Source organism: Salvelinus alpinus, chromosome 29, assembly GCF_045679555.1.
Source record: "Salvelinus alpinus chromosome 29, SLU_Salpinus.1, whole genome shotgun sequence".
Lineage (NCBI taxonomy): Eukaryota > Metazoa > Chordata > Actinopteri > Salmoniformes > Salmonidae > Salvelinus > Salvelinus alpinus.
Window position 1 is genome coordinate 26,524,479 of NC_092114.1, and position 72,089 is coordinate 26,596,567.

Consider the following 72,089-nt stretch of genomic DNA (forward strand, 5'->3'; position numbering starts at 1 on the left):
CACAGGCCCACCTCTCCACAGGGAGAAACTACAGTATATATACAGTGTATTTCAGTCAGGCTGTAATGAAAAGGAGGGTCAGTAGGGGTAGAGGGAAAATAAACAATGAATGTTTTTTAGCTGTATTTTAAGGCTCTGTGTGCATATCCAAACCACAATGCCTTTCATTAGATGCTGTTGCACTATACAGTATGCCGTGCCATAATAGATGGTTCATCTGTGTACTGTGCATCAAGAACTATGTTATGACCCTTAACCACTGTGTTATGACACTTTCTAGATGAAAAGAGATAATGCTAAAGATAGTTTCCAGATCAAGACCAGTAGGACGTGATGTTCTGTCCCCTTCTCCCACCTTCCTAACTATGCCCTAAAGGATGTTCCACAGGCTAACTAAGACTGATCATTTGGCATGGATGGACTCCTTTGCGCTGGCCCTGCCCCGCTTACCGTAAAATCCTTTTAGCCCCGTCTTTCATCGTCCCATCTGAGGCTTAGATGGTATTAAAAAATCTTCATTGAATATGACATGGAAAATAACATGAGGATCCAGGAGAATAAGAGCGAAGGTGATGGTACTTATCTTGATGTTAACATGATTGACTGCATCTACTAATAAGTATTCTAAAAATTCCAAGTCTACTTCTTCAACATACCGTACATTTCTGTTGTTACGTTCTCATTTATATTCAAACATGACTAGTATCTTCGTCCGTATGTGAAAACGTGAGCGGTTTACCATCCGGTCGTTATCATATCCATTTTATTTATTTCCACCACACCCAGCACTGGGTGAATGTAAGAGATGAATACCAGACTTTAGCTGTGAGTTTCACTGTTGGTGCCAATATTGTGTACCAGTCCAGCCATTTTGGTCTCTAGTTACTGCTGTACAGTATCCAGTTAATAATGTCTCTGATGTGTGTGTGTGTGTGTGTGTGTGTGTGTGTGTGTGTGTGTGTGTGTGTGTGTGTGTGTGTGTGTGTGTGTGTGTGTGTGTGTGTGTGTGTGTGTGTGTGTGTGTGTGTGTGTGTGTGTGTGTGTGTGTGTGTGTGTGTGTGATAACATAAGATAGGTTGGTGAGCTTTAACAACGCATGGTTATGTCATGTTATGTGCACTGTCTGCAAACAAAGTGGAGCCAGCTAGTCTTCCAGCAGTTCTTTTTTTTATATATAAAAAGACAGTCATATGGGTAAGAACAGTCCTTTACTTTGTCCGTTGAGAACCCTACCGCTTTCAATAAAAGAAGTACGACATCAAACGATTTACACAAAGTACTACTGTCATTTCCAGCGGTACGGTGCTTCAACAATCTACAGGTGAAAATGAAAAAAAAACGGACATATCATCATCATAAGTTGCTTTATAATATATGAAATTGGAATGTTAAGAAAACATGTCCAAGTAACCCTAAAAAGCCACAGATATCACATCTATATATTCATATCATAATTAATTATATAAAACAATCTACACAAAAATAGAGCCTAATATTTACAGAACAGATAAAACAATACTATTTACAACAGCCCAAAAATGTACTTTTAAGCAATATATATATATATAGAGAGAGAGAGATACTGTATATATATATATATATATATATATAGATACTGTATATACGGTATATAAACAGGTTGCTGTGGTGAAATAGACCAGGAAGTGACAAATGACAACGCAAACTATCACAAAGCAGCCATCTGCAGCAGCTGTTCTTTGAACTGTTGAGCGTGGTGTGAGAGATCTGTGACTCTGTCCACCATGTCCTGCACGTAGGCTGTGTTGGGGTAGTGCAGCGCGGCCGTCTTGGTAGCTCCCACCACTGTCTTCAACAGGTCACATAGCACGTTGCTGGAGTTCATCACCCGGTTGGCCACTTCGGGCGTGGCTGCCTGCCTGGACAGGGTGTCACCGATGAACACCAGTTTGTGGGCGCTGAGGATGACGAACTTGCTGTGCGCCACGAAGATGCGCGGCGGCTGGCCGGCGCCCACGCAGCCGAAGAAAGCGTCCACTGCGTTGAGCAACGTGACAAAGTGCTGCTGGCACTGCTCCGCATAGAAGCCCAGCAGCTGACGGTCCCGCCCACACAGCTGGGCCCCGCCTCCAGCCAGGGAAGTGGAGGGAGAGGAGGAAGAGTCTGAAGGGGAGGAGGAGGGGCCTGTCGGGTGCTGCTGGGAGATCCACTGCGTGATGTCATTCTCCACTGGTTTGATCACCTCTTGCTCCAACTGTTTGAACTGGTTCATCTGTGACATGAAAGAGTCTGATCAATATTTTTGTTTCCATTTCGACAATTGTCTTAAAATGTACACATCTAGATAAACTGTGTGGTATTTTGGAGACGGATATCTCTAATGTACACAATAAACATGATGAAAATACATCCCTACATATCATTTTCATCATGTTAGTACAAGCCATATGGAATTCTCATTCTTCTTCCATAGACAGCATAACATAATTGCTGCATGATTACAGGAATGAAAAGGTCCATCTCCTGTTCTATGGCAGTCTGTTTGACTGCTCTGTCAGAGTGGGCCAGATGTGTCCTCCTGGCTCTGCTCTACTCTAGGAGGTAGGCACGGTCTCTGGACCCATGAAGGAAAGGTCTGTGAGCGTTTGAATAATGTTGTATGTTCGATAAATTATGTGAACAGTATGAAAAGTCTGTTTGAGAGTGGATACATTTCTCTGCCCACATCTATCAGCCTTATAGAAAACCAATGTGGGCGGAGCAACCATTTTGTTGTTTTTCAAATTGAGGAGTGGGCCTTTAATACTGTAAATCTAGTGCATAGAAACAATACTAATATATGAATATGCATGACTAAGTATGGTGGCCCAGACTGGCCAAAAGAGGAAAGAAGCCTTTACCTGTTCCTGTCCCAGCTGTACCTTGCTCTGCTTAATGATGTTCTCTTTCTCCAGGAGCTCCTTCTGCTGCCGCTCAAAGTCCTCTTTGCCCTGAGGAGAAACAAAAGTGTGACTGAGGAGAAGACCAACCAAAGCAGCAGATTCAAACAGCAGAGGTTAGGTACACGTGTAATTCCCAATGCATAACCTGCGATACTATTCCTGCTACTCAGATTAGGATTGAAAACATAGTCCCTCTCATACAGTCCTACATGTTGATGCTCAGTAAAACATGTGTATGTTAGTTATTCCTTTCTAATCTATCTGTTGTCTTCCTGGATGAACAGATGGGACTACCCAACAGGCAGATACAGCCTGGCTTTACCCACTCTTAGAAAAAAGGGTTCCAAAAGGGTTCTTTGGCTGTCCACAAAGGAGAAGCCTTTTTGGTTCCAGGTAGAACCATTTTTGGTTCCAGGTATAACTCTTTTGGGTTCCATGTAGAACCCTCTGTGGAAAGATGTGAATCATTCTGCAGGAAGGGTCCTACATGGAACCCAAAGGGGTTCTACCTGGAACCAAAAAGGGTTCTTTAAAGGGTTCTCTTATGGGGGACAGCTGAAGAACCCTTTTAGATTGTAGATAGCACCTTTTTTTCTAAGAATGTACTGATAATGCAGCTAGCATGCTCAACACCACCTGATCAGCGTTTCCCTCAAAGGTTAAATATTGTGTCAACACACCTAAGACACTGTATAGGAATCTAGTGATTCACATCTAAACTCTCACGCATAGATCAGGGATTATATGGTGATGTGAGGGGCTAACATTTGACCTAGCTACCATTTGTCTTACCATCTAAATTGAATGCTCGACTGTAAGTCGCTCTGGATAAGTGTCTGCTTAATGACCAACGTTTTATGTACAGTAAATGTAACATCTGTGTGGTAGGTCAGGCTAGAGTCAGAGTCAAACATACCTGCAGATGGACGTAGTCATAGTCCTCCATCCAGCTCTTCACACATTTCTCACTATTGTTCATGTTGCCTTTGTCTTGGTTGGAGGGCACAGGAAAGGGCTTGGTCTGGCCTACGTAGTTGTCGCTGTCCGAGGACGGGGAGGTGAGAGGATGGATAACGGCTTCCTCTGGCGTGCCCCCCCTGGGGTAGGAGGACCCATCCATGGTTGGCGCCCGCCTGAAGAGCAGCTCGGCGTTACCCCCCACGGAGGAGGCCAGCTGTTTGGCATCGTCGGGCACCGTCCTGGACACCATAAAGAAGCGGTCCAGGTTGTCACTCTTGATCTGGTGCTTGGTGCTGCTGGAGGTGGCCAGGGCGTTGAGGGCCCAGCCGCAGTTCTCCAAGCTCTGGTAGGTCTGCAGGATGATCTGCTGGGAGTCCTCCAGCCTTCCCAGCTGCCTCCTCAGCTTACTGTGCAGGCTGGGGTCTGACAGGGCTGTGGCGTTGGCCACAGCACCCCTGCCAAATACCACAAAGTCCGCCAGGGCCGCCCGCACCCTGTCCAGCACGGTGCGCACCTCGTTGGTGTGGCGCTCCATGAAGGGGTAAGTCCTCCAGTGGGAGGAGGAGGCCAGGGTCTGCAGGGCCCCCACAGAGGCCTCCACGGCCTGCTGCAGGCGGTACAGCCTCTGGACTGCCTGGTCCACATCTAGGGCCAGCCGGCCCTCAGCGCTGGAGACCGTGGAGGTGGAGGAGGTGGACATGGAGCTGCGTGTGGAGCCGGTGCTGGAGAAGGACAGGCGGTTCACCCCGTCTGTCATGTCCCCCAGAGCAGGTGGGATGTCATATACGCCCTGGCCCTTCCCTCTGTCCCTGTCCCTCTCCTGGGGGGTGGAGCGGTGCTGGGAGGGGGGCTGCTGCATCCCCCTGGGGATATCATACAGATCGCCACGAGGCCCCGCCCCTGAGAGCTGGTGGGCGGGGGGCGGAACATCGTAGATGCCTTCGTTGTCGCTGGCGACAGGGCGTTGGAGGTGGTGGGGTCCAATTGGCTCGGAGCTGGGGGGAAAGTCATAATTGGACTGGGGGGACAGGGAGGGTTTGGTGAGGGTGGGTGGGGGTACGTCGTAGATGCCCTCCTGTTGTTTGTGTTGTTTGAGAGGCTGGGGGAAATCGTAGTTCCCCTCCTGGAGGGCTGGGGTGTTCCGGCAGGGAGGCACAGAGTACACCTGTACGGAAAAGACAAGCGTTTGGTTGAGTGCCTCATAGACTACAGTATTTAAAAAAAAAAATGTTTTTAACCTTTATTTAACTAGGCAAGCCAGTTAAGAACAAATTCTTATTTACAATGACAGCCTACAGTAAGGAGGGGAGTAGACAGCGCATCAACCAGCATGCAACAATGAGTCATAGCTACAGAAATACAGCTTACCATATCAATAACAAACAAGCTTTGCACCACATTATTTCAATTAGATATTGAGGATCTGACAGAACTGACTGTTTCAGTTGATACTATATTTGCAAACCTCAATGCTCAGCCTCCTATTCCTTCCCCATAACTCAGTATCAGCCTGAATATGGCAAAACGCACAAGCAATAAACATCTAGCATTGTCCTGACAGTGTGGAATATGGATTGTGACGTAAATGGCACGTAGCGTGAAAGCGGAGCTGGATAAATAAAAAAGAGTGGGCTGTAAGTGATTTCAGTCAGCCTTGAAATCTGCTCCTCACTGCGAGACAGCCCGAACCCAACCGTAATTAGGAGCGACGCAAATAACGGGTTCCCACATATTTCACGTTATTACAAACAAACTGATGGCCCTAAGCCTTGGCTGGGCCTAGAACACTGTATCCAGGGTGTAATGTAAAATGGCCCAGTCTACATCCCAAATGGCACCCTATTCCCTACAAAGTGCACTACTTTTGACCAGAGCCCTATGGGGCCTGCATAAAAGTAGTGCACTATATAGGGAATAGGGTGCCATTTGGGATATATCCCCAGAGACGTAATAATTTAGTCCTTGACTTCCATGCTGGAGTGTTAACAGACAGAGAGAACGCTACTCAGCGAGTTTTGCTCGAACACTATTGGCAGGCAACGCTTTCATTTAGGGAACCACGAAAATGTCATAAATATGATAATTTGACATATTATTCATTTATTACCAGGCAATTAAGAGGGATACTAGGGCATGTATCAATAAATAAACAGTAACATTTTCCGGACCTAAATGGCTACTGCTTCCTTTTGACTTTATTACAATGTAGAATGACCAGGTTATAAACCTTCTATATGTGGTCTCAGCGTGGGTAGTGTTTCTCTGTGTAGTTTGAGTGGTCTCAGACATACCCTTTGCGTAGAGGGAGGGATATCGTAAACCCCTTGTGTGCGGGGGTCCATCTGAGTGGATTGGGGAACATCATAGACTCCTCCTTGGGACGGAGAATTGCAATGTTGTCCAGGATAAGGCGATCCCATAATTTTTCCAGGAGGAATGTCATACACCTGGAAAACAGAGTGACATTCCCAAATCAGCATACCATAGATTACATTGAATGGCAGAAATAGCAAAGTAAAACACTGAGGCTGTGTCTCAAATGGCTCCCTGTTCCTTATATAGTGCACTATTTCTGGCCAGGGCCCTGGGGTGCCATGTCAGACAAAGCCTCAGTGTTTCATACAAAGTAGCTAACTGCATAGAGAATAGGGTGCCATTTTAGATTTTCCCTGATGGATTGACATAAGAATTTCTATGTTATGTGTAGAGGTAGAGACACTTACCCCCTGTGGTCTCATGGGAGGAACGTCATAGAGGTCCTGTTGGGTGTGCTGACCAGGGCTGTAGGCGTATGACTGTCCCACTTGTGTTGGGGTCACCACCTGTCCACACCAGGACACACACAAGAAACAACACTAAGGACCTCTGTGTTGACAACTGGTTCATGACAGTTCCACAACAGTGATAGTCTTACAAATTACACATAGTACACACAATTCCCCTCATACGTCCTATGACTTGTTACTGCAGGCCCTGAGTCATTCTGACTAATAGTTGGCTCCCATAATTGGTTTGTATTCATTAGTGCACAATGGAATGGCAAGCGAAAACCAGCGTTTCTTATTGGAAATGTTCAGGTAGTCCCTCCCTGGACTCCCTTTAAGTATTCTTCTGTTTGGTGCCGAGTGAATATGACCCTGTTCTCTCTGGGTACATCCCAAATGGAAACCTATTCCCAATAGGTTGCTATTTGGGATGCAGCCACGGAACCGTGAAGTAGGGGACTGAGCTGTCATGAGGTGTGGTGTTGCGAGAGAACAGACGTCCCAGAAACATGGGTGTCACGTTGGCTCCTCAGGAGAAGGGAGGCGAGAAAGAAAGGAACAGACCGCTTTTTCCTCCCTTTCCATCACTTTTTCACTCGTGTCACATTCCTCCACCTCTCTCTTTCCCGTAAGTGTTAATCACCCTCCCAATCTCTCTTTCTCCCTCCCATACCTCTGTCAATTCTCTACTCTTACCCTGTATATCCCAGCCTTCCGAGCTCCAGACTTCCTCGCTGCGTCAGACAGACAAAAGAATGTACGGAATGCTCTTCCCCCTTCCCTGTATCCCGCTACCCCCTCCTCTCTCTCCCTGTCCCTTCCCCCCCCTCCATAGACACACCACCATCACCACACTGGAACATGCAGGGTTCACTGACAGGGCTGGAAAATGGGAACCATACGTATGGCTTCCTGCTGTAAAGACAGAAAGACTCCAGGGAGGTAGCGAGAGGCTGCTTCCCAAATAGAACCCTATTTCATAGGGCTCTGGTCAAAAGTAGTGCACTATATATTGGGAAAAGGGTGCCATTTGGAATGCACAGAGGCTACACTGAGATCTCTATGGTCTCTTCTTTAGTCCCTGTGTAGCCTTCCTAATACCTCCTCTTTTTGAGAAGTTATGAGCTGAATGATGGCATCCATAACCCCAGCATTAGACCCCATCCATCCACCAGACTAAGATGAATGTCTCTGTGGAGAGAGAGAGAAAGAAAGAGAGAGAGACTGAGAGAGAAAGAGAGAGAGATACAGAGAATGAAAGAAAGAGAGAGGTATAGATAGATACAGAGAGAGATATATCTCATCCTCGAATATACAAGGTTTGAGGTTATCTGCCATTGGCCTAAAGAGCAGGTACCCAGACTTCATCAAAGAAACATGGTTATAAAGGAGACAGATCCAATGGTTGCCCTCTAGGTTACAAAGATATGGTAGTCCCATCCACAAAACGACATGGTATGAAACAGAGAAGAGACTCTGAGGTATGCTAATTTGGTATAAAGCAGACTTAACCCACTCTATTAAATTAGTCAAAACAGGAACATTTTACATCTGGCTAGAAATTAATAAGGAAATGATCTCAACAGAGAAACATTTCCTCATGTGTGCTACCTATATCACCCCAATAGAATCCCCATACTTTAACGATGACAGCTTCTCCATCCTAGAGGGGGAGATCAACAATTTCCAGGCCCATGGACATGTGCTAGTCTGTGGCAACCTAAATGCCAGAACTGGACAAGAACCTGACACCCTCAGCACACAGGGGGACAAACACCTACCTGGAGGTGACAGCCTTCCCTCCCCATATGCACCCTTAGACACAACTACGACTACATAACCAACAAAAACGGGTCACAACTCCTGCAGCTCTGTCGGATGCTGGGTACGTACATAATCAATGGTAGGCTTCGAGGGGACTCCTACGGTAGGTATACCTATAGCTCATATCTTGGCAATAGTACTGTAGACTAATTTATTGCTGACCTCAACCCAGAGTCTCTTAGAGCATTCACAGTCAGTCCATTGACACTCCTATCAGATCACAGCAAAATCACACTCTACTTGAACAGAGCTATGCTTAATCATGAGGCATCAAAGCCAAAGGAAATGAATAATATTAAGAAATGCTATAAATGGAAGGAAAGTAGTGTGGAAATCTACCAAAACAACAATTAGGCAACAGCAAATTCAATCCCTTCTAGACAATTTCCTGGACAAAATGTTTCACTGTAAAACTTGGCAGTAGAAAACCTGAACAGTATATTTGACATCTCAGCTTCCCTATCAAATCAAAACATTTCAAGCAGACAACCTAAGAAAATTAACAACAATGACAAGTGGTTTGATGAAGAATGAAAAAACTTAAGAAAGAAATTGATAAACCGATCCAACCAAAAACATAGAGACCCAGAAAACCTGAGCCTACACCTTCACAGCACGTCAGAAATCAGCTCAATGTAATTGAAGAATCCATAGAATGTAACCCCTTCTGGGAAAATTGGAAAACTCTAAACAAACCACAACACGAAGAGTTATCTATCCAAAATGGAGATGTATGGATAAACCACTTCTCCAATATTTTGGGCTCTATAAACAAAGAACAAACAGCAAAAACATTTACATGATCAAATCTTACAATCAACTATTAAAGACTACCAGAACCCACTGGATTCTCCAATTACATTGAATGGACTACAGGACAAAATACAAACCCTCCAACCCAAAAAGCCTTGTGGGGTTGATGGTATCCTCAATTAAATGATAAAATATACAGACCACAAATTCCAATTGGCTATACTTAAACTCTTTAACATCATCCTCAGCTCTGGCGTATTTCCCAATATTTGGAACCAAGGACTGATCACCCCAATCCACAAACGTGGAGACAAAATTGACCCCAATAAGTACTGTGGGATATGGGTCAACAGCAACCTCGATAAAAACCCCTGCATTATCATTAACAGCAGACTCGTACATTTCCTCAGCGAAAACAATGTACTGAGCAAATGTGAAATTGGATTTTTACCAAATTACCGTATAACAGACCACGTATTCACCATGCACACCCTAATTGACAAACAAACAAAAACAAAGGCAAAGCCTTCTCATGCTTTGTTGATTTCAAAAAAGCTATAGAATCAATTTGGCATGAGGGCCTGCTAAACAAATTGATGAAAGTGGTTTTGGGGGAAAAACATACAACATTATAAAATCCATGTACACAAACAACAAGTGTGTGGTTAAAATTGGCATGAAACACACACATTTCTTTTCACAGGGCCGGGGGGTGAGACAGGGATAAGCAGCTTGAGCCCCATCCTCTTCAACATATATATCAACGAATTGGCAAGAGCACTAGAACAGTCTGCAGCACCCGGTCTCACCCTACTAGAATCTGACGTGAAATGTCTACTGTTTGCTGATGATCTGGTGCTTCTGTCCCCAACCAAGGAGGGCCTACAGCAGCACCTAGATCTTCTGCACAGATTCTGTCAGACCCGGGCCCTGACAGTAAATCTCAGTAAGACAAAAACAATGGTGTTCCAAAAAAGATCCAGTTGCCAGGACCACGAATACAAATTCCATCTCGACACCGTTGGCCTAGAGCACACAAAAAAGCGATACATACCTCGGCCTAAATATCTGTGCCACGGATAACTTCCACAAAGCTTTGAACGATCTGAGGGACAAGGCAAGAAGGGCCTTCTATACCATCAAAAGGAACATAAAATTCAACATACCAATTAGGATCTGGTTAAAAATACTTGAATCAGTTATAGAACCCATTGCCCTTTATGGTTGTGAGGTCTGGGGTCCGCTCACCAGCCAAGAATTCACAAAATGGGACAAACACCAAATTGAGACTCTGCATGCAGAATTCTGCAAAAATATCCTCCGTTTACAACGTAAAACACCAAATAATGCATGCAGAGCAGAATTAGGCCGATACCCGCTAATGATCAAAATCCAGAAAAGAGCCATTAAATTCTACAACCACCTAAAAGGAAGTGATTCCCAAACATTCCATAACAAAGCCATTACCTACAGAGAAATTAACCTGGAGAAGAGCCCCCTAAGCAAGCTGGTCCTGGGGCTCTGTTCACAAACACAAACAGACCCCACAGAGCTCCAGGATAGCAACACAATTAGACCCAACCAAATCATGAGAAAACAAAAAGATAATTACTTGACACATTGGAAAGAATTGACAAAAAAACAGAGCAAACTAGAATGCTATTTGGCCCTAAACAGAGAGTACACAGTGGCAGAATACCTGACCACTGTGACTGACCCCAAATTAAGGAAATATTGACTATGTTCCGACAGTGAGCATAGCCTTGCTATTGAGAAAGGCCGCACTGGCAGAACTAGCAGTCAAGGGAAGACAGGCTATGTGCACACTGCCCACAAAATGAGGTGGAAACTGAGCTGCACTTCCTAACATCCTGCCAAATGTATGACCATATCAGATTACACAGACCCACAAAGAATTTGAAAACAAATCAGTTTTTTATAAACTCCCATATGTATTGGTTGAAATACCACAGTGTGCAATCACAGCAACAAGATGTGTGACCTGTTGCCACAAGAAAAGGGCAACCAGTGAAGAACAAACACAATTGTAAATGCAACCCATATTTATGTTTATTTATTTTTGTTACATCTGCCCCTGCCACACCCTCTACTTCTCATCCTGTGTCTCCCTATCCTGCTGCCATTCCCCCAGTGTTATCTCCCTCTTTCTCTATGTGTGGGTGCATGTGATTGTGTGAGGGGAGACAGGTGTGCTGGAGGCAGAGCCGATCCCCACCAGCTGCAACCTGTTTCATAATCAAGACCTCTACAAATACTCAACCCTGCCACTTCCACGTTGCCAGATTGTAATCTCTGATCATTCCGTCCGCTCTGCCTCTGGTCCCTATCCCTCGTCTCGTCAGTCCTGCTTCCCTGCCCTGGACCCCCGCTCTACGGCTTCCTTGGATTCCGCTCTGGACCTGCTTACCCTGCCCTCGCTCCCCTTGCCCCAGCCTCAGTCCTTGTTTCCCTGCTACCTGCCCGAGGCTCCTCTGGCCACCCCATCTCCCCCCCGCTGTTCAATAAATACCTTAGTTACCTTATCCCTGTCTCCTCATCTGAGTCTGCACTTGGGTTCACTTGCTCCGCCCCGCTTATCAATCTTTCCTTTTGTACTTTAACTATTTGCACATCGTTTCAACATTGTATATAGACATAATATGACATTTGAAATGTCTCTATTCTTTTGGAACTTGTGAGTGTAATATTTACTGTTTTTTACTTTTTATTATTTATTTCACTTTTGTTTATCCATTTCACTTGCATTGGCAATGTAAACATATGTTTCCCATAGAGGAAGGGAGGGAGAGAGTCAGGGAGGGAGAGATCTGTAAATACCCTCCCAGTGTGATTTAAGGTGCTCATTGTTGGCATTCCTATCCATACATACAGTTGAAGTCGGAAGTTTACATACACCTTAGCCAAATACATTTAAACTCAGTTTTTCACAATTCTTGACATTTAATCCTGGTAAAAATTCCCTGTCTTAGGTCAGTTAGGATCACCACTTTATTTTAAGAATGTGAAATGTCAGAATAATAGTAGAGAGAATGATTTATTTCAGTTTTTATTTCTTTCATCACAATCCCAGTGGGTCAGAAGTTTACATACACTCAATTAGTATTTGGTAGCATTGCCTTTAAATTGTTTAACTTGGGTCAAACGTTTCAGGTAGCCTTCCACAAGCTTCCCACAATAAGTTGGGTGAATTTTGGCCCATTCCTCCTGACAGAGCTGGTGTAACTGAGTCAGGTTTGTAGGCCTCCTTGCTCGCACGCACTTTTTCAGTTCTGCCCACAACATTTTCTATAGGATTGAGGTCAGGGCTTTGTGATGGCCACACCAATACCTTGACTTTGTTGTCCTTAAGTCATTTTGCCACAACTTTGGAAGTATGCTTGGGGTCAATGTCCATTTGGATGACCCATTTGCGACCAAGCTTTAACTTTCTGACTGATGACTTGAGATGTTGCTTCAATATATCCACATAATTTTCCTTTCTCATGACGCCATCTATTTTGTGAAGTGCACCAGTCCCTCCTGCAGTAAAACACCCCCGCAACATGATGCTGCCACGGATGGGATGGTGTTCTTCGGCTTGCAAGCGTCCCCCTTTTTGCTCCAAACAGAACGATGGTCATTATGGCCAAACAGTTCTATTTTTGTTCCACCAGACCAGAGGACATTTCTCCAAAAAGTACAATCTTTGTCCCCATGTGCAGTTGCAAACCGTAGTCTGGCCTTTTAATGGCGGTTTTGGAGCAGTGGTTTCTTCCTTGCTGAGCAGCCTTTCAGGTCATGTCGATAAAGGACTCGTTTTACTGTGGATATAGATACTTTTGTACCTGTTTCCTCCAGCATCTTCACAAGGTCCTTTGCTGTTGTTCTGGGATTGATTTGCAGGAGGTCTACAATGTTTTTTCTGAGGTCTTGGCTGATTTCTTTTGATTTTCTCATGATGTCAAGCAAAGAGGCACTGAGTTTGAAGGTAGGCCTTGAAATACATCCACAGGTACACCTCCAATTGACTCAAATTACGTCAATTAGCCTATCAGAAGCTTCTAAAGCCATGACATCATTATCTGGAATGTTCCAAGCTGTTTAAAGGCACAGTCAACTTAGTGTATGTAATCTTGTGACCCACTGGAATTGTGATACAGTGAATTATAAGTGAAATAATCTGTCTGTAAACAATTGTTGGAAAAATTACTTGGGTCATGCACAAAGTAGATGTCCTAACCGAAATGCAAAAACTATAGTTTGTTGACAAGAAATTTGTGGAGTGGTTGAAAAACGAGTTTTAATGACTCCAACCTAAGTGCATGTAAACTTCCGACTTCAACTGTACATCACCCTGTAGGACCTACAGACTAAACTTTTACTCACTACAGGTTAGTCAACCAAGCTATGACAGACTGAAAAAAGCCATGATCCTATTACTAAGTCTAGGCATGGGAACCAATAGCCATGCTACATTCTATTCTTCTCACACACACACGTGTATCTTTGATTGGGTACAAGCTCCCAGGGCATGTGTAACCAGACACACCAGCATAGCTTCCCTTCACACAACAACAAAGGAAAGTCCTGGACTAAAAGGTCCTTGTTGCTTTCTCTGTAGTTCCTATACTCCCTGTGGCGTGGCTTTGTGTGGGAAAGTTGCAGTGAATGTGCATTGCACAAAAGGAGATCTCTGTTTTTGAGTTACCCTCTCTCACACACAGTCCAGAGATGGCTAACATGGTACCTATGAAAGCCAGAAAACCACAGTGACCAATCTGGCTACTCAACAGGTACATGTCAGGTTATGTCCCGAATGGCACCCTATCCATTTTGTAGTGCACTACTTTTGACCAGAGCCTTTTGGGCCCTGGTCAAAACAAGTAGTGCACTATAAAGGGAATAGGTTGCCATTCCTTGACGCAGACAGCCACTCTCTACTCCACTCTTCCCATAACGGGGTCTTGTCATTCACTGCCAGACAAACACTGCTCATTTATTTCCCATCTTCACCCACTGTTTACCCAGCAGGCTTTGCCGCTGCGGCGGGCTCTGCCGGGGTACTTGGCGCTCCTAATGGTGGTTGGGTAAATATTGACCTGACTGGTTCCTTTACGGGGATGGGCAGGCGGACGGCGGAATCAGAAAATAGAGTCTTGTTGGGTGAGTGCTGATGACATCATATATGCCAGGGGACTGGGTAAATACTTGTTCCCACTCAGGTGATGAGATCTGTCCCAAATGGCACCCTATTCCCTATATACAATAGTACACTACTTTTGACCAGAGCCCATAGGGAATTGGGTTCCGTTTGGGATGCAGACAGGCTCTTTAGGTGGATTCTATCATGGATTAGTCACACAGGACTGTGGGTGACTACAGAAGGATCAGGTTCAAAAATGTGTCCCCAAGGTGCTGCATGCATTGTTGAGATAGAACAACCCAGTACTGAGTGACTCATTATTCTTTCAGCCCACACCACATTTACTTTAATGTGCTGACAGATTCTAGTTGGGACAGGTTGGTTTTTTCCCCGCATATGATTTCAGTGGTAGTCATCGTGTCATGTTGCCAACAATGACTTCATGGGTTTGATAAATACATACATAGCCTAGTATTTTAAGTAGATTTAAAATGTAATTGTCAACTGTTCACTACGACTTTGACCTTTATAAGTAAACCCTGCATTGTGATGACAGTGCTGCTTCAGCTCTGAAAGAAAGCTAGTTTGAGTGTGAATGTTTGTGTAGGTTTGTGTGTGTGAACACTGGAAGGTGTGAGCATAGGTGCAGAAAGGCGCACTAGGTTGTCATTTCACACCGTTTCATTGCTCATTCACATGCTGATGACTTGATGACACATGTCAACGGTGGCCAGATCACCCTAATGGTGACAATCATATTGCCAGGCAGCCATTGACCCCTGTTAGAACTGGATGGGGTGATTCCATCCATCCATTCCCCCCTATATCGCCATCCTTGTCCTGACATCACCACTGTGCCCTTACCCACTCCTCAGTGTGTGTGTGTATGTGTGTGTGGCTGCTGCTGACACAGTAAAGCCACCATTCTCTCATATAACTTCCCCGCCCCCACCCCTCCTTCATCCCCCTTCAACCATCCCTTCACCCCCCATCTTCTCATTAGCAATTGTCAACACAATGGTGTTGTTTCAGCTTTCAGTCACTGAGGGTGGGCAGAAGCCACACAGGGAGCCATGTCAGTACCAGGGAAATTCAATCCGTTGCCACCCAATACACATTATTAATGATATGACTAATAGCGTGTAAGAGAGTGGCATTAGTGATGTTATTCTTCGTAAGTGTCACTCAAAAAGGAAGGGGTGTGGCAGAGTTCCTATAAAGCCTTTCAAGAGGGCACCTTGGTTTACAGAGGGCACCTGCCGTGCTGAATCATGGGCTACGTCCCAAATGACACCCTATTCCCTACATAGTGCCCTGGTCAAAAGTAGTGCACTACATAGGGAATAGGGTACCATTTGGGATGCTACCCTTGTCCTCTTGGTTTCAAGGGGATTTCAAGGGGGCACCTGCGGTTGCTGACTCACAGTCGTATAGCTTTACAGTGTTATTATAGGTTATTTCTCATCAACGTTCACTTCAGATGAACACTAATGTTCCCTTCCACAGCTCAGAGCGACGGTGGCCTATATAACATGGCAAACTAATTAATGCAGGTAATTAAGTGGCCAATCCCACGAGGCCTCGATCAGCCATCTCCATGATGACGATGTGACCATGTGGTCAAAGCCAAGTAAAGATTGGGCATTACCAGGGGCGTTAAAAGAGCCCTCACACACACACTTATGCACACACGCTCACTGATTCCATCGCTAATAAGGATAATCTTTTATTCCCTCTGATCAAAGACTTTGTTAATCTCAAAATGGGCAGAAATTATACTAATAGGGGTCGTTTTAATGATGGAACGGCCATTTTCTGTTTACTTTCCAGGAATTTATTCATTATTAAGATGTCCTTTTTGATTTGTGAGAAAGTGAAAAAGCGGGGAGAAGGGAGACGTAGAATGTGACCTACTAGCTGTCCCTGTCAGCATAGATTTTAAACCGGGAAAATGGAAGTTACCTTTCAGACAAGCATTTCCTGTCCTCCCTTTCTCCCTCCACACTTTCTCTCCACTTTCTTACTCCTTGGCACTGCAGAAAGAGCTTTTTTTCTTCTATCTTTACTTTTCTGGAAGGATCTCTCTCTCTCTCTCTCTATCTCTGTTGGTGTGCGGATGATGGACACCAACACCAACATGGACACCAATTCCCTTTGATACAATGGGATTTATGACCTTGCCCTGGGTCAAATTACACAGGCCAGTGATTTGTCACCGCGGCGACAATAGAGAGCAGACACATGTCTAAAGGAGGGAGCGCCACAGGAAGGAATAATTCATTTCCCACACATGATTAGAGAGAGAAAATACTTCTGCGTCCCAAATGGCACCCTATTCCATACTAGAGTGCACTACTTTTGATCAGGGCCAATAGGGCTCTGGTCAAAAGTAGTCAAGCAATGTCTTGCAAACCTCACAAACAAGCCATTTATTGGAGCTTGACCTGGTTACCTCCACTCTAACGGCCAACTCAGTTACCCAAGCAGTTCACTTCCTCAATCCTCTGTGACTTGTGGAAGTTTATTAACTCAGTCGCACTGTGTGTCACGATCGTCGTAAGAAGCGGACCAAAGCGCAGCGTGGTTTGAATACATTCTTCTATATTTAATGAAGAACACTTAAACAAAAAACAACAAAACGAATAAGACGAACGTGACCGCTAATATAAACACTGTGCTAACATGCAACATAACATAGACAATAACCCACAACCCACAATACAAAACAGGCTACCTAAATATGGTTCCCAATCAGAGACAACGCAAAACACCTGTCTCTGATTGAGAACCATATCAGGCCAAACACATAGAAATAGACAACATAGAAATACAAACATAGACTGCCCACCCCAACTCACGCCCTGACCATACAAAACAAAAGACAAAACAAAGGAACTAAGGTCAGAACGTGACACTGTGTTTTTTACTGTTGATCACAGTCCACATCAGCGAATGATAGGATCTCTACGTGGGTATAAGACAGAGACAGGAAGTGGCCATAGAAGGAGCGAGCCTTGTCTTGCTGAGGCAGGATGTGAGGAAGAGGACTGGTAGGAGTAGATAAGAGGCTCGGCGGGGCCTTGAACAGAGAGAGAAACAGACGCACCTTTGAGAATCAGAAGAACCAGGGCCAGTGACTGATGATAAAACTGCCATCTAACACCAGTGTGACAAAGGGTGGTGCAAGGCAACTCCTGGCCTCTGTGAGGGGCTCTTTGTGTGGCAGAGAGCCCCATGGATGGCTCCCAGCTTCGGGCCAGCTCTGGGCCAACACTGGGGCCTTGAATGGGGCAGCTGTGGTTGGGGCGCTTTAGCTCACCCTCTCTGAAGGGTTACACAAGGACAGGCAGCCAGGGCCGCAGCATCAAACTGAGTAGCCAGAGAGAGCTAGCTAGAGCCAGTGCCAAACCTCAGTGTGCATTTATATACCAAAGCCCTACGTCACATGAATATAAAATAACCAGTCGCCAATCTGAAATTTCACAGCGGGGTTGGCATGCTAGACACACACATACACACATACACACACACACAAACAATTAGTTGCGTTTATCCGGATCCCTATGAGCTTCTGCACATGCAGCAGCTACTCTTCCTGGGGTCCACATAAAATGTACAAATGCATGTCAGAACAGTACAGAACAGTTATAGACAAGAAAAACAGATATTACATTTAATTCAAAATAATAAAAAAAGTTAGATATAGGAATGACACCAAGAGACAACAAAAATACTATTTACACACTATTTATATATACATATTCATATTCTTAAATACAGTACAGTTAAATAGATCTTTAGAGAGAGGAGAGGCGCGGTGGTACAACATGTTTATTATCTGTTTTTTAAAGCTAAACTTGCATTTTGTCTGAGTAACAAAGCTGTGTCCTTTCACAGCTGTGACATGTCGACACATGGTGGCTTTGGTGGGATATGAGAGGGGATTCTCAGTATAGGAGGCTGTCTGCCTCAATGCCCATAATCATTTGACTCCTTGGAAGGAGGAAGTGTGTGTGTGTGTGTGTGTGTGTGTGTGTGTGTGTGTGTGTGTGTGTGTGTGTGTGTGTGTGTGTGTGTGTGTGTGTGTGTGTGTGTGTGTGTGTGTGTGTGTGTGTGTGTGTGTTTGTGTGTGCGTGTGTGCTTGGCAACCAGGAAATCCCCCTAACCTCCCTTTTAACCAGCTTAATTAACCAGAACACCACACCTGAACAGCCAGTAATGCAGTAACCACTCAGCCAGTCAACAACAGAGCTGGCCTGCCTCTTTCTTCATCAACCTAGACCAGGGCGATGTCCCAAATGGCACCCTATTCCCTATGGGCTAGTCAAAAGTAGTGCACTATATAGGGGATAGGGTGACATTTGGGCCCAGCACAGCTCTGTGTTGGCAAATCAGTGAGTCACTCAGAACTCAGCAGAAAACAACACAGCCCTGTCTGTCTGGACTCCACAGAGCACACAGAGGCATCCATTGCGGCTTTCTTTTAATGGCCAGTGTTCAGGAACACAGCTGAAATCTGCAGTGGCCCCACTTTGCTAAACACAGATTGAACTTTTCGACGTTGACACAGTCTCAATTTAATCTCAAACAAGTTGATTATACATTGTAGCGTGTAGACACGAGGCACATTCATATAGACTTATTTAATTGACCTTTTCACCAAAGCCTTAATTCCGTTCCTTTAGTAAACTCTTTATCAGTGAGAGGGGAGTGATAGTGATTATTGATTATTGGTGTGCCTCAAATGGCACCCTACTATACCCTACATAGTGCACTACTTTTGACCAGAGCTCTATGGGCCCTGGTCAAAAGTAGTGCACTATATATTGAATAGGGTGCCCTTTCAGACAGAGACTGCATGTTTGCACAGTACAGGTGGGATTGATTGACAGGCCTTTCTGTTCTGAGCTAGTGTCTCTGTTCTCTGAACTCTTGCTCAGCACCCTGGTGCCTCCTGATTGGTTGACTGGCTTATCGCAGCTCCATTCCTGGCTCAGAATGTGTATCCCAAACGGCACCCTATTCCCTCCATAGTGCACTACTTTTGACCATGGGCCCTGGTCAAAAGTAGTGCACTATAAATGGAATAGGGTGCCATTTGGGACGCATAGCTAAGCTCCAGGCGCCTGCTCCCTATTTACCCCACAAACACACACCGTAGTTTGGGAACGTCTCTGTTAACTCATGCCTTCCTGTTGAAAATACCCCCGGATAGAAGAAATACCACCAGGTTATAATTAATTTCTCCCTCCCCAAATTTGATGGAATAGAGTGTCTTATCCAGTTTTTGATGATTTTGAATAAACAAGAAAATATATATATATTTGACATAACTTCCAGTGATGTACCTCCGCCACTCCCTTTCCATTGGCTTCCATATGTTGTAATTATTTTTTTAATGTTTTAAACGCGATGTGAAAATGCTTGGAAACTACCTCAGAGAAACAGCCAGATACAGTGCATTCGGAAAGTATTCAGACCCCTTAACTTTTTCCACATTTTGTTACGTTACAGCCTTCTGACCGTAAAGCGCTACAGAGGGTAGTGCGAACGGCCCAGTACATCACTGGGAGGCGGTGTCAAAGGAAAGCCCATAAAATTGTCAGAGACTTCCGTCACAAGTTATAGACTGTTTTCTCTGCTACCGCACGGTAAGCGGTACCAGAGCGCCAAATCTAGGACCTACTCAACAGCTTCTACCCCCAAGCCATAAGACTGCTGAACATTTCATAAAATCGCCACTGGACAATTTACATTGAACCCCCCCCATGTTTGTACACTGCTGCTACTCGCTGTTTATTAACTATGCATAGTCACTTCACCTCCACCTACATGTACAGATTACCTCAACTAACCTGTACCCCTGCACACTGACTCGGTATGGTACCCCCTGTATATAGCCTCGTTATTCTTATTGTGTTACTTTTTATTTTTACTTTTTATTTTAATCTACTTGGTATATATTTCCTTAACTCGTAAGCATTTCACAGTAAAGTCTACACTTGTTGTATTCGGCGCATGTGACAAATAAAGTTTGCTTTGATTTGATTTATTCTTTATTCTTATTTTAAATCCTCATCAATATACCCCATAATGACAAAGCAAAAAACTTTCTTTTTTTTTACCTTCGAGAAGGACAACCATCTCTGCAGCACTCTACCAAGCAGGCCTTTATGGTAGAGTGGCCAGATGGAAGCCACACCTCAGTAAAAGGCACATGACAGCCTGTTTGGAGTTTGCCAAAAGGCCCCTAAAGACTCTCAGACCATGAGAAACAAGATTATCTGGTCTGATGAAACCAAGATTGAACTCTTTGGCCTGAATGCCAAGCGTCACGTCTGGAGGAAACCTGGCACCATCCCTACGGTGAAGCATGGTGGTGGCAGCATGATGCTGTGGGGATGTTTTTCAGCGGCAGGGACTGTGACACTAGTCAGGATCGAGGGAAAGATGAACGGAGCAAAGTACAGAGAGATCCTTGATGAAAATCTGCTCCAGAACGCTCAGGACCTCAGACTGTGTCGAAGGTCCACCTTCCAACAAGACAATGACACTAAGCACACAGCCAAGACAACGCAGGAGAGGCTTCTGGACAAGTCTCTAAATGTCCTTGAGTGGCCCAGCCAGAGCCCGGACTTGAACCTGATCAAAAATCTCTGGAGAGACCTGAAAATAGCTGTGCAGCGACGCTCCCAATCCAACCTGACAGAGCTTGAGAGGATCTGCAGAGAAGAATAGGAAAAACTCCCAAATACAGGTGTACCCAAGAAGACTCGAGGCTGTAATCGCTGCCAAAGGTGCTTCAACAAAGTACTGAGTAAAGGGTCTGAATACTACTATAATATTTTTTAAATGTATTTATTTATTTATATTTATTTATTTACACATTTTTTCTAAAATGACTAAAAACCTGTTTTTGCTTTGTCGTTATGGGGTATTGTGTGTAGATTGATGATATTTGTATTTTTTTTAACATTTTTTAAAATCAATTTTAGAATAGGGCTGTTACGTAACAAAATGTGGAAAAAGTCAGGGAGTCTGAATACTTTTCCGAATGCACTGTATGTATTTATGTGCTTTTATTGATATACTGTAGCGTATAGGTTATTACACTACAGAAATACACAGCTATACTGTACCGCATGGAACATAAATAGACATATGGACGACTGGTGAATCCATTTGCACTGGGCTTGGTTGTTGTCTGTGAACTGAGTATTGTATTTGAGTGCAGAGACCTAAGTACAGGCATCTGGTGCTGCACTGTTTGTTTTTCCATGAGTTGTGCCCCGTTCAGTGCCCTTCTGTGGCTTCCCTGGCCCTACCCTGGCCCTAGCTCGCCAACACATAAATAAGCCAAATGGGAGTCTTGCTCTCTCAATGCATAAAAACACTGACCTGTTCTGTGGTGAACTAACATCAGGGCACACCCTGTCCACATTTCATTTACATTTGCAGCCCTGCAATCCCTCTGGCCTGTGACTATGTCTGTGTAATGACTCTCATAAGACAGGTCTGAGGCCAGTGAGGTGCAGGAGAACAGAACAGCCCATGGTTTAAACTGTAAAGCTCCAAGCCCTGTAGTATTTAATGTCTCCTGTGTCTGCTGGTGTTTATGGGGTTTCCAATCCCCTTTGATAATCCCAGAACCCTGAGGTCAGGGGACCAGCTTTAGCTTCTCTCTCTCTCTCTCTCTCAATCTCTCTTTCTTTCTCTCTCTCTCTCCCCCTCTCTCTCTCTCACTCTCTCTCTCTCTCTCTCTCTCTCTCTCTCTCTCTCTCTCTCTCTCTCTCTCTCTCTCTCTCTCTCTCTCTCTCTCTCTCTCTCTCTCTCTCTCTCTCCCCCCCCAACCCTCTGTCTCTCCAGGTCTCTTACCTTGCTGGGGGTGTTGTCTGCAGCCAGGGCGCTCCTCTGTGGAGGGACCTGGTAGACATCCTGCCCTGGAGGCACCTGGTAGATGCCCTGCTGACCCGGGCTCTGGGAGGGCGGCACCTGGTACAGCCCCTGGGACGACGACACGCCCACCTTCTGCTGGTAGGCTGAGCCCGTAGGTGACGATTGGGCGGCCGGGGACTGGGTGTCGAACATGGGACCAATCAGCAGCTTGAGGCGGTTGCCGGGGGCGATACCCTGGCGCCCATGCAGCGAGCAGAGCCACCAGCCCTCAAGGCCGCCCGTGTTCTGCTCAATGATCGTTAGGATGTCTCCCTTCCGGAAGGCCAACTCCTCCGGGGACTCCGGGACGTTGTCGTACAACGCCTTGGCCATCAGGTTCTACAGAGAGAAGAGAGGAAGTCAGTCTACATTTAGCAACATACAGTTTATAGTCTTTTAGCCTGTCACTGCTTAAAGAAAAAGACTGTAGGTTGGACTTGGGGAACATCCCACACCCCCCCTGCACACACACATCTATTATTACATTTTTTATTCAACCAGGCAAGTCAGTTAAGAACAAATTCTTATTTACAATGACTGCCTACTCCAGCCAAATCCAGATGACGCTGGGCCAATTGTGCGCCGCCCTATGGGACTCCCAATCACGGTCAGATGTGATACAGCCTGGATTCGAACCACGTACTATAATGACACATCTTGCACTGAGATGCAGTGCCTTAGACCGCTGCGCCACTCGGGAGCTCATATTTCTATAGGCACAAGCACTGTTCATAACACAAACTGTTCATACTCCTCTTGTTAGTAGAGAGAATTTTGCAGGTTTAAAGCTTATTTCCTGCAATTGTACACATTTTGTCATTGGGTGCAAAGTAAATGTTGCAGTTTTAACGCACATTTCCTTACAATTCTATACATTTTGCCATGTCTAATGTATATTCATGTGATATTTGAGTGACTAATTACAACAATATCTATGGGCTAAAAAACCTAAATAAAAAAACATTAGCTGGCATGGGCTAGTTGATCTGGACATTTATGTCAAGTTATAAATACAGTAGCTCTCCAAGGTATACAATGACTAACACGACAAGGGGAACTGATGATGCACTATCCAATTTCGACATTGCACCTCTACTATTACAACTTTCAAAAGTACGTTTTTATGGGGGGGGGGGGCCCGCCAACCCCTCGCGCCGCCCTGAGGGAGCGCTCCCCACAGTTTGGGACCACTGTTCTAGTCCATGGGGTTGTTATGTACAGTAAGTCTTACGGTGAACTGTCACAACTGTTCAATGTGCAACTTGCAATTACCATGCAAAATTCTATTAGGTCCCATGCCAGATGTTTTCTTGACTGATTTGAACTTGATAGGATTTTCTCATTCCTTGCTGTGTGTGCTCCAGGGCACGGTTACCCAACTGGTTGATTGGTGTGCAGTGGTTAAGGGTAATGGTTCCCAACCATAGCACTTGAGATACGAAACCCCCACTATTGTGTCTATAGGGGACAAGCACTTAGCCCAAATTGCCTTGGTAAACACATCCATCTGAGCAAACGGACATACAGTATAGAGCAAAAATAAATACATCATATAGATATCCTCTGTGCTAGTAAAGCCACTGCAGTGGTATTACTATCTCAACACACAACCACAAAAATGATTCTCATCATCACATCCCAACCAGAGATAAACTGCCACAGAGGGACTGTTGGGATTGAGGTCACCGTGTAACACAAGTCCACCAGACTTACTGTTCATTTTAGATGTGCTTTTCTTAATTCAGTCAGTCTGCTTTACACACTGTGCTTCTGCTTTTCACTCGCAATGACACCAGAGAAGACTTAGCTGGGTTGGGCTGGGCATAAAATCTGACACCAAATCTGATACAGTACAAGACCATTCATTGCAGTAACAAACAGCTCATTCTACAGAGCAATGAATAGAATACAAAAACATATAGGCAGTTTTTAGGGAACACTTGTATGCTGTTCCTGCATATTACCTCTCATTTAAGAATTCAGGCTGTCCCCTCTCTCACACACACTCTTTCTTTCTCTCGCCCTCTCAAGCACACGTTATCGGACCATTTGCTCTGTCACTCAGGAAGCCTTCCTCTCAGCCTGACCGTTCCCTGAATGTTCCCCGACCGTTCCATGGCCTTTTCCTTTTTCCCACCCACTCTGATTCACAGTGTTCCCATGTGAACCTTTACTAGACCGGTGGAATCTTTATCTCTCACTGGGCATCTGGCTTCACTAACCGTGGTGTCAGTGCTCTGTCAGAGCCACCAACACTCACTGCACAATTACAGGCACAATTACCCCCCGCCACCCGGCTGCTTGCCTGCACAAGCTCCGCTTCTACTTGACACCTTAATGTCACGGCATGCTGCTGGCCAATGGGAGAGGATCTGTTCTTGTTCATTGGTAATCTGATGATGAACGTATTACTGTTTTATAAGAAGGAGGAAGATACATGCTGATTATTTTGAGTATGAACTGCCTTGTTAACCCCTAATACGAATCTACATAAATCCAATTTCATCTATGGATGAAGGTTTGGTCCATTGCTGAGACAACAGTTCTATAAGTAAACTCTTGGCTACAGTGGTGTTCACGGTGCATTTTAATATTTACTGGGTGAGGAGAACTGGAGAGGTATCATTTGTTTGAGGTCACTGCCATAACAGACATGATAACAACATCATACTTTGCAGACTGTTGATCTTCCACTAATTACACAGATTAATGCAATCATCTGCCAACACAAATGACCAGACAGTTCATTTTAGCACAAACACAAACATTTACACACACAGTGAGAGAGCTTTGCTCAGCTAAGCTCTGAGAGTGTGAAGATAAGAGCCGTGAGACGCCGATGAAAAACGCTCCACTAATCACAACACTTCCAAACCACCCAGTCTGCTAGTGTTCATCTCTGACTGCCAGCATTCAGTTTCCTCTACTGTATGGGTGTCAAACTTATGGCCCGTGAGGGGATCAAATCCGGCCTGCGTGTCACGCCCTGACCATAGTTTGCTTTGTATGTTTTATGTTTTGTTTGGTCAGTGTGTGATCTGAGTGGGCATTCTATGTTGTATGTCTGGTTTGTCTATGTCTATGTGTAGTGTTTGTGTCAGCACTATTTGTTTATAGCGTCACGTTCGTTCGTTTGTTGTTTGTATAGTTTGTATAGTGTTCTTCGTTTCGCTTAATTAAAAGAAGAATGTATTGTTATCACGCTGCGCCTTGGTCCTCCTCTCTTCCACCATATAACGATCGTGACACTGCGGGTGGTTTGAATAAATAATAAAAAATAAAAATATCTACTAATGAATAGAAAATTACTAAAATCAAATCCAACCTGTGTAGAATGATAATGGACCTACATTCATACAGTTTCTTGACTGTTTCCAGCTCGCTAATAATCACCCAAATGAAAGCTAGACAGTCAGGGAGCATCGGAAATTCCAAAAATGATGGATAGAGGACTTTTTGATTGTGTTTTTGATGGTGAGGAAATACAACACATTTTCAGTGCAGCCCTTCGGTGCATAGTGTGACACCACTGCCCAAGTGTCAACAGCACAGCCTCACACACATTGCAAACACAATCACACTTTAGTTTTTTTGCAGGTCTGAAGCACCACAGGGTACATTAATAGAGTAGCACAAATCCAACATATACAGTCTGTCATCAGCAGTCATCACTGCTTACTGACAGTGAATAAACTCAAAGGTCAGACTTCTTAGGAGGTCTGACAACTGGGTGAGTGAGCGTGTGGAGAAATGCCGTGACAAACACTAGGTCTAACTAACACACATCACCTGGAACACAGAGAACAGGGTGAAACATACACCCACTCACACAAATTCACACTACTACTACTGATCTGTAATTGGAGCAGGTGTGACCGACCAATCAGCGCATGTGTACATATATCCCCGGCATAAACATTGGTTAGTCATAACGAGGTGACTCAGCTGGCTGCTTATCCTCCAGTAAACACGTGTTTGCCATTTATCAGAGGGCTGGGAGGCCCCGGCTCCTAGGCTGCAACGTAGCCTTACTCTACATGATGAGAACCAACAGGATTACTGGAACTTGGTAGTTATCTTTAAACTAGCTGTTAAGTAGCTTGGTGAGAGAGGCATTACACCGCCTCTCATGACACCAACTATGACCAGCGGCTTTCTGGTCCTTCCCTTACCTAACGTCCCTAATGGCATGGTAACACAGGGTGACCAAGGTTTACTAGAGTTGGAGAGAGATAATGAATCACCTAGGTTTCCCACCAGGTATCTACAACAAACATTCTTCAGTGTGTTGACTGTGTCCGTCCCTTGGCAGGTGGCTTCATCACAAACTGATAATGAGTTACTATCCAGCACCAGTACTTAAGATACGACTTTTAAGATAAGAAGTAAACACACACAGAAACAGTTTGTGTGTCTAGAGACACGTACGCTAATGACTGAAGTGAAAGAACCCTGACATGACCTAGTTGGAGATGTGCCTCACGTTTCTCTGTCCTTGGCTAGCTACATCTGGCTAGTGATATATAGCCTTGGCCTCATGCTGTTGTCAATAGAAAGTGCGGAATAGTGCTACGTTGAGCTATCCAGACGGTTGGAACACACACACACACACACACACACACACACACACACACACACACACACACACACACACACACACACACACACACACACACACACACACACACACACACACACACACACACACACACACACACACACACACACACACACGTCTAGCCCCTTTCATTCCCCTTAACTTAGACCTAACACTTTTCCATTCATTCTGGAGTGTTCTATGACTCACACACTTCTATATCAACAGGGGTATTTTTCAGTGGTGTGTCTCGCCGAAGCACAAATAACAGTTCTCTCATTTGAGTGTGGGAACACGTATACTGAGTTGCTGACCAACCGAAAATAAAAAGCCCTTACGTAACGTTACCACTGAACGGGGCCCCAGCTTTCCTCCCAGTCAATAAGTGTTCAGGAAGGGCTCACTGGGTGGTTCTGGCTCAGCCTACAGAGTACACATCAACCTAATGAAGGTGGCTTTGGGTATATGAGCTCACAAATACGACAGTCCAAATTCCCCCTCTGCCGCAGCCAACTTCACCACCACGACCACACCGCAGCACAGATCTGTGTCCCAAGGCAATGGGAAGGAGGGAGCAGCAGCCCTATGCTGCGTTCATAACCAAGTGGGATGGTGGAAATGACCCGTTGTGAAGTTGTAAATACCAGTTGGAGGCATTTACGTGCTTTTGAACTCGTTGAGAAACGCCGGAATGGCTAATGGCCAACATGCTGTGTCAACCATAAACTAAAAGTGCAGCTATCATACTTGTTAACAAATAATAGTGTTCAAAAAACATGTTAATAGATAGCTTTATATAAATAATGTTTTGTTGTTGCGTTTAATTGCCAAAAAATTATCTAATCAAGGTAATTTCCTTAGTAGGTGATGTCAGAGGTCAGCATGTGGGAGAAGTCGGAGCTCAGGGATGATAGACGTTTCCCAATAGTAATTACCATTTGGAGGGGCATTCAAGGGGCTTTTTCCCAATCATATGTGGTATATACCACCTTCCAACTTAGTTATGAACGCAGGGTTAGCTACATTTAAAGAGACAACGATCTCCCAAGTTCCAACAACAAGTGCCCCCCCCCCCCCCCCCCCAACTGTGAGAACTGTGAGAACATCACGATGTTCCCATGAAGTTCAGATGTGATACCCCAACCCCAGTGTGAAAATTAGGGCCAGCCCACTGTAACACGTGCGCCCGGGGGTGATGGTGGCACATACTGCATAAGAACGGGTGAACCAGCACATCTCATTTGGCCTCATTACCATAGGTAAATATAGAAAATAATTATAGTAATGACGGTAATGAGGACCTGATGACTATGAACGGCCTGTTCCTCTGAGTGTACCCTGCTGCTGAGGCTGAGGGTGAGAGCCAGTTCAAGGCTGTGTCCCAAATGGCACCATATTCCCTATATAGTGCACTACTTTTGACCAGGGCACATAGGGTTCTGGTCAAAAGTAGTGCACTATACAGGGAACATGGTGCCATTTGGGATGCAATGCGAATAAATGGGCCTTGTGAAGGGTTCTAGATAAAACAGACTAGTGGGACTGGAAGGAAGTTCAGAGATCATGGTAATTTCTTCATTTGGACCGATCCTAGAGCACACTGCTGACCCTCTGATTACTAAGGCTGTTTAAACGCGAGCCAATGTGCTTGTAATAACATAATTACACAGGGAGACTGGGTAAAACCTCACGTCCTGAGATTATCAGATTCTCTTAATGCCAGTAAGGGCTATACCACCTCACAATTTAGACTTTAACATTTCTAATGTAGCCTACAAACCTACCAGTCTGTATGTAGGCATTACCAACCATCTATCATGGCATGCCACGTTTCCTTTCCCCTTGCATTAGTGTATGATGCCACGTGTATACAGACAGTACAGTAGAGAATCAATACTACAGTCCAGTTACAAACTACAGTAGTGATTCAATACTACAGTCCAGTTACAGACTACAGTAGTGAATCAATACTACAGTCCAGTTACAGACTACAGTAGTGAATCAATACTACAGTCCAGTTACAGACTACAGTAGTGAATCAATACAACTGTCCAGTTACAGACTACAGTAGTGAATCAATACAACTGTCCAGTTACAGACTACAGTAGTGAATCAATACTACAGTCCAGTTACAGACTACAGTAGTGAATCAAAACTACAGTCCAGTTACAGACTACAGTAGTGAATCAAAACTACAGTCCAGTTACGGACTAGAGTAGTGAATCAATACTACAGTCCAGTTACAGACTACAGTAGTGAATCAATACAACTGTCCAGTTACAGACTACAGTAGTGAATCAATACAACTGTCCAGTTACAGACTACAGTAGTGAATCAATACTACAGTCCAGTTACAGACTACAGTAGTGAATCAAAACTACAGTCCAGTTACAGACTACAGTAGTGAATCAATACTACAGTCCAGTTACAGACTACAGTAGTGAATCAAAACTACAGTCCAGTTACAGACTACAGTAGTGAATCAATACTACAGTCCAGTTACAGACTACAGTAGTGAATCAAAACTACAGTCCAGTTACAGACTACAGTAGTGAATCAATACAACTGTCCAGTTACAGACTACAGTAGTGAATCAATACAACTGTCCAGTTACAGACTACAGTAGTGAATCAATACTACAGTCCAGTTACAGACTACAGTAGTGAATCAATACTACAGTCCAGTTACAGACTACAGTAGTGAATCAATACAACTGTCCAGTTACAGACTACAGTAGTGAATCAATACAACTGTCCAGTTACAGACTACAGTAGTGAATCAATACTACAGTCCAGTTACAGACTACAGTAGTGAATCAAAACTACAGTCCAGTTACAGACTACAGTAGTGAATCAATACTACAGTCCAGTTACAGACTACAGTAGTGAATCAATACTACAGTCCAGGTACAGACTACAGTAGTGAATCAATACAACTGTCCAGTTACAGACTACAGTAGTGAATCAATACAACTGTCCAGTTACAGACTACAGTAGTGAATCAATACTACAGTCCAGTTACAGACTACAGTAGTGAATCAATACTACAGTCCAGTTACAGACTACAGTAGTGAATCAAAACTACAGTCCAGTTACAGACTAGAGTAGTGAATCAATACTACAGGCCAGTTACAGACTACAGTAGTGAATCAATACAACTGTCCAGTTACAGACTACAGTAGTGAATCAATTCAACTGTCCAGTTACAGACTACAGTAGTGAATCAATACTACAGTCCAGTTACAGATTACAGTAGTGAATCAATACAACTGTCCAGTTACAGACTACAGTAGTGAATCAATACAACTGTCCAGTTACAGACTACAGTAGTGAATCAATACAACTGTCCAGTTACAGACTACAGTAGTGAATGAATACAACTGTCCAGTTACAGACTATAGTAGTGAATCAATACAACTGTCCAGTTACAGACTACAGTAGTGAATCAATACAACTGTCCAGTTACAGACTACAGTAGTGAATCAATACTACAGTCCAGTTACAGACTACAGTAGTGAATCAATACAACTGTCCAGTTACAGACTACAGTAGTGAATCAATACAACTGTCCAGTTACAGACTACAGTAGTGAATCAATACTACAGTCCAGTTACAGACTACAGTACAGATGCCCTTCCTCTATCTGACCTAAATAACTTGTATGTATATGTCAACTGATATATATGTATGTATGCATGAAATTGGTAGATGTGACTGTAGGCCTATGGTATAGGTATCTCTGTCTTCTCAGTGTCTTGTCAGTACAGAACCTTTTGTATTTATATATACATTTTAAATGTATGTAGCTCTGTCCTTGAGCTGTTATTGTCTGTTATTGTTCTGTATTATGTCATGTTTCATGTTTTGTGTGGACCCCAGGAAGAGTAGCTGCTGCTTTCACAACAGCTAATGGGGGTGCTAATAAAAATACAATAACAAAATAACGCACAGTTCAGACGTCGAATTTATGGGAGTCGAACTAAATAGAAATTAAGAGCGGGAATGCACAGTTAAAAACTTTGCTTGGCGTACTGATTGGTTCATACGGTTAAGAACTTTGCTTGGCGTACTGATTGGTTCATACAGTTAAGAACTTTGCTTGGCGTACTGATTGGTTCATACAGTTAAGAACTTTGCTTGGCGTACTGATTGGTTCATACGGTTAAGAACTTTGCTTGGCACATTGATTGGTTCATACTGTTAAGAATGTTGTTTGGCGTACTGATTGGTTTCGTACAACCGCTCTCAACACTGCAGCAGACTTCCTCATTGTTTTTGGGTCGATTTCAGGCATAACAGTCCTTCACCTATGAATCGAAGTCCATGATTGTGCTTCCGTTTTGAGAGTGGTAGAAAAGCAACCTTTATTTGCATGCAACTAACATATATTAATATGCATTGCCATTTCTCCCAACAGTGGAAGAACTGCTCTGGCGCGCTCCATGAAAAGGCGTGCATTACCCGCAACGCACCGAAAGAGCGGCAGAGGCTGCCGAATTATCGTCAAAAGTCCAACGAGGCATACTTAATGGTTTCAGATGGTACTTTATCCCCAAATACATAATGTATTCTGTATAGTCAAGATATGAGGGACTCCAGCCCGAGTATACTGTAGATGTCACCCACCAACTTCCTCCTCTCATCTGTGATTCACACTATTCCCCCACACAAAGGGTCATGACACCTAGCGATACTATCACTGAAATCCCCACCCCACCATCCCCACACATAACAGCATGGCAACTGTACCTTAAACAGGATATGATATTCCATGTTGTGTCTAACTGCAATGCATGCTGGGACTAACCACATGCCATACATTTCACCTTGATATTTTGGAAAGATGTCTTCTAGCACCAAACTGAAGTCTCAGTTAATACAGCCTGTGGGTCAAGTTTCAGAAGAAATGTCACATGCTCCGAATACACCTTACAGTGAAATGCTTACTTACAAGCCCTTAACAACTTCTTATTGCTCGACAACATTCCGCTGAAAAGGCAGAGCGCGAAATTCAAAAATATTTACAAGCCCTTAACCAACAATGCTTTAAGAAGTTAAGAAAAAAATAAAAATAAGTGTTAAGTAAAATTTTTAAATAAAAGTAAGAAATAATTAAACAGCCCTTCCTCTGACACCGCCTGATATAGAGGTCCTGGATGGCAGGAAGCTTGGACCCGGTAATGTACTGGGCCGTACGCACTACCCTCTGTAATGCCTTGCGGTCGGAGGCCGAACAGTTGCCATACCAGGCTGTGATGCAACCAGTCAGGATGATCTTGATGGTGCAGCCATGCCAAATCTTTTCAGTCTCCGGAGGGGGAATAGGCTTTGTTGTGCCCTCCTCGTGACTGTCTTAGTGTGTTTGGACCATGACAGTTTTTTGGTGATGTGGACACCAAGGAACTTGAAGCTCTCAACCTGTTCCACTACAGCCCTGTCGATGAGAATGGGAGCGTGCTCCTTTTCCTGTAGTCCACAATGATCTCCTTTGTCTTGATCACGTTGAGGGAGAGGTTGTTGTCCTGGAACCACACAGCCAGGTCTCTGACCTCCTCCCTATAGGCTGTCTTGTCGGTGATCAGCCAACTTGATGATGGTGTTGGAGTCGTGCCTGTCCATGCATTCATGAGTGAACAGGGAGTGCAGGAGGGGACTGAGCACACACCCCTGAGGGCCCCCGTGTTGAGAATCAGCGTGGCGGATGTGTTGTTCTCTACCCTTACCACCTGGGGGCGGCCCATCAGGAAGTCCAGGATCCAGTTGCAGAGGGAGGTGTTTAGTCCCAGGGTCCTTAGCTTAGTGATGAGCGTTGAGGGCACTATGGTGTTGAACGCTGAACTGTAGTCAATGAATAACATTATCACATAGGTGTTCCTTTTGTCCAGGTGGGAGAGGGCAGTGTGGAGTGCAATAGAGATTGCATCATCTGTGGACCTGTTGGGGAGGTATGCAAATTGAAGTGGGTCTAGGGTTTCTGGGATAATGGTGTTGATATGAGCCATGACCAGCCTTTCAAAGCACTTCATGGCTACAGACGTGAGTGCCACGGGTCGGTAGTCATTTAGGCTGGTTATCTTAGTGTTCTTGGTCACAGGGACTATGGTGGTCTGCTTGAAACATGTTGGTATTACAGACTCAGTCAGGGACAGGTTGAACATGTCAGTGAAGACACTTGCCAGTTGGTCAGCACATGCTCGCAGTACACGTCCTGGTAATCTGTCTGGCCCTGTGTTCTTGTGAATATTGACCTGTTTAAAGGTCTTACTCACATCGGCTACGGAGAGCTTGATCACACAGTCGTCCGGAACAGCTAGTGCTCTCCTGCATGTTTCAGTGTTACTTGCCTCAAAGCGAGCATAGATGTAATTTAGCTTGTCTGGTAGATTCGTGTCATTGGGCAGCTCGTGGCTGTGCTTCCCTTTGTATTCTGTAATAGTTTGCAAGCCCTGCCACATCCGACGAGCGTCGGAGTCGGTGTAGTACGATTCAATCTTAGTTTGTTTGATGGTTCGTCGGAGGGCATAGCGGGATTTCTTATAAGCTTCCGAGTTAGAGTCCCGCTCCTTGAAAGCGGCAACTTTACCCTTTAGCTCAGTGCGGATGTTGCCTGTAATCCGTGGCTTCTGGTTGGGTTATATACGTACGATCACTGTGGGGATAACATCATCAATGCACTTATTGATGAAGCCAATGACTGATGTGGTGTACTCCTCAATGACATTGGAAGAATCCCGGAACATATTCCAGTCTGTGCTAGCAAAACAGTCCTGTAGCTTAGCATCTGCTTCATCTGACCACTTTCTTATTGACTGAGTCACTGGTTCTTCCTGCTTTCATTTTTGCATGTAAGCAGGAATCAGGAGGATAGAACGATGGTCAGATTTGCCAAATGGAGGGTGAGGGAGAGCTTTGTACATGTCTCTGTGTGTGGAGTAAAGGTGGTCTAGAGTTTTTTCCCTCTGGTTGCACATTTAACATGCTGATAAAAATTAGGTAAAACTGATTTGAGTTTCCCTGCATTAAAGCCCCTGCCACTAGGAGCGCCACCTCTGGATGAGCGTTTTCCTGTTTGCTTATGGCCGTATACAGCTCATTGAGTGTGGTCTTAGCGCCAGCATCGGTCTGCGGTGGTTTATAAACAGCTATAAAAAAATATATAGATGTAAACTCTATTGGTAAATAGTGTGGTCTACAGCTTACCATTAGTTACTCTACCTCAGGTGAGCAAAACCTTGAGACTTCCTTAGATTTCGTGCACCAGCTGTTGTTTACAAATATACATAGACCGCCACCCCTTGTCTTACCAGAGGCCGTTGTTCTATCCTGCCGAAAAAGCTTAAAACCCGTCAGCTGTATGTTAATAACATTGTCCTTCAGCCACGACTCGGTGAAACATAAGGTATTACAGTTTTTAATGTCCCGTTGGTAGGATATACGTGCTCATAGTTCGTCTATTTTATTATCGATTGATTGTATGTTGGCTAATAGGACCGATGGTAAAGGTAGATTACCCTCTCGGCGACGGATCCTTACAAGGCACTTGGACCGTCGTCCACGATATCTCCATCTTTTCCTCCTGCGAATGATGGGGATGAGAGCCTTGTCGGGTGTCTGGAGTAAATCATTCCCGTCCCGACTCGTTGAAGAAGAAGAATTCCCCCAGTACAGGGTGAGTAATCACTGCCCTGATATCAAGAAGCTCTTTTCGGTCATAAGACACGGTGGCAGAAACATTATGTCCAAAATAAGTTACAAATAACGCAAAAAAGCACAATTGGTTACTGGATCATAAAACGGTGGCCATCTCCTTCGGCACCTTTATGACTACCATGAGATCTTTTCACATATCAAAGGTCAAATCTTCTATGGTTGATAGAACCCTTCCAATTTGATGTATCAGGTATTTCACAACTTTCACCAAACCAACGTTTAACCAAGACAGCAGTAAAAGTCCAGATGAAAGCTGTATGTTGTGGGCAGGGCCAGAATGACAAGTAAAACAACATCTAAATAGCTCCACTGACCCAAATCACAGAGTTGAGTCAGACAGCCTATTACGTAAAACAAACGTCTTCCAGACCCTTAGGCCAGCCCTCAGTTCATTAGTGTTGGGTTTTATTGTCATATTGAGGTAACTCGATGTCCACCGCTCTCCTCTCCGTTTACTCCCCACTCCTTCTTTAACCTGCAGCAGTACTGAGGGATCTACTGCAGTCAGACCAGGACCCACCTTGCCTAGTCATCTCATGACAACACCAGCTGCCTTGCTCTCTTTCTGTCTGGACACGTAGTCAAAAGACACCCTCTACTACAGAAAACAAGATAAGAAAGTTACACTGGAGTATATTCTTTCAAATGTGTATTGAATGGCCTTCTCCGGAAGGGCTTAGCCTAGTAGTATATTGTGTAATGCAGTCCTTGACATAATTGCAAGTCATGCCAGAGCTATTTCTACTCTCAACTAATGTTACGGTATTCATGTGTTCAAAGATAGGTCTCAGCTCTGGAGCGGGAGGGGGTACTATTGAGAGGAAAGGGGGGTGTAGTAGATGCCAAGGGGGATGGAGGCGATGTGAGTGTATCCCTGTTACCCTTGGAGACATAATCCTTCAAAGCTATTGGCTAAGACGTACGATAAGTTTATGGTATCTCTATAGGACCACAATTCATGGCTTTACATAGAAACAGAAAACGAGCTCTAGATTCACTTCACACTGTCCGATCAATTTCACACTCCTCAGAGGTCACAAAAATATAAAACATCCTCCTCCGCCATAAACGGACCAGAGCATTTACTCTGTGAAAAAACAAGATATTTGCTTGTTTGCCAAGTTAAACGAGTAGAAATTATGCAAACAACTAATTTGATAGAACCCAAAATCTATCTGCAATATTAAAACTGTATACAAGGCATTGTGCTGTGAAAGCTGAGATTGAAGAATGCCAGCAGGGTGGACCCCCATGGCTGGACCCCCGTGTTCGCAGCTGACATGGTCCTTGTAGTTTGACATCAAGACAGAGTCACAAATGGCTCCCTATTCTCTATATAGTGCACTACTTTTGACCAGGGCCCATATTCACAAAGCGTCTCAGAGTAGGAGTACTGATCTAGGATCAGTTTTGCCTTGTAGTTCAGTTTGCCTAAGTAATAAGAGCGGGGACCTAATTCTAGATCAGCACTCCTACATGACGGCGCTTTGTGAATATGGCATCTGGGCCTATAGTCCACTGGTCAAAAGTAGTGCACTATACAGGGAACAGGGAGCCATTTGGGAAACACCCTAATGGCTGTCCAATCTCCACAGGGATGAACTAAGCTGACAGGGGCCTTGCTAGCTAGACTACCTCTGAAAGGATCACCCTGTGAAATGCTTGGCATTCTTAAGTGAGAAGAGCTCTTTCTGCACAATGCCACACACACACACACCACACACACTGAAAAGACTGTGAACTCTTGGTATGCCCCCTGGCAGGGGACAACCCGTGTAGCCAATGAGAGGAGGCACCTTGAAACAATCAAGTGCATCTTTTAACTAACCTTTCCTCCATGCACAATTGCACATTCCTTCAGAATGTTTTTTCTCATAGGAAGCTCCTTGACCCCACCCCCCACCCCACCCCCATCCCTCTATACACCCAACTCTATTTACACTCCCTCCGCCTACCCACTTCCTATTTCTTTCATTTTCTTTCAATATTAGAAACCCCCCTCCTCCCTCCTCAATCACTCTCTCGCTGAACAATGTTTTTTCTCTGCTCTTCTCCGCCCCACTCTCTTTGGACCACTGCCTGGAACCTGAGACCGTAAAAAAGAGAGAGACAGAAAAAAAACACAGCCCAGAAGAACTTTGGTTCACCTAATCACTCTTCACTGGTTTTGGAGCTATTTCTGCCACGGTTATGTAAGTCTCAAAAGAACCAGTGAAAAGGGGGTGGATGGTGTAAGACTATGGGATGGGTGTGTACTGTGTATATGTCAGTGTGTTTTGGATAAGGTGGGAAAGGGTCTCCTTTCCTCTCGTCCCAGAAAAGAAAATCTGTGTCGTAACACCCTTAAATGCCAAGGGCCACATCATTTAAACTCTCTCGCGCTCTCGCAATTAAATTAAAAAGTTAAATAAATAATCAGAAATTAACAGTAAACATTACATTCTCTCTCGCTCTCTCGCTCTCTCACTCTCTCTGTCATACAAACCCCCCCCTATCTCTCTCTCTGTCCTCCCCCCCTGTTTCCGTGTTATGAATCCCTTAACCCTACTCACTTAGTCAGTGAGGCAGCCAGAAGTCTCTGTCTGTACAGACTCGTCCTGGGGGGATTACGTGCATTAGAGGACCTATGGAAACCAAGCCCTTCCCCTCACACCTGCCCACCTGTTGGAAAACATCTCTGATGTCACAGACAAAGGCTACTGCCGGATACACCGACCAGTAGCGGTGTGTAGGTAAAATCAACGGGGAAGCTAAATCAGGAAAAAAAGCCATATTACAACCTGTGGTGTGATAATTGCGTTGTTGGCTCTATAACCTCTTAGTTCATATGCCTTGTCACCGTCATATATAGGCCCAAGGTTGAGACAATAAGAAGACACAGTGAGTGGCTGAATAAATTCAACCACACCTTCGTTTCATCACAAAACCGGAGAGCAACATCTGTCCGGTGGAGTCCACAAAGCATATTGCATGTAACAAACAGTGTCAAGCAAGTTAATGTTTACACAACTTTTGATTTAAAACACTAGAGTTACTGCAAGTCGCAAAGAAAACAGGAGCTGCCTCCACTATTCCAGCACCATTTCAACTTCAACATCATCAAATCACCTCTGCTTAGTCTAATACAGTGACAACTAAAAGATTCCGAATAAGATTTAGTCCAATCAACATAAGCTAAATAGCATATGTGTGTGTGTAAACACAGCTGTGTGTGTGTGCGTAAGTAGAAAAAACAACGCCAATGCCATCCTCCTCTCTTTCATGTTGCCGAAACGGTCTATGACATACAATACACGCTTTTAGTTTTTGTTGTCCTAGGCTACCTGGCTAAAATGCTTGCTCGCTAGCCTAACTTCCTTTCATGGGCAACGATTAGCTAGTTAACATTAGTATAATACATATAGCTACATGTTGAACTTCCATCCGCTCATGCCAGAGGCACAATGTATGAATTTATGGTTGAATCAGAATCGCCATTGTAATCATTGGCCAGTACAGAGAATTAAGTAAAACCACAAGTCCAAATCCTTATCTCTATCCATGGCTAATTTAGGAAAGGGACCATTTTAGCTAGCTAGCCCACGGAAGACAACAACACAACAAGAGTTTTGTTCTGTCAATGACGTTTGGCTTTTGTAACCTTTATTTAACTAGGCAAGTCAGTTAAGAACAAATTCTTATTTACAATGACGGCCTACCCCGGCCAAAACCGGACGACGCTGTGCCAATTGTGCGCCGTCCTATAGGACTCCCAATCACGGCCAGATGTGATACAGCCTGGATTGATGTGATCTGATTGATGTGATCTGATTGGATTCCATTTATACTTTTTTGTTTGTGCCAGGACCATTCACATTTGAGCTCACTCAGTTTAGCTCAACGCTGATTGGCTATACTTGTATATTTTTTTAATCAAGGGATGCCAAATGCTCACTGGCTTCCCTTGCATTCAGTGATACGGTGCACTAAAAAAATTAACACTATTTGACGTGTAAAATAACACAACATCTGTTTCAGTAGCTAACTATATAGCTAGGTGTCATTATCTAAAATAACCCTAATTTATAAAGACAGTTCTTATTTGATTAATGGTGGTCGGACCCATCTATGTGAAGCTAGCCACAATAAGGATAAGCCACAATAGTGGACTTTGCGGTTAGCCTTCAAAATACAAGTATGGCATAATTCTACTATTTGTATTAATTTGCATTACTGTCAATGACATACTTTTATTTTGAAGGCAAACCGCAAATTCCACTATTGTGCCTAATCCTTATTGTGGCTAGCTTCACAACACATACCCCGGTGCGGTCGAGCCTCACTAGCCAGATGAAGCTAGCTGGCTGGTTATAACGTTAGCTTTGGGCAACAGGGTTAAGTTGCTGACTAGCTATTTATTTTCATGAACTGAAGTTCCATTTCAATAGGCGAACAACAAGTGGCAACCTTGCTAATACTTACCCACAAGGATTCCTAAATCATTGCTAAGAATAATGAAAATGACTGCAGGTTCTACTGGTCATTGTTTTCAGGCTGGTTGTATTGGTGCTAGCTAGGTACCAAGCTAAAGCTAGCTACCCCAGAAGTTGCATTCGAACAAATTATGTTTTATTACCAACGCGGTATTGTGAACACATCGTTCGTGGCTGGTGTTTGCTTGTTTGCAGACTTTTTTGTACAGCTTTGACAGTGCTACTGTGTCTTTTTTGACACGCAAAGACCCAAACGGCGTTCCATAGTATGTATATTGTGAAGCTAATAGCAGTGACGCCATTACTGTGTAACTCCGGTAGGGCAACATCTGAAAAATAGCGCACTTGGCAGTGTGTCGCGGTGCTCGACCAGTCGGCGAAAGCCAACATCACCCACGACAGAGAACGGTTGATTGTCAAGGGCAATTAATTCCATTATCTTGGCTTTAATGGATTTCGCCTTTGAGTTGTCTCGCTGAAATTTTGTTACTCTTTCAAATGACTGCTGGATCCACACAGCAGACATTGTGGGTTAGTTTAGGGATGCTGTGTTGCACGTATAGCACAACATTTTACGTGGCGTCATTACATCATGTACGTACATTATATAGGTATGCACGTCAGCTTTGACATCGGTTTTGCACATCGGGGCGTTAAACTAGACATCGGCCGATACCGATGTTGCCATTTTTAGCTAATACCGGCCGATTCCAATATGTTCACCGATTTATCGTGCATCCCTACTATATAGTGTGCTACTTTTGACCAGGGGCCAGTCACAAGTAGTGGACTGCATCGAGAGTTTGGGACTATAAGGTTCTATCTGCAAAAAGATGATTCTGAGATAATTTACTTCAAAGTTCCGAACCCTCGTTGGTTTGATTTGTGTCAGCAATTTTAATCTGTATTCTTTTGAACTCAATAACATTAATTTAGGTTTTTAGAGTACTATATAGGTAGAGAACATTGAACAGAAAAAGGCTACATCTTGACAAACTACATTTTGACAAAAATGCAGCTAGAACCTTATAGTCCCAAACTCTCGATAAAGATACATCAAATAGTGCATCTTTTTTGACACGCAAAGACCCAAACGGCGTTCCATATAAATCCTGGTTGAGAATGAAACGACTGAACAAATGAACAACAAAACAGCACAGCAAGTAAGTGAAAGAAATAGGTTTTGATTATGTTTTACTGGTAATGGGGACATAAGTCAATGCCAACAAAATAACTTTTTGGTCAGTGTGGTGTGTGTGTGTGTGTGTAACCTTTATTTAACTAGGCAAGTCAGTTAAGAACAAATTCTTATTTACATTGACGGCCCGGTCGACGCTGGGCCAATTGTGCGCTGCACTATGGGACTCCCAATCACGGCCGGATGTGATACAGCCTGGATTCGAACCAGGGACTGTAGTGACGCCTCTTGCACTGAGATGCAGTGCCTTAGACCGCTGCGTCCATGTGTGTGTTAACTATTTAACTGTACTAGAATGCTTAAAAGGCCGCTAAAATTGTAAATATCGGTTATCGGTATCTGGGTTTTTGGCAAGGAAAATATCGGATATCGGCCAAAAATGTCATATCGGTGCATCACTACTATATAGGGAATAGGGTACCATTTGGGACACATCCAGGATTAATTTAATACTTAATACTTAACTTCAGCGCTATGAATAATTCACCCTCAGTAAGAGCGTATAGGGACATCTGATAGAGAGGACATAAAACTTCCTGTAAATATTTAACTGAAATAAAGTGTGCTACATCACAAGACGCAGGCTATAAACTGTAAACCTAAGTGGCTGACTCAGGAGCAGAGAGCAAATACATTATGGCTACGTCCCAAATGTGCACCCTATTCACTATGTGGTGCATTTCAAAGGGAATAGGGTGCCATTTAGGACACAACCTGGGAAGGGATAGGTCAGTCCGCGACTGACCTATCCCAGCCTGGTGTGCATCCGCCCTTTCCCTGCACTGTTGCGTAATACAGCGAGGTTATCGCAGAATGGTGTTGGTTGTGGCAGGCTGACTGTGTTATTGCTAAGCTCTTTCATACAGAAGTGGGAGAGTGGGGAGAGGACAGGTCTGCTGCATCAGAGGGTATGGCTGGCAGCATACCGATCCAAGCCCAACAGGGCCTGATAACAAACCCTGTATCCCTGACCTACACAGCCCCATATTACTCTAGATAGCTTGTGGATAGCTGGAATGCGGTTTTAACCAATCAGCATTCAGGATTAGACCCACCCATTGTATAAAACCCTATATTACTCTAGGAATGAGGAAACCAGGTTAGAAGAACAGACCAATAATGCAACATACTGTACATAGGCATGCCGCAAACACACATAGCACACATGACGACGCAATCACTAGGCCCTTGGGGAAAGCCTGCATGTGCCATGCGCTCAGAAGTGTGAAGTGGAATTCAGCCAATTCAGCCAAGTGAGTGATCATCTACTACTAATCTAGATTTGGGGGCTTTTCACCGTGATTAAGGCCAAACCAAGCCTCTACAGCATTGTGTTAACTTTACACTGAAGTCATTGGCTCTTGATACTACTGAATCACCAGGGAACTACTACACAGCTTTGCGAGAGAGAGAGCTGTGAGTTCTGGCTTTTCTAATATGGTATTATGACAAACTTCAGACCCAAGCACATGTCTCCAATAGAGAAGAAAAGAGGATGGAGTGAAATAACACTTAGCTGGGAAAGCACATGGGTGGTTATTTCAGTAAGTACAGTACCATAGAGGAATCCAAACAGCACGGCCAGTGTAATAACGGTTTGCCAGCTCTCTTGCCAAGTGCCCTACATTCCCCAGATAGTGTGAAGTAGACAAAAGCATTCCATTCAAGAAGATCTGTGAACCTCATACCATAGTAGGAAGTGGATCTTCCCATACGCTCCAGACAGTGCCAGTGTTAATGGTGAATGAACGGAATAGAACTATACAGAGAACAGGTTTCCTTGGCTTGAGATTTGAGAGACAGACAGCCCCATGCCTTCAAGGCAGGGTTTTATGTTGATGCTGACACTGGCCCTGATTGCCAGCACAATCTCAGTTACTCCTTACTTTACAGAGCTCATGGACAGTGCAGTCTATTGATTTATACAATCTAAGCAGCTTTAAAAAAAAAATCGTGAATAGGCTAAGTTCTAGAAACATTTATGAATTATGACTGAGTTGCATGTTACAACAGGCTGAGGCCAATCCAGCATACAAGGCAGAATTGAACACATATGATGTCAGTGCTTGGACTCACAGGTCACACCCTCAAAGTAGAAAGGTTAAATCCACTTCACTGAATGTCTCGTTTGTTCGTCAGTCCTTGAGTGTAAACAAAATGTATTTCCCAAACAATGCTACAGGCAAGGTCGAATGGGCAGCAGGGAGAGAACGCAGCGAGAGAATGAATGCGCCAAACTATCCTTTAAGTGCTACTAAGTAACCTGAGTCGATGCAATTATTTATTACCCGTGATGAAGGTACAATGGCGTTCACTGTCAACGCATGGTCATTTGATTGCCCCATAATAAATCATTACCCACCCTTCAGAATAAGCATAGGAGAGAATTCTTAGATAGGCAGCTGCTATTCATTTCCCGCGATCCAAACGTCACTGCGTTAGTTATATAGTGTGGCTTTAAATCCCACATAGCCTACGCACAGAGACAGTAACGGGACCTATATGTATGCCAATTTAGTTCACAATATGACTTGTATGACTTGTGGAGACCAAAGACCGAACCAAGAGTAGACCACAGAATATCATCTCTGCGTTGACAGCCCAAGTCTGCGGTGGGCTGAATGCAATCTACTTATGTAACTTTGTTACAACAAAATCTTGACACAACGGTGTAACATTGTTACAACTATGTTGTTACAACAATGTAATGTTACAGAATCCATTGACATAACCAGTCCATCATTTCAACGCTCTGTTTATCTTCAAAGAAACGTTAACTTGATGATTGCTATTGTATTCACTCTATGGAACATTGCTTTGTGGTTAAAAACTGTTATGACTTTTTCCAATAAAGTTTATTCTAGAAGAGCCAAAATATTGTTGTTACGCTAGGTTATGGTGACAAACCCAATACATTCATTACACTCTCATCACAGAGAATTTCTGGAGAAGTAATTTCATTGCATTGCATTGAGGCGAGTCACTTACTTTGTACTTCATTTTGAACGCCTACAACGCGTCTTCTCTCAGACTCCGGGAAAGTGTAAAATATCCGCTTTCGCGTCAAAGAGAACACATCTGAATGTTGCAACGAAACGTTTTCTTTGCGATCAAAAAGCCATGAAGAGTTGGTAAATGGTAAAGACAATAAAAAGCGAACGTTTCCTTCAATGATTTTCAATCCAGTTGCCCGTATCACTGTGGTTCTGCAATATACTTCTGCTTGCCCGCTGTAGGAGAATGCGTTTACTAACTACATGATTCCCTCTTAGCTCATTTACATAATGCGGATCTCATTGGTCAAATCCGTACTGGTACCCCCCCTCTTGCGGAGGACACCGAACGTCATAAAATGAATGGTCTGCTAAAATTATAATTTCCATGTCTATTGACTAGAAGCAAGGACCAAAATGTATTGTATTATAAATCAAGGTCTTATGGGACTTTGCTTGGTGCAAGGTACAGAAGGCTACTACTATGGCCTACTTAGAAAAGTCTTTAGAATCCTTTAGGCATCACATTGAGAGCAGAAATGCAGTTCGACCAGCAGAACTCACCTGATGCTCCCGAGCTAGGAATTACATTACTCTCTAATCCTTTGATTAAGCGCAATATTTTACACATCTGAAACTTGAAACATCAAGACATGTATATATGCTGCATAAATGAGCAAAGTCTTACTGAGCAAAGGGCCTATCAAAGAGTCAAGTGTTATACCTGAGGAAAGCAGCCACTGCCGTGTCATCCACGCCAGGTATTCTTAACACCTCGGGTGTTAACTGGTTCTGATAGGGGGGATGAAACAACAGAATTCATTCATTTTCAATGAGAGAGAAGCAAAGTCGGTGAGAGAACATTGAGTGATGTGAGCATGGGCGAGGGAGAGTGAACAAGGCGGGACGTAAAATGAGGAAAGCGGAACTGTATGCAAATACTCCACGACATCGCAGCGCTATTGACCAGTCGAAGTTCACTATAGCTTCCAGCCCCTATAGGATTGGCTGATTGCTAGCACCCACACGAGCGCGAAGCTAGCATGGCGAGGTGAAATACAGGTGCTAATTAATCAAGGCAGTAACCAACCCAACTAATACAGTTCAATCGAAACCATGGTTAACTATACAATAAGAATAGTTGCCATCCACCCCGCCAGGCTCACACAGTCAGACTGAGCAAAGACAAATACATAATACTCCTCGGTACCCTCCCCCCATCAGCACCCCCCAAGCCACTGCATGTTGTTCAATGATGATTAAATGAAACAAGTAAGTCTACTATGTTCGGTCTACAGCCTCATGAGAGAAGTCAGACCGTTGGAGCGCTCAGGCGACAGGAACAAGAGCCGGGCTTACTTGTTTGATTTCATCATCATTGATTTCATCATCATTGCACAACATGCAGTGGCTTTGAAACCAAAGTAAGTTTTCTAAAATATAAACATGGTAGAGATGGTTAATAAGGTGATTTTGTGCAAGCAGGACATGAGTGGAGAAAGAGTTGGTGAAGTTGGTACAGGGTTACATCATAGAACTAGCTTACCCAACATGAAACATTTACACACACACACACACACACACACACACACACACACACACACACACACACACACACACACACACACACACACACACACACACACACACACACACACACACACACACACACACACACACACACACACATATTTGAGTATCAGCCAGAAGAGCGTTTAGACTTACCAGTTTTGAGGTTTATGTGATGGAGGGAGGCAAAGGAAGTAGGATTGTATGTTTTTTCAAGATCAGGCTTCAACAGAGTTTTAGTTTCTATAATGATAGATTGTTATTCAGCAATCTTATAAACATATGTTTCTGAACTATTTATAAGTTGTCCATGTCAAAAAAGTGTTAGGCTTGGTTGTTTATCAGTAGCTTCTACTTTTTGTCTTGACATTGAGTGGACTTTAACCCATAATTTTCATGATAACTTTTTTTTTCACCCCCTGATAGACCCACACATGGACCTTGATCATGCTGTTTTGTTGTTTTCTCGCCCAGTAAGTTCAACCACCCAACAGCATCTGCAAAGAAAATCAGATCTAAATCAGCCCCCGAAAACAAATGTTCTGCCTAACCACCTACTTTTCTCAAGATGTAATGGTAAAACTATTCTTCAATTATAGACATAAGATGATGAGTTATTGTGCTTATAACGGAGTAATCAAGAAAACACAACCTAAACAACTTTATATCAAGTGGACTTACCCGGTCGTTGTGTGTGCAGTGAAGTAGTGTAACAGTGCAGATGAGACTTAAGATGTGTCTTAGAGCATGGGGTACATACATACAGTAAGAAAAGAGAGGTGAGAAACAACGCCCTAGTGAGCATCTATCTGAGCTGAGAGAGAGCTTGGCAGGAAGGCCTTCGTTTCAACACCCTGTGTCATACCAAACATGTGGCTAGACACACCACACTGTACTAAGAACTAAGAACAGATATAGCCCTTGGTTTACTCCAGACCTGACTGCCCTCGACCAGCACAAAAACATCCTGTGGTGTACTGCACTGGCATCGAATAGTCCCTGTGATATGCAACTTTTCAGGGAAGTCAGGAACCAATACACACAGTCAGTTAGGAAAGCAAAGGCTAGCTTTTTCAAACAGAAATGTGCATCCAGTAGCTCTAACTACAAAAAGTTCTGGGACACTGTAAAGTCTATGGAGAATAAGAGCACCTCCTCCCAGCTGCCCACTGCACCTAGGCTAGGAAACACTGTCACCACCGATAAATCCACGATAATTGAGAATTTCAATAAGCATTTCTCTACGGCTGGCCATGCTTTCCTCCTGGTTACCCCAACCCCGGCCAACAGCTCTGCACCCCCCACAGCTACTTGTCCAAGCCTCCCCAGCTTCTCCTTCACCCAAATCCAGACAGCAGATGTTCTGAAAGAGCTGCAAAACCTGGACCTGTACAAATCAGCTGGGCTAGACAATCTGGACCCTCTCTTTCTATAATTATCCGCCGCCATTGTTGCAAAGATTCCTAAAGATTGGAAAGCTGCCACGGTCATCCCCCTCTTCAAAGGGGGAGACACTCCAGACCCAAACTGTTACAGACCTATATCCATCCTGAGTCTTCGAAAGCCAAGTTAACAAACAGATCACTGACCATTTCGAATCCCACCGTACCTTCTCCTCTGTGCAATCCGGTTTTCATAGCTGGTCACGGGTGCACCTCAGCCACGTTCAAGGTACTAAACAATATCATAACCATCATCGATAAGGCTTTCGACTCTGTCAATCACCATATTCTTATCGGCAGACTCAACAGCCTTGGTTTCTCAAATGATTGCCTCGCCTGGTTCACCAACTACTTCTCAGATAGAGTCCAGTGTGTCAAATCGAAGGGCCTGTTGTCCGGATCTCTGGCAGTCTCTATGGGGGTACCACAGGGTTCAATTCTCGGGCCGACTCTTTTCTCTGTATATATCAATGCTGTCGCTCTTGCTGCGGGTGATTCCTTGATCCACCTCTACGCAGACGACACCATTCAGTATACATCTGGCCCTTCTTTGGACACTGTGTTAACAAACCTCCAAACAAGCTTCAATGCCATAAAACACTCCTTCTGTGGCCTCCAACTGCTCTTAAACACTAGTAAAACTAAATGCATGCTTTTCAACCGATCGCTACCCGCACCCGCCCGCCCGAGTAGCATCCCTACTCTGGACGGTTCTGACTTAGAATATGTGGACAACTACAAATACCTAGGTGTCTGGCTAGACTGTAAACTCTCCTTCCAGACTCACATTAAGCATCTCCAATCCAAAATGAAATCTAGAATCGGCTTCCTATTTCGCAACAAAGCCTCCTTCACTCCTGCTGCCAAACATACCCTCATAAAACTGACTATCCTATCAATCCTTGAATTCGGCGATCTCGTTTACAAAATAGCCTCCAACACTCTACTCAGCAAACTGGATGCAGTCTATCACAGTGCCATCCGTTTTGTCACCAAAGCCCCATATACCACCCACCACTGCGACCTGTATGCTCTCGTCGGCTGGCCCTTGCTACATATTCGTCGCCAGACCCACTGGCTTCAGGTCATCTATAAGTCTTTGCTAGGTAAAGCTCCGCCTTATCTCAGCTCACTGGTCACCATAACAACACCCACCCGTAGCACGCGCTCCAACAGGTATATCTCACTGGTCATCCCCAAAGCCAAGACCTCCTTTGGCCGCCTTCCCTTCCAGTTGTCTGCTGCCAATGACTGGAACGAATTGCAAAAATCGCTGAAGTTGGAGACTTTTATCTCCCTCACTAACTTTAAACATTAGCTATCTGAGCAGCTTACCAATCGCTGCAGCTGTACATAGCCCATCTGTAAATAGCCCACCCAACTACCTACCTCATCATTCTTATTTACTTTCTGCTCTTTTGCACACCAGCAGTTCTACTTGCACATCATCATCTGCACATCTATCACTTCAGTGTTCATTTGTTAAATTGTAGTTACTTCGCTACTATGACCTATTTATTGCCTTACCTCCTTACTCCATTTGCACACACTGTATATAGATTTTTCTATTGTGTTATTGACTGTACTTTTGTTTATCCTATGTGTAACTCTGTGTTGTTTTTTGCCGCACTGCTTTGCTTTATCTTGGCCAGGTCGCAGTTGTAAATGAGAACTTGTTCACAACTTGCCTACCTGGTTAAATAAAGGTGAAATAAAATTTACAAAAAAAAAAAGTACAGCAGCCTCATAGAAAAGCAGAAGAAGGTCTAGGTCTAGTTTTGATCTATATTTGGTTTAGTTGTCAACTAACGTAAATTCAATGTGAAATCCAAAAAGTCATCATGTTATTGGATTTAGGTTTAAAGTTAAGTTAAACAAAATGACGAAATTCCCTTACGTTGATGACTTTTCAGTTTTCCACATTGATTTAATGTCACATATAATTTAAAATGACATTGAAACAACGTTCTTTCAACCAGTTTTTGCCCAGTGGTTCCATATCTGAAGATATCTGGGGATCTATGCTGCAGGTGTCATATCTCTAACACTTGTCTATATAGCTGCAGTCACAATGTGACTGGAAAGAGGGAGAAAACACCTGTAATTAACCACCTTTCATGTGTTCGTTCTCAAATGTAATCTTTCTAATTACTGTCAGCTCTTTTGTCACAATCACAGAATCATAGGGCCTCGAATAACTCTCATTGTCTGTGCTGCACAGTCATATCCTCCATTATAATACTTCTTATGGAAACACTCAAAACAGTCACTTGTGTTGCGTGCACCATGCCCAGCTGGAGACCATTCTCTGGTCAGAAAAGCCTTCTCTCTCTGTACAGGATAATAGCGTGTGGTTGTCGAGAATATGCACCTGTTTCCTATGGCAAACACAGCCCTCATTTCCCTCTGTTTATAAGTCACAACATCGAGAAAAACAGCCTGAAACACACGAAAGGTTTGTTTATTCCTTTTTGCACGACCTTCAGCTTGATTGAATGAGGTGTCAGAGACTACCAAGCAGCAGTGCACCTCAACAGTATGTGTCAGTTTATGCAAGAATGTATTCGTTTTTTATACTATTTGTAGATAAGATGGAACTGATAAGGATCCAGAAAGCCACTAGCATGGAGGTCCTGCATTGCATTCTGTGCTAGATTGTGTACCCAACCAAAATCCTCTGTTTGAAGTGTCTGCAGACAAACCAAACAATCAACGGCCAGAGAAAGATTAGTTTTAGCATTCAGGCTCACAGCATTCCTTCGCTACCACACGTCCCAATGACAACAAGTCACCACAGCCGTAGCATTTTGTTCTAGTTCTACTGTAGTGTGGTGGCAGAAGAGTCAATGCAATCTTCTTATAGACACACAACTCCCAGATCTGTTTGTGCGGTCTTGCCAACTTCATTGCTCTATCATCATGCCAAACAATGACAACAGTGGAGTTTGGCAAAACAGCACAAACCAATCTGGGCATACACTATGAATGGTATTGCACTACTGTTTTTCAGCACGGACTGAAATAGCCCTACAAATAGCCTGGCATGAAAAATGAGCAGTCACCTTTTCATCTTTGTGTCTGGTTATGGGTTTTGTGAAGTTTGAGTTTGCGTAAGAGCCCTGTAGAGTTGACCTTTGTATAACAGGGCCAGATGGGTCATACGTCTTCCATACATGTTCCATAAGAAGTTCACAGGGTCCTGTGAGGCAAACCAGAACTGGGGCTTATTCACCAGGAAGCAAATGGGCCGAAATGAGGAGGGACTAACCTGAACTTGTCCAATAAGAAACACTTGTTTTTGCTAAATGTTTTGCTACAGTGTGCACTAACGAATACACCCCTGGACTGACGGAGGCAGGAGGCAGGGTCTCCAGGCGGTGTACCCTGACCAAAGCCTCTCTGTGCTGGGTAGAAGAGGGTGGAGGTGGCCCTTCGCGGATTACAGGCCCCCCTGTGAATAAGGAGCTTTAGCACACTCCCCAAACCACCTCAAGCAGATTTATAGGTCTCCCACCCTACCCTACCCTGGCTGCCTCCCACCTCGTCCAACAGGGCCCAGACAGGTGTTGCATCCCAAATGACACCCTATTCCCTATATGGTGCACTACTCCAACATTGCTCATCCTAATATTTATATATTCCTTAATTCCATTCTTAACTTTTAGAATTGTGTGTATTGTGTGAATTGTTGTGAATTGTTAGATATTACTGTACTGTTGGAGCTAGAAACACAAGCATTTCGCTACACCCGCAATAACATCTGCTAAACTGTGTATGTGACCAATAACATTTGATTTGATTTGACTTGCTCCGGTCAGAAGTAGTGCACTATATAGGGAATAGGGTGCCATTTGGGACTCAGATTGGGTGAGGCCCCCTGCTCGACCCCCCGCTCGTCCTCACTGTCTCTTCTCTTTGCGGGCTGTGACCCCTAGTGACCTCGTGGCCTGGTAGCAGTGTGATGGAATGCACGGCCCGCTAAGACAAGGGCGTCTGAATAAGGAGTTATGAGCCTGCCTGGCACACACTGTTCCTTACTAGGAGTCATTTTGAATTGACACTGAATATATCTTCTCCCCATGTGATTAGATGTGCACAAACAGGACCCCCAGCTGAGTTAAAGAGGTTTCTCTAGAGAACATTTGAGGGATCATGGGCTGCATTCCAAATGGGAGCCTGGTCAAAAGTAGTGCACTAAATGGGAAACAGTGTGCCATTTGGGATGCAGACATCTTGGTCTAGCTGTGTGTACCTGAGACAGAGGAGAGCTGAAAACGTGCCGGGCTGGGACATCAACCCTCAAAGCTGTTTACTTTTCTTGGGGTTGTAAAATCTGGGTGTTTTTGTGGCAAATCCACTGCTCTGCTGTCTTCTTTGAAACTGCGGTGCAGACAACCCTCCTCTTTGTTCTTTATTTTCTGGCTTATTCTGAAGTCAGTCGGGATAAATGACAAAAACACTGCATGGGTTGTTCTTGAATAATGATCCTATATTGTCTTAAAACGCTTCTGGTTCATTACGTTTCCAAGTAGCAATGCAATTGAAAGCGCTTTCTTTTCATGCACAAATGTGATATATCCTTGTGATTAATTATATAGTTATTCGATGTCGCCATGCACAATGACAAAGTATCTTGGATTTATGGAATGGAATTTTCTCAGCATCATTAGTTGAATTACTTGTAGATCAGAGTGAATAGTAATGGCCCCAAGATTAGACCCTGTGGCGCACCAGGAACTGTCAGTTGACTCCCATTTTACTAGCCCAGCCAATGTGAAGGTTTCATTTAGGTCGATTGTCACAGCTATAACTCAAGGAGCTGAATAGATCTCCTTGTCCCAGGCTAACGGCTCCTCTTTATTTGAGCTTTCAGACTGAGGTGGTTTAAATGATACACAACCACCCAAAACAAGGTCATAAAATCCAGTCTGAGAGTTGGATTACGCTTGATTAAGTAAACATTCAGAGTATTTTCAAATGATGCTCTATAACTGTATGACCCCAAGGTGAGCTTTTATGGCATTTTATGGTATTTCAATTCAGGTCTAACCTTCTCTCCTTTTTGTTTCTTATTTTCTACCCAGTCTCTCATTGTACATTATTATGACACAGCTTCCCATGTGAATCATTTGTTTCTGTATAACTCTCCATTTCTAGTACGGAGCCAACTGTTCATCATCTTGGCACCAGCCACAGCCAGCCACTGCAGAACCATACTTCAGTGTCAACTAGAGTTTTACAATTTAAAGTCTTCACATCTCATACATTTGGAATAGGTACAGAAGTAAGGATTCCATTGCGCTCTAGCAGAAAAAGCTAGGTATCTACTTCTGAACAAATCCTTGATCATGCAAGTGCATCAGGATAACATACCCCACCTTGAAAGTGTTATCAAGGCCCTACATCTCAGGCAATCATTCAGTCCATTGAACAGAACAGCAAGTCCATACCACCGCTCAATTTATCTACCCAATCACCTCAATACATTTCACAAACACTACGTCTGCGTCTCAAATGGCACCCTATGCCCTACAGTGCACCCATAGGGCTGTGGTCAAAAGTAGTGCACTATATAGGGAATAGGGTGCCATTTGGGACATCCACAAGGTGCCTCGGGATATTAAGGTAAGGGGGTGTTGGGGTAGCAGGGGTGCAGTTATACAGCCCAGTGAGTGATGAGAGCTGATAACGTGTTGACACTTACATTTCCAATCGCGAGACACCCCATCTGTTTGGGAGTGCGATAAGACCCTCCGTTGGCACGGTGACAGACTGTGTGATGGTGATGCGAAGGACCCCCTCCCTCTGTGTGTGATGAGGTTGGGGGGCAGTGGGGAGGAGGTGGAGGGATCTGTGAGTGCTGCGTGCAGCTTTTAATCAGGCCACTAATCCCACAGGGTTTTAAAGCAGCCCCATTGTTAGAGTGAGGGTGTGAGTGAAATGAGACGGTTTAAGGTGATCTTGAGACGATGAAGGGGGGTTGTGTTTGTCTGTCTGGGAGGTCATAATTGTGGGTCTACAAGTGTGTATATGGATATGAGTGTTATCAATTTCATCCAATTATGATTTGCAATGCATTCCTTAAAGGCCCAGTACATTCAGAAACGTGAATTTCCTGTGTTGTGTATGTATACAGTATTTCCACACTGAGGTTGGAATAATACTGTGAAATTGTGAAAATGATGATCATGCCCTTTTAGTGTAAGAGCTGTTAGTGTAAGAGTCTGTTTTGGTGGGATGGAGTTTTGGCCTACCTGGTGACATGGTAAATGTGTTACTAGACCAATAAGAAAGAGAGTTCCAAACCTCTCTGCCAATAACAGCTAGTTTTCAGTTTTCTTCTCCCTACTCTGTCCCAGACAGTCCTAGCTAAATTCTTTCTTGAGAAATTGCTCTTTCATAAGAAGCTATTTTTGTTTATTTTTTACCCTTTCAGTTGAAAACAATCACAGTAAGTTACTTAAATGTTATCCCGAAATGATTTGATATTGAGACATAAAAAGGGCTGCATTGGACCGTTAACCATGTTTAATTAGCCTGCGGAGGAAGTCTGCTTAGTCTCATCCACTTTACCACTCATCTGTCATTCCCACTTCTAAGTATGCAGATATCTTCCTCTTTCCTTATTTTTGTCCGTCCATGCCTGCCGATGAATTCTCCCTGTATATTTTACAGGCAGATCCAGTGCCTGTGGACAGCTACTTTCAGTCAGGGCCAAAGCTATGAAACAATGTCTTGAGAGGAAAACATAGTGGTTGTGGCTGGCCTCTCCTGGTTATTTAGGGACAGTATCCATCCACCCTTTTTTTGTGGCCAGTGGTGGAAGGGGCGGTGCGGGTGGGACTTCTAGAGGCTATAAACTAAGCATCTCCCCGATAGACTCTGTGTCACGCCCTGACCTTAGAGATCCTTTTTATGTCTATTTGGTTTGGTCAGGGTGTGATTTGGGGTGGGTATTCTATGTTCTATTATTTGTATTTGTTTGTTTTGGCCGGGTAGGGTTCTCAATCAGAGACAGCTGTCTATCGTTGTCTTTGATTGAGAACCATACTTAGGTAGCCCTTTTTCCCACCTGTCTTTGTGGGAAGGTGACTTTGTTTATGGCACATAGCCTTTAGCTTCACGGTTTGTTTTGTAGTGGAAAAGGAATATGTACGCTCACCACGCTGCACCTTGGTCTACTTCATTCAACAGCCGTGACACTCTGGATAGTGTAGACACAGAGAGGAGATGGTGCCCCTGGCCTTCAAAACACACAGACAGACACATATACACACACAAATGCATGCATGCAAACAGACACACACACATACATGCACACTCGCACACACACAGTAAATCGAACCCTAACCTCTCCCAGGTCTAGTCCTGCAGTTGACAATTTTCTTGGAGACAAACAGCCTTCAGCCAAGTGACCTACTTAAGGGTCTTATTACACCACTACATGCTAACCTTTTCTCCTTCTCCCTTTATTCAGCTATCCCTTCTTGCATTCCTCCTCTATATGTCCATAGCTTCACCAGCCTCAGGCTATACCTATATACAGTACGCGTTAGACCCAGGCATGTTTTGTTAGCTTAATCTTACCAAAACATGAGAAAGAACAAAAGAGGCTTGTACAAAGACAAAATATCTGAACATATGCAAGGAAAACCAGTAAAAAGCAAAGCCGTGATACGATACAAATCATCCGTGCTGCTAGGCTCATTGTGCTGTCTCTGGTATGAGTGGCAGTCTGGTCGGTTGGTGGAAACAGGGCTCTGGTTTCCTGCATAGTTTGGTACTCCCTACTCCTGCATACTGCTCTGTGCTCACAGAAAAAAAACGCCACTCCAAATTCGCTCCATTCATTAAAATCACAATTTAACCAACACCCATCTATTTTTGTGTCAACCTGGTATTTTAATAAACATGAAAAGGTGAATGTAAGAAGCGCTCATCATTTCAAATAGTCTACATGTCATATTAAACAGCATCTAAATACTCTAAATAGGTCAGGAGCCAGACAGGGAGCCTAAGAAGGAACGGAAATGAATTATTTAGGCAATATTATTTAAATTATTTCAAGGCTATCACCTACAAAGAAATACATTGTGAAGCATTTGCCAGTTCAACACAATAGGCTGACAGGGACATAAAGTGCTCAGCAAAACAACATTTTGTTGTATGAAATCATTATCGTCTATAAATTATGCAAATATAATTAAATACAAATTAAACAAAAAATGCCTTATTAGTGCCTTTGAATACATTTTAAGAATTCTTTTTTAGAAACCGGAGTTTGGACAGTCTGTGGCTCAAGGCTCATGCGATGTTGCCTGGAGAGCAGGCCAGCAGCAGAGAGATATTCTCTGAGATTGCAGAGCCACTGGGGATGCTAAACACCCTTTTGGACAATTTTGTCAGGCTGGGCAGAGATGCAGTTTTTTTTCTATAGGTAAGCCTAAAGGCTTTTAGGCAAAATAACCCAATCAAAACAGAAAGCTCCTTGAAAGTGAAAATATGCCAGGCCTATTGGGCCAAAAACAATGATGGCCTATTGTATAGATAATAGTACAAAAAATGAACAAAACTTTTAAGAGATCCGATTTTTTGTTTATAAATACTTTGCTACAATGATACACTTAGTTATCTACCCACCTCGTTCCTTTCTTTTACCATGTTCACTTAATAAGTACACCATCAAGCTTTCGGGGAATGTGTCAAAAATGATTCTTTAGTTTTGGACACAACATCACTGCATTCCCTCTCGTGCTCTTGGTCGTCATCTTTGTAAGTCACCTTGATTTAGCACCTGTGTGTTTTATCAGTTTCTTTATGAAAATATGTAGTAAACTCCATGACAGTAACTAAAGCAAGGGGCTATAGCAGCACACAAGTAGACTACAATTGTATGCTGGGCCGGGCATGCCCTGAGCTCATGAATTGAGATCTACTGGAGTGAAATTGGAGCGGGCGAGAAGGCCGACGCTCGAGCCTTTGGGAATCTCGCAACGCGCTCCAGTCAAATAGGGCACCATCCGCTCACATACTCTGTCTCTGAGGAATGGGTGTGTAGTCTGGGGAAGTTCTTCATCAACTGATTGGGTGTAGTCTGGCTCTCTAGAAGACCAGGGCTGTGTCCCAAATGGCACCCTTTTCCCGGGCCGTGGTCCAACGTACTATATAGGGAATAGGGTGCCATTTGGGCCGAAGGCCAGGATGACCATTGCTCAAGACCGTGTCTGTGAAACCATCGCTGTAAAACCATCGCTGTGAAACCCTCGCTGTGAAACCATTGCTGTGAAACCATCGCTATGAAACCCTCGCTATGAAACCCTCGCTGTGAAACCATCGCTGTGAAACCATCGCTATGAAACCCTCGCTGTGAAACCATCGCTGTGAAACCATCGCTATGAAACCCTCGCTGTGAAACCATCGCTGTGAAACCATCGCTATGAAACCCTCGCTGTGAAACCATCGCTGTGAAACCCTCGCTGTGAAACCATCGCTATGAAACCATCGCTGTGAAACCATCGCTATGAAACCCTCGCTGTGAAACCATCGCTGTGAAACCATCGCTATGAAACCCTCGCTGTGAAACCATCGCTATGAAACCCTCGCTGTGAAACCATCGCTGTGAAACCCTCGCTGTGAAACCATTGTCTTTTATGTTGTCGCTGTTGTTGTTATGAGCCTTCCCCGGTTGGGCCCTGTGTGGTTTAGTACAACCCTGTTGTTGTTATGAGCCTTCCCCGGTTGGGCCCTGTGTGGTTTAGTACAACCCTGTTGTTGTTATGAGCCTTCCCCGGTTGGGCCCTGTGTGGTTTAGTACAACCCTGTTGTTGTTATGAGCCTTCCCCGGTTGGGCCCTGTGTGGTTTAGTACAACCCTGTTGTTGTTATGAGCCTTCCCCGGTTGGGCCCTGTGTGGTTTAGTATAACCCTGTTGTTGTTATGAGCCTTCCCCGGTTGGGCCCTGTGTGGTTTAATACAACCCTGTTGTTGTTATGAGCCGTCCCCGGTTGGGCCCTGTGTGGTTTAATACAACCCTGTTGTTGTTATGAGCCTTCCCCGGTTGGGCCCTGTGTGGTTTAATACAACCCTGTTGTTGTTATGAGCCTTCCCCGGTTGGGCCCTGTGTGGTTTAGTACAACCCTGTTGTTGTTATGAGCCTTCCCCGGTTGGGCCCTGTGTGGTTTAGTACAACCCTGTTGTTGTTATGAGCCTTCCCCGGTTGGGCCCTGTGTGGTTTAATACAACCCTGTTGTTGTTATGAGCCTTCCCCGGTTGGGCCCTGTGTGGTTTAGTACAACCCTGTTGTTGTTATGAGCCTTCCCCGGTTGGGCCCTGTGTGGTTTAGTACAACCCTGTTGTTGTTATGATCCTTCCCCGGTTGGGCCCTGTGTGGTTTAGTACAACCCTGTTGTTGTTATGAGCCTTCCCCGGTTGGGCCCTGTGTGGTTTAGTACAACCCTGTTGTTTGCGTCCCTGTTTACTGGTGTGGTGTATTTTGATGAGATGGTGGTGAGAGGAACATCTCTGGCTGGGATTACTGAGGCAGTGTTCTATCAATGTGCTAAAAACAAACTGGTGACATCAACCTTTCCAGTTGTTGGAGTAAACTATTTCCCTCTCTTTATCTCTCTCTTTCACTCACATGCATGCACACACACACACACACGCACGCACGCACGCACGCACGCACGCACGCACGCACGCACGCACGCACGCACGCACGCACGCACGCACGCACGCACGCACGCACGCACACACACACACACACACACACACACACACACACACACACACACACACACACACACACACACACACACACACACACACACACACACACACACACACACACACACCCACACTCCCACACACACACGCGCGCACACATGCACACACACACATTTGTTTTACTATCCTTGTGGGTACCAAACAATTGATTCTCATTCAAAATCCTATTTTCCCTAAACCTAACCCTTACCTTATTTTAATATTTTAGTTAACCTTTATTTAACTAGGCAAGTCAGTTAATAAGAACAAATTCATATTTTTCAATGACAGCCTTACCCGGCCAAACACTCCCCTAACCCGGATGACGCTGGGCCAATTGTGCGCCGCCCTATGGGACTCCCGATCACAGCCGGTTGTGATACAGCCTGGGATCAAACCACTGCCTGTAGTGACACACTGAGCACTGAGATGCTGTGCCTTAGACCGCTGCGCCACTCGGGAGCCTTAACCTAACCATAACTTCTAACCCTAAACTCTAAGCCTAATTATTAATCTAAGCCTAAACCTAATTCTAACTCTAACCCCAAACCCAAACCGGCTGCGCGCGTGCGCCATCGTGCACTGTCGTGCATACATTTATTTGGTCACCCTACACCAAACGCGATCACAACACGCAGGTTAAAATATCAAAACGAACTCTTTGAACTTATATGGTGATTGGCATCTACACTTTCATAGTATTACCATGACAACCTGCAAAACAGTTTGTCTTTCAATCATCCATGTGGGTGTAACCAATGAGGAGATGGCATGTGGGTACCTGCTTCTATAAACCAATGAGGAGATGGGAGAGGCAGGACTTGCAGCGTGATCTGCGTCAGAAATAGAAAGGAGTTCTATTTTAGCCCTTGGCGTCGCAGACGCTCGTTGGCGCGCGCGAGCAGTGTGGGTGCAATAATTGAATAACATGTATTTCTACATTTATTTTGCGACGCTCGCGCATGCGACGTGTCCGGTCTGATCAGCATGTAACCCCTAAGCCTAAAATAACCTTTTTCCTTGTGGGGACTGGCGAAATGTCCCCAATTGTCCAAATTGTCTTTGTTTTACTTTTCTGTGAGGACTTCAGGTCGCCAACAGGATAGTAAAACTAAAATCAATCAAACACACACACACACACACACACACACACACACACACACACACACACACACACACACACACACACACACACACACACACACACACACACACACACACACACACACACACACACACACACACAGCCGGCCTGATAATTTAGTTACTTCTCCCTGCCATTTTGCCTCGCTGCCGTATTCAAAATCCAGTCAAAGTCAATCACTGCAGAGAGAAAGCTTCCCTGGCACAACACCAGGAGCTCTCTCTCTCTCTCTCTCTCTCTCTCTCTCTCTCTCTCTCTCTCTCTCTCTCTCTCTCTCTCTCTCTCTCTCTCTCTCTCTCTCTCTCTCTCTCTCTCTCTCTCTCTCTCTCTCTCTCTCTCTCTCTCTCTCTCTCTCTCTCTCTCTCTCTCTCTCCCTCTCCCTCTCCCTCTCCTTCCCCTGTCTCGTTCTATCTCTCCCTTACCCCTGAATGTCAACCAACCTTATCATAGTTAGGGGGGTACCATTCTGTGCATAGCAACATTTAAACCCCATTCAATCATAACATTGACTTGGTTTCTGTTTGGTCTGTTATTTTCCAAAACCGAGTTGGAAATAGGACACTTTGATACAGAGGCATGGGAGCTGATACAACCTATTTTAAAAACATGGAAAAGTAAATAGCATTGCTTCTGACTGCTGGAATCAATACGAGATAAAGGAACAACAACAGAGAGGGGTTTGAAACGTTCCCTCCCTGACAACAACATTACATGTAGATACGATTACAGTTCCCTGGGAACTATGTTATAGACATACAAAATTACAGTTCAGAAGTACAGTACAGTTAAAGCCATTTTTGTGAGAAGATTGATTTTCTGGATGTCTCATGGGAATTCTTCCTCTGCTCTGTGTTCGCTAGCTACAAACTTCAGTCTGAGACTGCCATTGTTGATGTCTTTTGTGGTGACATTAAAATGAGGGGTGTTGTCTAAAACAATCATCAGCAACTGGATAATCTCTAACCAATCAGATTATCAAAGCCAATGACGAATTTTCAAAGCGCAGCTTTATCCACGTGTCTTCTGGCTCTGGCCTAACTCATCAGTTTATGGGACCGATCAGAATGGTTAGAATGTGTTTGCGTTCTAGAAATTCTCGGGAAGGTACTCAGATCCACACTAATTGCGTAGCGTAGTGTTTGACCAGAGCAGGGAGTTTGGGTAGCCATTTGGGACACAGCCTTCAATTACAATCTTAATCCCCAACGAGTTGCTGTACACTGACATCACAACTTTCCAGACAGATGCTCTGGAGTAGAGAGAGCGTTCCAAGTAACAAAAGCTATAAAATAGACAAAACTTTATAGCAGACAAAAAAAACATGAGGAATGGAATTCATATTATATCAGGCTTAGTGCCAACAATTTGTTTTTGCTTTTGAGTATATCTGGGCACAGGAACTGCATATGATGTTAATGTTTGTATGCTTCTGGCCATAGAATGGGATCAGCCTTGAGTTTTTCCTTTCACAAAACATGTCTGTCATCAGAAATCACTTTGTATGACCAAATCACGTACAACAACCAGTGGAGTTTTCTGGAAGCAATGCTTAGTACTTATTCATATCAAATATACGTAATTGAAATTCGGAAACACATCATACCAACATCATTACATTGACTTTCTGTTTCTCTTCATACTGTATGATCTATTATGAAGATCCATTGCTGTGTGTTATGACAAACCTCAGCACAATCTCTAATGAAGAAATCACAATATCCAAAGTCTTAAAGTAGGATCATCGGATCCTAGATCAGCATTCCTACTCTGAAAGCTTTGTGAATATGGGCCCTGATCTGTTTCTTCCCAGCATAACCCAGTAGCGGAAACATCATTATTCTCTGTGACTGCCTGACTGCATCGCTTCATCAACTAACTCGAGGAGAGGTCATTCAATTGTAAAGCGCCCTGACTTCTCCCCAGTCAGCAAAAAATATGGAATCCTCATAAAACGCTACTGAACGCTGGCTTAACTAATTCCACAAAGAACTGAGGGTTGCTCCCTACATGGATAGCTATGTTATAGGCTGTATCCCAAATAAAACTGTATTTCCTATTGGCCCTGGTCAAAAGTAGTGCACTATATAGTGAATAGTGTGCCATTTGGGACGCAGACCTTGAACTTGAACGTTTCCAGCCCGAGGGGGCATATTTTTCATAGAAGTGTAATGAAAACAGGGTACGGTACCAGCTGTAAAAATCCTGAGCTGTGTCTGTCAGACAGACACACACACACATTCCCCCTCAAGTCCACACTCAGACTCCGACCAGACTTCCTCTACACAGTCTACACAAATGCCTGGGGGGCTACAACATAGCCATGCTGCAGTATAAGTCATACGTTTATTTTGGATGCATTCTAGGAATGCCTCAATGATAAGAGCCTTTAGGGTAAACTAGGGTAATCTCTGGAGGTTCTTTAGATTTGTAGATTCAAAGAGAGCCCCAAGGCAATCTCTAGTTTATTTTATTACATATTCACATCTGTGAACATTTCACTCACAGTCATTCAGTCTGCAAATTACCCCTTATGTTTGATGTTACACAAAAACCTCTGAAACCTTTGATATACAGTGAGTGTACAAAACATTAGGAACATAGACTGACCAGGTGAATCCAGGTGAAAGCTATGATCCCTTATTGGTGTCACCTGTTAAATTCACTTCAATCAGTGTAGCTGAATGGGAGGAGTCAGGTTAAAGAAGGATTTTTAAACCTTGAGACAATTGAGACATGGATTGTGTATGTGTACCATTCAGAGGGTGAATGAGCAAGACAAAATATTTAAGTGCCTTTGAACAGGGTATGGTAGTAGGTGCCAGGCGCACCGGTTTGAGTGTCAACAGTTTCCTGTGAGTATCAAGAATGGTCCACCACCCAAAAGACATTCCAGCCAACTTGACACAACTGTGGGATGCATTGGGGTCATGACACCTTGTAGAGTCCATGCCCTGACTAACTGAAGGTAAAAGGGGGTGCAACTCAATATTAAGGTGTTCCTAATGTTTTGTGCACTCGGTGTCTAAGCTCCTGTAAACTCCTGCTTGCCTTGGCTAGCCTTTCAGGCAGATGTATGCAGTGTACAGTTTATAGATAGAGGGTATGACTGGATTTTCCCCATCTTTGTAGTTGCCAAAAGAAGGATGAAGTCTGACCACAGCCAATTCATCTGATTCATAACTCACTGATACAATTATCTCTGTAATAACTATTTATATTATTTTCAGTGTGACGTTGTTTGGATTGCCCAGTAGACCATCCCTTCGTCCTATTATTGTTTTTAGTCTGCTGGGTGCATTGGAACAATACAGAGTTTATCAGAAAAACATTTATCATAGAGGTTATGCAATCCAAGTGCTGTGCCAAACCAAGCCACAAATGGCAGTAATTTCATAACAAGATAGAACTTGTCAGGTTCTACTCTCTCACATATCAGTGCCATTGTGCCATTCTAGTTCCCCTGTACAGCAAGTATGCATCCCAAATGGCACCCTATTCCCTATATAATGCACTACTTAAAGGTGGCCTAAAAGTAGTGCACTATGTAGGGAATAGGGTGTCATTTGGGACGTACACCTTGAACTTGTTGTTTCCAGCCCGAGGGTGCATATTTTTCATTGTCATGCAAAGCTCAGATGCCTCTGTCATTTTGGATATAGCATTCCACATCATGATATGCCCTGGTTTCATTGAGGCGCACAAATACAATTTTAGTGTGCCATCATCCATAAGCCTTCAACCCCTGCACTAAACAGGACAATTACCTTCTCAGTCAAGCAGCTTTGCTTCCTCGACATAGACAGTGCATTCGGAAAGTATTCAGACCCCTTCCCTTTTTCCACATTTTGTTACATTACAGCCTTATTCTAAAATGGATTAACTTTTCCTCATCAATTTACACACAATACCCCATATTGACACAGCAAAAACTGGTTTTTAGAAATGTTTTAGAATGCAAATGTATTAAACATAAAAAACAGAAATACCTTATTTACATAAGTATTTGCTTATGAGACTCGAAATTGAGCTCAGGTGCATCCTGTTTCCATTGATCATCCTTGAAATGTTTTTACAACTTGATTGGAGTCCACCGTGGTAAATTCAATTGATTGGAAATTATTTGGAAAGGCACACACCTGTCTATATAAGGTCCCACAGTTGACAGTGCATGTCAGAGCAAAATCGAAGGAATTGGGTCGAAGGAATTGTTCGTAGAGCTCCAACACAGGATTGTGTCGAGGCACAGATCTGGGGAAGGGTACCAAAAAAGGTCTGCAGCATTGAAGGTCCCCAAGAACACAGTGGCCTCCATCATTCTTAAATGGAAGAAGTTTGGAACCACCAAGACTCTTCCTAGAGCTGGTCGCCCGGCCAAACTGAGCAATTGGGGGAGAAGGGCCTTGGTCAGGGAGGTGACCAAGAAACCGATAGTGACTCTGACAGAGCACCAGAGTTCCTCTGTGGAGATAGGAGGACAACCATCTCTACAGCACTACACCAAGCAGGCCGTTATGGTGGAGTGGCCAGACACAAGCCATTCCTCAGTTAAAGGCACATGACAGCCCGCTTGGAGTTTGCCAAAAGGCACCTAAAGGACACTCAGACCATGAGAAACCAGATTCTCTGGTCTGATGAAACCAAGATTTAACTTTTTGGCCTGAATGCCAAGCGTCATGTCTGGAGGAAACCTGGCACCATCCCTACGGTGAAGCATGGTGGTGGCAGCATCATGCTGTGGAGATGTTTTTCAGCGGCAGGGACTGGGAGACTAGTCAGGATCAAGGGAAAGATGAACTCAAGTCTCTGAATGTCCTTGAGTGGCCTAGCAAGAGCCCAGACTTGAACCCGATCAAACATCCCTGGAGAGACCTGAAAATAGCTGTGCAGCGACGCTCCCCATCCAACCTGATAGAGCTTGAGAGGATCTGCAGAGAAGAATGGGATAAAATCGCCAAATACAGGTGTGCCAAGTTTGTAGCGTCATACCCAAGAAGACTCGATGCTGTAATCTCTGCCAAAGGTGCTTCAACAAAGTTCTGAGTAAAGGGTCTGAATACTTATGTAAATGTGATATTTCATTTAAAAAAATTATAAATGAGCAAAAAAGTCGAAATACCTGTTTTTGCTTTGTCATTATGGGGTATTGTGTGTAGATTAAAAAAATAATTAATCAATTTCAGAATAAGGCTGAAACCGAACAAAATGTGATCTGAATACTTTCCAAAGGCACTACTTATAAGCCTGCTGGTCTCTTATAATGTGTTGTAATATGTTTTTATTGCGAAAAAAACATATTTTCACCCAATAATACTATATGTATCTTGTCCTGCACATGCTCTTCTGTGGTGATCCACCACTCCTCTGCTGCTGTCTATAGTGGAGCGTGGTGGCAGTTATGTTGTCCACCTCACTCAATGTTATAGTATCGTACAGTAACCTCACCCTACCCAAGTCTAACCTGGCTACTGTTTCAGTTATGTGTCTGCTCAGCTCGTTTGAGACAGTGAATGTCTATAAGGAGCAGAAACGTGGGTCACTGTGGCCGTGCTGCTCTCTCTTTTAGCCAGTTTTTACCTCAGGATGCGAGGCTCCAGCCAAACTTTATTCCCCCGGATGATTGAACCTCAGGCCTTTTCCTGCCTTGCTACATTTAGGTTAGAACTCAGAGGACAAGCTTCCTTTGAAATGCATCCTCATCCTTGTCATAGAAATGGGAGAAACATTGGTAAAATCATTTCCAGGTCTTGAGTGAACTGTGCAAACGGAATCCTCCGAATTCTCTATCCCAACTGTCAGGATGTCTCTATAACAGAAAATAACTATTCTAGGAAGCCAACCTGCTATGGTCGGTTTGCCTTTGTGGTTGTTTGAATTGAAAATGAGCTGGTTGGGTATATTTTGCACATTTGCAGTAATGTTGATTATGAGACACACATTGTCCCCATCCCTAAAGTTTCATTTCGTGCAATGACGACAGGGGCAAGTGGATATTGAGTGATGTGATGTTTTCGTGCTCCTCCCAGTTCATTTTTCCTGTGTCGGAGGCTCCGTCGTCTAGCCTGGTAGTTACGTCATTACTCTCTTCCAGACAAGGGGAAATCCCCCAGCATCAGGCCCACGGTCTGGTCTACCAACCCAGCCTGCGTCCCAAATGGCACCCTATTATACCCTATTGGCCCTGTTCAAAAGTAGTGCACTATAAAGGGAATAGAGTTCCATGCAGACACCCGTGGGAGACCAGAGGCTATGGTCACAAGCAGAGACGAATATGAATCCACATACATTTAAATGAATGGCTCTGGCCACAAGCTTTGGCTATCAACAAGTGTTGTCCTATGGGTCTCTGAGTCACAATGAACAGACACTGTGATTTTTAAACTGGAACTAAGAGGCTTTTACTAGTGTTGATTTATAACGCATCTATCTCATTGGAGTGAATCGGAAGATAAGTAATCACTTACATCTGTTTTCTTGTCCTAGTATGCTTAAACATATCAGTTTATCAGTGTCGTTCTGGCAGAGCACCAAGGTTGTCAAGGTTAAAGGTTATGTCCTGGAGGATGTGTCTGTTCTGGCAAAGCACCAAGGTTGTCAAGGTTAAAGGTTATGTCCTGGAGGATGTGTCTGTTCTGGCAAAGCACCAAGGTTGTCAAGGTTAAAGGTTATGTCCTGGAGGATGTGTCTGTTCTGGCAAAGCACCAAGGTTGTCAAGGTTAAAGGTTATGTCCTGGAGGATGTGTCTGTTCTGGCAGAGCACCAAGGTTGTCAAGGTTAAAGGTTATGTCCTGGAGGATGTGTCTGTTCTGGCAGAGCACCAAGGTTGTCAAGGTTAAAGGTTATGTCCTGGAGGATGTGTCTGGTCTGTTTTGGCTCTAGCGCCTCACGCACTTGTGCTTTTTTGTTTTATATAGGCAACATGCAGAAGATGTTTGCATTGATAGTGTTCAGGTGAACTTCAGGGCAAAAGTAGGATTTCTCTTGGCCTTCTGAGCAGGTTGAATCTTTTACACTTCCTTTTGTTTTGAGTGTAAACCACTCACATGCTGTACTGTAGGTTAGGGAACATTAACTAGATTCAGCCGCGTGACAATTTTTTCTTGAGTGGATGGTCAGGGGGCCGGAACATAATGACAAATCATTTGTAGATTGCAAGTTGACCGGAAGAAGCCCAAACAGATATAATATTTCATACCTTTTTTACATTTGTCTACGATCACGTGTCTCTCTATTATGCATGGGAATACTTGGGAACAGATTTCCAAAATTAAAATCACTTGGAGCTGATTTTCTGGTGGTTTTTCTGTCTTTTATGTCCAACAATATGTTTAAGTGCATCGACGACGTCGTCCCCATAGTGACCGTACGTACATATCCCAGCCATAAGTCCAGGCAACAACCGCACTGAACTAAAGGCTAGAGCTGCCACTTTCAAGGAGTGGTACACTAATTCGGACACTTATAAGAAATCCTGGTACATCCTCCAACAAACCATCAAACAGGCAAGCGTCAATACAGGACTAAGATCGAATCCTACTAAACTGGCTCTGACACTCGTCGGATGTGGCAGGGCTTGCAAGCTATCAGACAGACACACAGTACCGTGGCTTGGGTTTTCTCTGTGTTGCGGTAGTTGACGGGACAGTTGGCCTCTACTTTAGAGATGGGATGAGGAGACGACACGCGGGCACAGTTCACCTGGGCACTGCCACCACTACCACTTAGAGAGAGATGGGGTGAGGGATGGAGGAAGAAGGAGAGAGACAGGGAGAGAAGAAAGGAGGAGAAAGAGACCTACAGATTATGATGTTTTTGTTCCAGCCCAGCACTAACACACCTTTCAACTAGTCTGTCACATAGTCCAGGCCGACAGAGGCCTTTCCCCCTGGAGGCAGACTACCTACACGTCTGGAACATGTCTGGACTCTTATTTGTCTCCTCCAATAGGAAGGCCTGCTGGCCGGAGCTCAACACATCATCATACTGCTCCTGGGGGGACAGAGGAACACTGGGACTCATCAGCCTTAAACACAATGAAGTACAGTAGCATACATCTAGGAGAGGGTGTTGTCTGACTGACCCTCTAGTCAGGTCAATGGGGTTCAATGGGCTTTTGACAAAGCAGTGGGTGGGGAACAGAGGAGGCTGATGGGAGGAGCTATAGGAGGATGGGCTAATTGTAATGCCTGAAATGGAATAAATGGAATGGTATCAAACACAGAGAAACTATGTATTTGACTCGGTATCTTTGATTCCATTCTGCATGCTGCCCATCCAAGTTCAGAACAGTTTGTGCATATATTATGACAACATTTTGTGATGTTTTTGTTCATTTTGGTTTTCGGCAAGGGGTTTTTCGACTGTTCATGCAGACCAATTTCTTTTTCTGAGGCAAGCTGAATTCAGTAGTCAAAGTGTACTCCCCTTCGCCGATGATTGGTCAAGAATAGGGATTCTTGAATTAAGTGTTTGTCGTCATTCAACGAGAGAGGCACATTTTTTCACTTGAGAAATACTGCACCAACGATTTTGCGACTAAGATCTCCTTGTCAAAATGAACGAAAGATTTCTGGAGTTATCTTCTATTAACTCTGACTATTTTGAGGAACGGTATACTGGCTACAGCGTCTCAAGATGGAAAAGCAGTACTGTTGCTGCTTTCTTCTCATTCTAAGGTATTTGAAGGGAGTATGAGAGCACACTCAGTCAGTTCGCCTAGATGAGTTTGGCTAGGCGCCAGCCGAACCGAAGAATGCTTACGCCTTTACGGGCCCTTCCCAACAATGCAAAGAGAAAGGAACTATAGAAATAATAGAAAAGTAAACATGTAATAAGAAAAGTAATAATACACGATGAGTAATGATAACTTGGCTATATACAAGGGGTACAAGTACCGAGAACGCGTTTCCACTGCTCCAGACTCCTATGGTGGCGAGCTTTACACCACTCCAGCTGATGCTTGGCATTGTGCATGGTGATCTTAGGCTTTTGTGATGCTGCTCGACCATGGAAACCCATTTCATGAAGCTCCCGACGAAGAGTTCTTGTGTTGATGTGCATCCAGAGGCAGTTTGGAACTCGGTATGGAGTGTTGCAACCGAGGACAGATGCGCTTCAGCACTCGGCAGTCCCGTTCTGTGAGCTTGTGTGTTTCCACTTCTCAAAAACAGCACTTACAGTTGACCGATGCAGCTCTAGCAGGGCAGAAATTTGACGAATTGACTTGTTGGAAAGGTGGCATCCTATGACGGTGCCACGTTGAAAGTCACAGCTCTTCAGTAAGGCCATTCTACTGCCAATGTTAGTCTATGGCGATTACATGGCTGTGTGCTCGATTTTATACACCTGTCAGCAACAGGTATGACTGAAATAGCCAAATCCACTAATTTGAAGGGGAAGGTCTGCAAGAACCGACGTGGCCTCAAGATCAACAAGGCCAGGATAAAATGCTTAGTTCCAGTCTGGGGTTGTTTTTCATGGTGTGGGCTAGGCTCCTTAGTTCCAGTGAAGGTAAATCTTAATGCTATAGCATACAATGACATTCTAGATGATTCTGTGCTTCCAACTTTGTGGCAACAGTTTGGGGAAGGCCCTTTCCTGTTTCAGCATGACAATGCCCCTGTGCACAAAGCGAGGTCCATACAGAAATGATTTGTCGAGATCGGTGTGGAAGAACCTGACTGGCCTGCACAGATCACTGACCTCAACTCCATCGAACACCTCTGGGATGAATTGGAACACCGAATGTGAGCCAGGCATAATCGCCCAACATCAGTGCCCAACCTCACTAATGCTTTTGTGGCTGAATGGAAGCAAGTCCCCGCAGCAATGTTCCAACATCTAGTGGAAACCCTTCCCAGAAGAGTGGGATTATACTAGCGAAAGGGGGACCAACTCCATATTAATGCCCATGATTTTGGAATGAGATGTTCAATGAGCGTCCACATACTTTTGGTCAGGTAATGTACATTTGTTTAATATATATGCAATATTTAACTACTTTGGAATGATACACGGGATATAGGCTACACAGGACAGGACACCGCTAAACTGTAAATACAAAGCACAAAGAAGCAGACCACAACTATATAAAATTACGAAATGTTACGAAATACAGAAGTTAAACTATAGAAAGTCAAAAAATGTATTTATTTACAGATATAAAATGGAATCCTAACCTTCTACAAAACATTCTTCACCCCAGTGTCCAGGTAGCTGCCAGCATCTGTGTCAGACTCACAAAGAATTTCCTCCAAAGCCTCATTCTCGGTATACCTGCCTTTTGTCATCTGTTGGCTAGTATACTTGGTTTTGCCATATTTTTACATCCCAGAGAAGCCATTTTTTATACCAAGTGATGAAAGAATCCATTCAAAATACTGTAACACTGTATTGTGCTCTGTGTGTTCTGAGTGTGTCCTCTCTGAATCCCTAGCAATGGTTCACATTTTTCGAAGGAGCTACTCGGGCCTATACAATCCCCCCCAGGTCATCTGCATATGACTGGAAAGGTTATTTTATTGGCTTAATGACTGTCCATCTTTCATCTTACCTGCTTCCCAGTCTAAGGCTACACAAAAGGTTCAATGATAAGAACAACACACTTTTCGTGCACAAAAATATAGTTATCTGATGTTCTAATTCAGCCATACATTATCTGAGAATATTGACAATAAGCTACTTTTGTTTGTAGCTCAAAACACAGACTAAATTGAAGATTACCTTGTAAGATGTTTGTTGTTCAGTAAAAACAAAGTATAAAATGTACTCCTTGACTCTCTGGGCTGTGAATCGATAATGGTAGGTCACAGGCCAACAAATAACATATCCTTATCATGTGTGGAGTCTATGCTTTCCCCGCCTACCAATGTTGTTCAGTCACCATCATGAGGTCCACTCTCTCACCAGGATGTCCACTCTCTCACCAGGAGGTCCACTCTCTCACCATCATGAGGTCCACTCTCTCACCAGGAGTCCACTTTCTCACCAGGAGGTCCAGTCTCTCACCATCATGAGGTCCAATCTCTCACCAGGAGGTCCACTCTCTCACCAGGAGGTCCACTCTCTCACCATCATGACGTCTACTCTCTCACCAAGAGGTCCAGTCTCTCACCATAATGAGGTTCAGTCTCTCACCATCATGAGGTCCACTCTCTCACCATCATGAGGTCCACTCTCTCACCATCATGTGAGATTTGACCTGACCTTCTCTCTGGACTGTTTGCCCATCCATCAGTGGGTTGACCTTTGTGTAGTTTTTAGTTCCATGTCAGAGTGAGAGTTTCCTGTAAGTGGTTTTATGGACTCTTATGGACTGTCACAGAGGATAGGAAACCTCCTAGTTATCAACTGGCCTTTGTGTTGAAGTTGCATGTGAGCTCTCGTCTGTGATCTAATGGTATGAAAGCAATCAGACCTTCAGTACTCATGACTTCCCGCTGGTCCTGCTTTCCTGAGCACATAACATACAATACTACACAGGTACAAGCCTAAACAAACTAATCAACATGTTGAAGTCTGCTTAAATATAATACCACACATACCCCTGCCCACTTACAGTACAGTGCATTCCAAGGATATCAGTTGTTTCAGGTCTGAAAACTCCTCAACGGATAACAAAGATCCAAGAGCTCCTAGATGCAGGGATGCCTGTCTGGGTACTTCCTGAGTGCTGCCCCTTCCTACTAATGGGCTTGTGTGAAGAAAGAGGAGTACGTGGGAAAGGAGCTTGTTAATTCAGCTTACGGCAGGATTTCTATGGCCGTCTTTCGGAGGTGACAAAGGAGGACAAAAACAAAACCAGCTGGCTTATTCTCTGCCATTGTAACACAATAAACCCCACCGGTGAATGAAGGGCATTCCATGCCCAGTGAGAGAGAGTATTAAAGTAAAGACTCCTTAGTTGAACGATGTTCTGAACTGAGAGAGCATTGTAAATCAGTCAGAGCAACTTAAGTTAATTTGGGTAATTTACAGTACCTCTGTGTCTTTATGACCTGTACTATTTTCCACATTGTAGAATAACAGTGAAGACATTAAAACGATGAAATAACACATGGAATCATGTAGTTACCAAAAAAGTGTAAAACAAATCCAAATATATTTTTATTTTAGATTCTTCAAAGTAGCCACCCTTTGCCTTGATGACAGCTTTGCACACTCTTGGCATTCTCTCATCCATCTTCACTTGGAATGCTTTTTCCAGCAGTCTTGAAGGAGTTCCCACATATGCTGAGCACTTGTTGTCTGCTTTTCCTTCACTCTGCAGGTCCAACTCATCCGTAACCACCTCAATCGGGTTGAGGTCGGGTGATTGTGGAGGCCAGATCATCTGATGCAGCACTCCATCACTCTCCTTCTTGGTCAAATAGCCCTTACACAGCCCGGAGGGGGGTTTTGGGTAATTATCCTGTTGAAAAACAAATGATAGTCCCACTAAGCGCAAACCAGATGGGATGGCATATCACTGCAGAATGCTATTGTAGCCATGCTGGTTAAGTGTGCCTTGAATTCGAAATAAATCACTGACAGTGTCACCAGTAAAACACCCCCACACCATCACACCTCCTCCTCCCTGCTTCACGGTGGGAACCACTTATGCGGAGATCATCCATTCACCTACTCTGCGTCTCACAAAGACACAGCGGTAGGAACCAAAAATCTGATTTACACCAGTCTAATGTCCACTGCTCATGTTTCTTGGCCCAAGCAAGTCTCTTCTTATTATTGTTGTCCTTTAGTAGTGGTTTCTTTGCAGAAATTCAACCATGAAGGCCTGATTCACTCAGTCTTCTCTGAACAGTTGATGTTGAGATGTGTCTGTTACTTGAACTCTGTGAAGAATTTATTTGGGCTGGAATTTCTGAGGCTGGTAACTATAATGAACATATCCTCTGTAGCAGAGGTAACTCAGGGTCTTCCTTTCCTGTGGCGGTCCTCATGAGAGCCAGTTTCATCACAGCGCTTGATGTTTTTTGCGACTGCACTTGAAGAAACGTTCAAAGTTTTTTTTAAATTTTACGGATTGACTGACCTTCATGTCTTAAAATAATGATGGACTGTTGTTTCTCTTTGCTTATTTCAGCTATTTTTGCCATAATATGGACTTGGTCTTTTAACAAATAGGGCTATCTTTTGTATACCACCCCTACCTTGTCACAACACAACTGATTGGCTCAAACACATTAAGAAGGAAAGAAATTCCACAAATGAACTTTTAAAAAGGCACACCTGTTAAAATGCATTCCAGGTGACTACCTCGTGAAGCTGGTTGAGAGAATGCCAATAGTGTGCAAAGCTGTCATCAATACAAAGGGTGGCTACTTTGAAGAATCTCAAATATAAAATATATTTTGATTTGTTTATCATTTATTTGGCTACTACAAGATTCCATATGTGTTATTTCATAGTTTTGCTGTCTTCACTATTATTCTACAATGTAGAAAATAGTACAAATAAAAATAAACCCTTGAATGAGAGGTGTGCCCAAACCTTTGACTGCTACTGTATATATATATATATATATATAAATATATATATATATATAACAAATTGTTGTTGGAATTGGAGTGGACCTCATGATGGTGAGCGAGTGGACCTTATGATGGTGAGCGAGTGGACCTTATGATGGTGAGAGAGTGGACCTTATGATGATGAGCGAGTGGACCTTATGATGGTGAGCGAGTGGACCTTAGTGTGTGCCCTCCAGGGTCTCACCAACAAGCTATTCAGATATGACAGGCAAGTCACTGCTGTTGACGTTTAAAACACACAGGTGCAGAGAATTACTCGTAAAAACAGTTGTCAGTCAAACATTATTGAGAAAAATAACTGAAGCTACAATGCAAACACACACACACACACACACACACACACACACACACACACACACACACACACACACA

General features: G+C 43.9%; 1 protein-coding gene across 2 annotated transcripts; it reads right to left on the reverse strand.

Moving 5' to 3' along the window:
- Positions 1-1,150: 1,150 nt before the first annotated feature.
- On the reverse strand, positions 1,151-45,319 carry LOC139559402 (enhancer of filamentation 1-like). Of its 2 annotated transcripts, none has more exons than XM_071375403.1 (7): positions 44,996-45,319; positions 22,242-22,640; positions 6,605-6,703; positions 6,173-6,328; positions 3,838-5,046; positions 2,880-2,969; positions 1,151-2,251 (listed from the first exon to the last, which is right to left on the reverse strand). In XM_071375403.1, exons 2-7 carry the CDS (start codon positions 22,632-22,634, stop codon positions 1,688-1,690), a joined length of 2,511 nt encoding a protein of 836 aa, XP_071231504.1. In that variant the 5' UTR covers positions 22,635-22,640; positions 44,996-45,319; the 3' UTR covers positions 1,151-1,687. The 2 variants fall into 2 exon arrangements, with proteins under 2 accessions (XP_071231504.1, XP_071231503.1); XM_071375402.1 differs by lacking the exon at positions 44,996-45,319 and adding an exon at positions 43,266-43,531.
- Between the last annotated feature and the right edge of the window lie 26,770 nt (positions 45,320-72,089).

Bases quoted from the DNA above. Each gene is read 5' to 3' on its own strand.
- LOC139559402 (XM_071375402.1), bottom strand. The intron at 6,704-22,241 runs GTAAGAGACCTG...TGGTGTGGACAG, and splicing joins CAGACAACACCCCCAGCAAG to GTGGTGACCCCAACACAAGT. The intron at 5,047-6,172 runs GTATGTCTGAGA...TTTTCCGTACAG, and splicing joins TCCCTCCCTCTACGCAAAGG to GTGTACTCTGTGCCTCCCTG.